Source organism: Rhinatrema bivittatum, chromosome 15 (assembly GCF_901001135.1).
Source record: "Rhinatrema bivittatum chromosome 15, aRhiBiv1.1, whole genome shotgun sequence".
Classification (NCBI taxonomy): Eukaryota; Metazoa; Chordata; class Amphibia; order Gymnophiona; family Rhinatrematidae; genus Rhinatrema; species Rhinatrema bivittatum.
Window position 1 is genome coordinate 31,343,370 of NC_042629.1, and position 60,948 is coordinate 31,404,317.

The following is a 60,948-nucleotide window of genomic DNA, read 5'->3' on the forward strand; positions in this document are numbered from 1 at the left end:
TTGGGAGAGGGTTTTCCTTTCCACTCTACTCTCTGGCTGGTTTGAGCTATTCCCCTCTGGGTCATTTTTTGGAAATTTTACCCTTTAAGTATTGGGGCTGCTCTGGAGCCTGTTCCGCTCAGGGAAGGGGGAACCTGGGTCTGAGCAGGTTAGGGAAGATCTGTGACTCGCTGTGAGCCACCCCAGAGTTTTTTCCCCTGAGTTCAGTGAACCTAAATTTCCAGATCCAGCGTGGAAGTTCTGACTGCCTTCCTTCCTGCCGGGGGCATTAAGAATCCTGCTCCAAGGGATCCCTCCCATTAAGGACCCAAAAGAAAAATATGAGGTCTGCAACAGTAACCAAGACTATTCCAACAAACTATGAGTAAAGGCAAAGCCTAACATTGGGGAAGTTACCCATCCAGTGCTTACAAACCTGGGGGGGGGGGGGGGGGGGGAGAGAGAGTTTCTCTGTGCAGAGACTGCAACAAAATATTCTTGCCAGGTAGAAGAGGTAGTTCTACCCAACAAAAGGACACCCTGCTAGCTGGGGACCCTACTTTTCCAAGCCCTGGAGGGCAGGACTGCCCCTGGCTGGCGTTCGACCTTTCTGCACAGATTGAGGAGGAAATTGTTATGAGGAATCATAGTGCTGTGTGAATTAAGACTGTGCCAGTTTCATAGTTTATCAGTAAAGATTTGTTTGGACATTAATACAGCGACTCATCTTTCTTTGGCACACCCAGGCGCACTGTGGGACAGACATACATTGGTTGCCCCAGGGAAATAATAAAAGGAATGACACCAAATTATTCAAAGTTTTTAAATCACCTGACGATTGTAAGAAATTGCTAGAGGACCTTGCAAAACTGCCATTGCGGACTCCGCCGTAGCTGGTGGAATCCGCAATGCGGCTCATCCGGAGACAGTGGGGCCGTCCCCACGTCGATTTGATGGCGCCTCAGCTCAATGCGAAAGCTCCTCAGTTCTTCAGTCGCAGGAGAGAGTTACGGGGCTGAGGGAGTCGATGCTCTAGTTGTGCCTTGGCCTCCGAAAGTCTTACTATATGTATTCCCACCATGGCCACTGGTGGGCAAAGTATTGCGCAGAATAGAGAAGCACTCAGGAAAGGTGATCCTGATAGCTCCAGAGTGACAAATTTAATGAGGACAAGTGCAATGTGGGGAAGAGTAACCCAAATACCCTGTTCGTACCTGGATCAGTCCAGAACGCCTGGGTTAATTCATCCCTGCCAGCAGATGGAGACAGATAAAACCTCGTTGACACTGCTTGAAAACCCCTGGTGCCACCTGCAGTAGCTCAGTATTCATCTGTCTCCAGCAGATGGCTGGTGCATTAACCTGCAGGGCTTTTCTTTTTACCCTTGCTGTTTTTTCCTGTTAGATTTTTCTTTGCAGGTGAACCTTCCTCCCAGGGGATTGGTTCCTTGAGGAACCCTTCTCTGCTCAGTTGAGGTGGACCAGTCGAGGTCCAAGTTGTACCATGGGGTGTAAATTTCGTGGTCCAGATCCCTCCCCTCAAGAGGCCAGCCGTGCGGCTTGCAGCCTTTTCCTTTTGATCAGAGGTTTCTCGCCCTTTCTTTTAGCAGCTGTGTTGAGCTGGACAGTGCTTTTCAGCTCTGGGAGAGAAGCTTTGTTTTTTAAACTTTAAAAGTTAACAAAGTTTGTAACATCTTCCCCGATCGGGTTTCTTTTTGGCTCTTATTTTGAATTTTGAATTTTCCTGTGCTTACTGTCATGGTTTGCAGCTCAGCTTGCTGCGGGTGTGGGGTGGTCCCAGCGCGCCTCAGTCGATCGGGCCTCTGTTCTGGGTGTATTTCGGGGGAGGGGGGGAAGGGCCCTCTCTTCTCCCGGGTGGGGGCAAATGCCGGCACCTCTGCAAAAACACGGCTGCCGCGATCGGATCGGTTTTGCAGCCTCCTGCTACCACCGGGTCTGCCGGTTCCCTCGAGACGGGAGCGGCAGCTATTTTGGATGCGGTTTCGCGCCCACCGCCATTATCGGAGGGAGAGGGGAATTCTCCGAGGTTTTCTCCCATCCATCCCGGGCCCCCCGATGCACAGGGGCTCGCTGGAGGTGTAGGTTCTTTGGATCCCTTACCTCAGATCCCCAATTTGCTTCCAGGTGCGCGTCCCTTTTCCCCACATTTCATTCTCCTGTTACACCAGGCTTACCTGGTGCAGCAGTAGGGGATGGGGGGGGGGCTCCAGGTTTTTTGGCCCTTCCCAATCTGGAGCCGCAGCCTATTAATTCCGGGATGGGATCCGCGCTGCTGCGAAACTTGGCTATTCCTGTTGTGCCTGGCCCTGTCGGGGTGACTGGGTTCACAGGTCCTGGCTCCTCCGGCGTCGGGGTTTTCAGCGCCGGATCCGGACCAGGGATGACATAGGACTACCATCAATGGTGGAAGGGGATGAGCCCAAAATTCTTCAGTTGTTCCGGAGAGAGGAGTTGGGGTTGAAACCCCTACAGGATGTTTCAGAGGTGGATGGTGCAGACCCCTTGCTGGATAGTCTTTGTGCTCCCCCTTCCGCCTTCCCGTAGCATAGGTCGGTCCGGCAATTGATTGAGCACGAATGGGATTCTTCGGACTCAAGTTTGAGGGTAGGTAGGGCTATGGCCAAGCTCTACCCATTACCGGAGCAAACCTTGGAGCTTTTTGCACTTCCGCAGGTGGATGCGACAGTTTCTGCGGTCACTAAGAAGACTATGATTCCCGTGGAAGGGACTGCGGCCCTAAAGGATCTCCAGGACCGAAAGTTGGAACTTCATCTCAAGAGGGTTTTTGAGAGAGCAGCCTCGGGGCTCCGGGCTGCCGTGTGCTCCGGCTTTATGTAGAGGCCATGCTGCGATGGGTGCAGAATTTTCAGGATGCATCTCATGGGACCGTTACGTCGGATGCAGATCACGTGGAGGCGTTGATCGCGTATGTAGCGGATGCGCTGTACAACTTGGTACGTTCGCTCTCACGTGTCATGAGTTCGGCGGTTGTGGCCAGACAGTTACTTTGGCTCCATCACTGGTCGGCGGATGTCTCTTCTAAGGCCCAGTTAGACTCTTTGCCTTTTGTTGTTGTCTTTTGTTTGGTGAGCAGCTGGAACAACTCATCAAGCATGCGAGTGAGACAAAGGTTCACAAGCTGCCGGAGGACAAGCCGAGGAATCGCCAGGTGTTTCAATCCAGGTCGCGCGTCAGGGACTCCAGCCTGTCTCTTCCTTCAAGAGGGCCCGTAGGGGCGTGGTCCCAAAAGCCTTTTCAGCAACCGCAGGGCGCTGCTGGGGCCAGTCCTTTCACAGAGGGCAACGACCTTTTAGAGCTCCCACGACAGGAGGAGCAGCAGCGGTCAAGTCCTCCCAATGAAGCGAGGCCGGTTCACTCTGCCGTTCCCTATATAGAGGGCCGGCTGGCGGAGTTTTATGGGGAGTGGACCAAAATCACACAGGATCAGTGGGTACTCTCAGTGATAAGAGACAGTTACGCTTTAGAATTTGCACACTTCATTCCCGAACTCTTCTTAGTCTCCCCTTGCGGGTTTTTTAACAATTTGCCCAGTGGTTCGAGAGACGTTGCGAAGGTTGCGCGAGTTGGGAGCGGTGATTCCGGTATCGCCTCGCGAACGGGGCAGAGGTCACTATTCCATCTATTTCGTTGTCCTGAAAAAGGAGGGGACATTTCGCCCCTTTTTGGACCTCAAATTGGTCAACAGGTCCTTACATATCCCACGTTTTCGAATGGAAACGCTCCGCTCGGTGATAGCGGCGGTTCTTGGCATCCCTAAATCTGACGGAGACATACTTGCATATCCCAATTCGTCCAGCGCATCAGCGATTTCTCCGTTTCATATTGTTGGGTCAACATTTCCAATTCCAGGCTCTGCCTTTCAGGCTAGTGACAGCTCCCCGTACGTTCACCATGGTGATGGTGGTGGTGGTAGTGGCGGCGGCTCTCCGACGCGAAGGGGTGTTGGTACACCCTTATCTCGATGATTGGCTAATTCTGGAAAAGTCGTTGGAGGGTTGCCGTGCGTCAGTTCAGAAAGTGGTTCGCCTGTTGGAGTCTCTTGGCTGGGTGGTGAACTGGACGAAGAGTCACTTAGAGCCTTCCCAAGTACTCGAATACCTCAGCGCTTGTTTCGACACGAGCCAAGGCAGGGTGTTTCTCACACAGGAGAGGATGCTCAAACTTCAGTCACAGGTTCGCCGCTTATTGGCATTGAAAATTCCATGAGCCTGGGATTTCCTACAGGTTCTGGGTTTGATGGCTTCCACCCTAGAATTGGTACCGTGGACCTTCACGCATATGCGTTCACTTCAGAGAACTCTGTTGGACAAATGGAATCCTCTGTTGCAGGCTTTTCATTTACTGGTTTTGCTGGATGCGTCAGCGCAGAACAGTCTATCATGGTGCTACAGTCTTCCAATCTACAGCGTGGAGTCAGCCTAGAGGTTCCGGAGTGGGTGGTTCTCACTACTGTCGCCAGTCTCTCTGGTTGGGGAGCGGTCTGCGAAAGACAGTCGGCCCAGAGTACTTAAGAACATAAGAACATAAGAAAATGCCATACTGGGTCAGACCAAGGGTCCATCAAGCCCAGCATCCTGTTTCCAACAGTGGCCAATCCAGGCCATAAGAACCTGGCAAGTACCCAAAAACTAAGTCTATTCCATGTAACCATTGCTAATGGCAGTGGCTATTCTCTAAGTGAACTTAATAGCAGGTAATGGACTTCTCCTCCAAGAACTTATCCAATCCTTTTTTAAACACAGCTATACTAACTGCACTAACCACATCCTCTGGCAACAAATTCCAGAGTTTAATTGTGCGTTGAGTAAAAAAGAACTTTCTCCGATTAGTTTTAAATGTGCCCCATGCTAACTTCATGGAGTGCCCCCTAGTCTTTCTACTATCCGAAAGAGTAAATAACTGATTCACATCTACCCGTTCTAGACCTCTCATGATTTTAAACACCTCTATCATATCCCCCCTCAGTCGTCTCTTCTCCAAGCTGAAAAGTCCTAACCTCTTTAGTCTTTCCTCATAGGGGAGTTGTTCCATTCCCCTTATCATTTTGGTAGCCCTTCTCTGGAAGCCTCGTGGCCAATCGGTTGGGGACCAGAGTGGTACGGCTGGCGTTTCAAACCTTTCTTCACCTCGTTCAGGGACGTTCAGTCAGAGTTCTGTCAGACAACGCCACAACAGTTGCATACATCAATCACCAAGGCGGGACCAAGAGTCAAGGGGTAGCGATGGAAGCACGAGAGCTGTTTCAATGGGCGGAATGGTACTTGATTCAACTAGTGGCCTCTCATATCGCAGGGGTCGACGACGTTCAGGCCGATTTTCTCAGTCTTCAAACCTTAGATCCAGGCGAGTGGGAGCTGGCGGAGTCCGCAATGCGGCTCATTCGAAGATGGTGGGGCCGTCCCATGTCGATTTGATGGCAACTCGGCTCAGTGCGAAAGCTCCTCAGTTCTTCAGTCGCAAGAGAGAGTACGGGGCTGAGGGAGTCGACGCTCTAGTTGTGCCTTGGCCTCCGAAAGTCTTACTGTATGTATTCCCGCCATGGCCACTGGTGGGCAAAGTATTGCGCAGAATAGAGAAGCACCCAGGAAAGGTGATCCTGGTAACTCCAGAGTGGCTACGTCAACCGTGGTTCGCAGATCTTGTCAATCTAGCGGTGGATGGTCCGTTGCTCCTGAATCACCTCTCAGAACTGCTTCATCAAGGCCCCGTATTTTCCGATCAGAGATCACTTTTGTCTAGTGGCTTGGCTTTTGAGAGGCATCGCTTGTGACGGAGAGGATACCCAGAACCGGTGATTACTACACTTTTACAGGCTCGACGGCAATCCACTTTCCTCTCATATGTTCGGGTCTGAAAAGTGTTTGAAACTTGGTGTTCCGACTGAGGGGTTCTTGCGGTTCAGGCCTTGATATCTCACGTCTTATCTTTTCTACAAGAGGGTTTAGCTATGTGTCTTGCCTTTAATTCCCTTAAAAGTGCAGGTAGAGGCGCTTGCTTGCTTACTAGACAAAATTGAGGGTTATTCCCTGTCTTCTCACCCGGATGTGCAGCAGTTTCTTCGGGGAGTTAAGAATTTGAGGTCTCCGGTGCAGAAAATTTGCCCTCCCTGGAACCTAAACCTGGTTCTGTGAGAATTATGTGACGCTCCATTTGAACCTATTCGGAGAGCGACTCTTAAGAATTGACTCTCAAAGTGGTGTTCTTGGTGTCCATTTGTTCCGCTAGGAGGATTTCAGAATTGCAGGCCTTGTCATGCAGGGATCCATTTCTTCAACTATCTGATTCAGGTATTACATTGCGTATGGTTCCTTCATTTGTCCCAAAGGTAGTGTCTGCCTTTCATGTTAATCAGACTATTGAGCTCCCAGCGTTTACAGACTTGGATGCTTCCTTGCAGCATGCTCGGGAGCTTAAGATGTTAGATGTCTGCAGAACCTTGCTTCATTATCTCAAGGTTACTAATGAATTCAGAAGATCAGATCATCTGTTTGTGTTATGGAGCGGGCCAAAGAAGGGTACCAAGGCCTCCAAAACAACAGTTGCCAGGTGGCTTAAGGAGGTTATTGGGTCAGCATACATTCTCAAGGGCCACCAGGGTCCTGATGGTTTGCGAGCTTATTCGACGTGGGCTCAGGCCGCTTCATGGGCGGGGAGGCGCAGTTGGTATCTCCGCAGGAAATTTGCAGGGCAGCAACTTGGAAGTGTCTACATACTTTTGCAAGGCATAACAGGTTGGATTCGGATTCCAGATCTTTTGGTGAAGGTGTCTTGCAAGCAGGACTCTCCAGGTCCCACCCTCTCTAGGAAGCTTTGGTACTTCCCAGGAGTTCTGAACTGATCCGGGTACGTACAGGGAAAAGAAAATTGGTTTTTACCTGATAATTTTCGTTCCTGTAGTACCAATGGATCAGTCCAGAACCCACCCAGGTTAGAAGGGAGAGTCATCCGCTCAGCTATAACTTTGTCAGCAAACTTCTGTTCTTTGTTGTAAACACATATACTTTTTTCAAGTTATTTGAGACGTTTTTAGTCAGTTATTGCACATAGTGTTATTTTTCAGCTTGGGTACAGACCAATTCTGAGCTACTGCAGGTGGCAGCAGGGGTTTTCAAGCAGTGTCAGCGAGGCTTTATCTGTCTCCATCTGCTGGCAGGGATGAATTAACCCAGGAGTTCTGGACTGATCTGTTGGTACTACAGGAACAAAAATTATCAGGAAAGAACCAATTTTCTTTTATAGCTATATAATGCAAGGTTCCACATTAGGATTCACCACTCAGAAAAAGAATCTAGGCAACATCATTGATATGTTGAAATCTTCTGCTCAGTGTGCAGCAGCAGCCAAGAAAGCAAATAGAATGCCAGGGGATTAAGGAATGGAGAATAGAACAGAGAATATCATGATGCCTCTGATTCGTTCCATGGTGCAACCTCATCTTGAGCAGTTCTGGTCACCACATCTTAAAAAAGATATAGCAAAATTAGAAAAAAAGTTACAGAGAAGGGCAACCAAATTGATAAAGGGAGTGGATCAAGTCCCCTATGCGGAAAGGCTAAAGAGGTTAGGACTCTTCAGCATGGAGAAGAGATGGCTGAGGGGAGATAAGATAGAGGTCTGTAAAATAATGAGTGGAGTGGAATGGAATTTACTCTTTCAAAAAAGTATAAAGATTACGGGACACAATGAAGTTATTAAATGATATGCTTAAAACTAAATATTTTCTCATATTTTTTTTACTCAATGCAGAATTAAACTCAAATTAATTTTTGGATAATGTGATAAAAAATTGGTAGTGTAGGGTTTAAAAAAGGGTTGGGCAAGTTCCTAGAATGGACATGGGGAAATCCACTTCTTATCCCTGGGATAAGCTGCACAGAATCTATCTACTCGTTTGGGATCCTGCAGATACTTGTGACCTGGATTGGCCACTATTGGAGACAGAATTCTGGGCTTGATGGACTTTTGGTCTGAGCCAACATGGCACATCTTATGTACTAATGTTCTTATGACCTCCCCATTAGCATCCAAGTGACTGCTGGAGACAGGATGTTGGGCTTGATGGACTTGATCTGACCCAGCCAGGCAAATCATATATTCTTATGTTTACCAGGTCACAGTTTATTAGCAAGACTTGCTTGCTGTTATCCTTATATACAGTATCATCAATCCACAGACTAAATACATTCAAATTACTGCTCATTAAACACTAGTTCATCTCTAGGTCTACTTTACTTATGACACAAAGTAGAAGAGAAATAAATGGTTGGCACAGTCCATCGCAGATACAAATCAAACATATTCTGCAGAATGGTTCACATTTATGCCCCCTGCTTCAAGCTTTCAGCCATGCACCCAAGGAGTCACCTGTGTTTTGGTTAGGAATGAGTGAACCAATTCAGATTACATTCCAGCTCATCTAAGGGAGAACAGGGGCAGGGTGCTCATTTTGGTTCAGATTATGCACGTTGCCCGAGGTGGCACCAATGCAGGACCAAAATCCACATGCCGAGCCAGGCCAAGGGAGGCTCCTCGTCAAGAATCTTGCACCACATCTGACGGCTGTGAATTTGCTGCCGCCACCACCACCACAAATCACAGGCTGTGGGAGAGCAAGCGGAGGTGCTTAGAAGCAATGTTTTCATCCCCTTCCCACCCGATGAAGCAGACATCCATAAGTATCAAATAGCGTTAAAAAAAAAAAAAATGCAAATCAAACCCATCAGGTAAATGCGAGCAGGTCATAAACATGGGACTTCATCATCCTCCCTCACCCCCCACCCCCCCCTACACACACACTTTACAGCTGACAACACAACAGTTTCACCCACCCCTGCTATAAACAATTTAAATTTACTTTTCTCCAAATGAGCTTTTATGCCCCACACCCCCTAAAACCTAGTGCAAAATGCAAGGTCCCTGATTTAAAATATAAATATAAATGCACACCTTATAATGCATCTACTGCTATTCATAGCACTGAGATTCAACCCCGGCTGCAAACTGGTACTTCAGCCAATAGCAGACACCCTCCAAATCAGACCCAGTAGAGGGAAACTGGTTTCTTCCGGTTCGGAATTTACCATAACGTGGTATAAATTTATAGAAAAATAAAACTGTGCGCACTTCCATGGTTAGCTTTTTTAGTGCTTTTCAACCAGGGCTGTACATGTTATAGCAGTGATTCAATCAGTCTGTCTGTCTATCCATGGGCATAACTTCTGCAAATATTCACCAATGGTGCACAAACTTTGGGCTGAAGGTGGAACACTGTCCTGGATCCTGCCCCATTGAACATGACCTTGATCTGAGAAGGGTGAGGTCATGTTCAACGGGTTCAAGGTTGAAAAGCGCTGGAATATCCATAAGCAGCGTATTCACTTCTTCCCTTATTTTGCTTTTCAATAAATCTTTGCCGATATTATGCAGTCTCATTTCAATACGGCTTCCTTCGGCTAACTGTGGAAGGGATTAAAGTTGGGGTTTTGGGATACAGCCTTCAATCTGCATCTCTGCTGGCCAGCCGGAGTACCGGTTTTTGCTGTCATCAGAATGGTTGATCTGCCAAAAAAAGATAGGAGAGAAAAATGTTGAGGAGCCAATGTTTAGTGGAGCACTGGTAAATTCTGTCATACTATGCACAAGTGATGCAGTATCATTATCCGGGCCCAGGTTCCTGTTCATGATCGAGCTACGGCCGGTGGCACCTCAAGGTTTCTTGCTGTTCTAGTGTTTGACACAGTCCCTTCTGCACACACAATTGGCCCAGTCAACCAAAACCAGATTATTCCCCTTCCCCACTTCTCTGATACCGGCTACAGATCCTAGAAACCTCTTACTGCAGTGCATTCATAATTGGTTTTGGTTTGTTTGTTTTTTTAACAAAGAGAAGTATGCAGAGTCAGAACTGGTCAGCTACCAAGGCAGCTTCAGGAAAGGCTCTGTGTTGACCAGGGAATGCACTCTGGGTCCCAAAGATGTTAGAAGACACCCGATTCTGCGCAGCGTCGTATGCTGACTTTTCAAGACTCTGCACGTGCCAAATTTGGTTCATTGCTCAAAGGATAAGAAACTTCATAAACCAGTTAAGCCAAGAAGCCCCACTAGATGTCGCTTGCCCTTGAACGCACTCCCATGTACGAGGGATGTAACCTGCACGTTAGACTTGAATTGTGCTATCTTCTTCCCTTGGATGCTGCCCTAGAGTCTGCATGTACCCACTGGTGTCCCTGTTGCAGAAATGCTGTAAAACGTGAAAGGATAAGTAATGCAAAAGTAATAAGCACATCAAGCTAAATGGTGGTAGGAGCAGAGGGGCGGGGAGGGGAGTCAGATCTGGGGTGAGCCAAGAGGAACAAAATGGCTAAGGGGAGGTGAGAGATGAGAAGGGCTGTAAAAGGGGACCTGGCGGGTCCAGGTACAAGAGATTTACTTCTAGACATTTGGTATTTCACCTTTTACCGAGAATGGCCTCAAGGCGGATCACAATCAATTTACACACAGACAACCTGCAACAGTGTTGTTCAAAGGCACAGCTGGAATAGCATTGGGAGTCCAGGATATAGAATTTCATGTCCTTAATCAAAAGTACAGGGAGAATGGGGGTCTTTGCAGTAGCTTTCCTCATGAACATGAGGGAGGGACAATGGTACCTTGTTCCAAATGTTTGTTGCATAACAGCTGAAAGCAAAGGACGACCTGGCAGATGCCAGAGGAGGAGATGGTGAGGGGGGATAAAAGGACAAGGAAGGTGGAGGGATAAAAAAGATACAAAAGCAGGGAGAGAAATGAAGAAAAGTGAGATGGTAGAAAGGCAGATAGAGAGAATGATGGAAGAGGAAAATATGGAAAGGAAACGAGAAGCAGAAGAGATGCTAAGAGAGACAAACAATGGAGGGAAAATCTCAGACTAGAACAGCAGATATCATTTTATTGGAAATGTAGATGATTTGGGGAGGGTAATTTTCAGCAGCCTATATCAAGGGCCATAGTACCTTGTACCTGCAGGCTTTAGTGCATAAATATACTTTGAAAATCTGGACTAAAGTCCACTTTCAAAATTCCTGGGTGCTGCGGGCATGGCAGGGACATCCACCCTGCAAGCTGCACCTGTATGTTTATATGCAGATTTACGAAGAGCACAAGTATGAATATAAGCCTTTCCCCCACCCTCCTCGAATGTATCTCACTAGTGCACGTGAAACTGTTCTGGCCAGACTTTGCCCCGGCAAATTTATGTGCACAGTTTAGGGTTTATGTGTGGAAATAGTTTCCAAAATGACTCCCTGAACCATCTATTGTATGTGCAACTCTTTTTTTTTTTAATTTAAATATATATATTTAAAGTTAGCAGTGTAAACTTGGGCTGTCTTAGCTACGTCAGTTCATGGAGATTATGCCCTTCCCATCTCCTGGTGCTGTACCTTTTCTTTTTCAATGTTGTCAGGTAGTTTGACACCTTTTGCTGACACAAAGCTCCAGGAGGACCTGAAGCGGAGGTTCCGGATTTCCTTACTGCCGAACTCCTCCAGAGCCTTCTTCGCATCCTCTGTCAACCTGGGGGTGGCCAAGAACACGTTCACCCGTTACTAGGCAAGCATAGAGACATGCGTACACAAATACACCGTGCAAAATCCACGAGCACATGGAATGCTGGCCAAATGCAGACTTTATGAATTCTAGTGCAATCCAACTTTATTCCAAAAGCTCTTTTGCTCAGTTTGATTATATCGTCTAACCTCTTCCTAATGTACTTAAAGGGAAAGCATCCATAAATATTTCTTGCTAAGTTGATCACTTTTCTGCCTTTTGGATAAGATCAAGTGTAAAATCATCACAGAGTTTGCTGTGCTGGGATGGCCTTTTGACTGAGAATTGATGTAGTATGGGAGGGGTTAATGCCCTGCTGCCTGATCCGCACTAGGGACATGATAATGTAAGGATCACACCCCCTCCTCAAAAATTAAAAATCATTGTAAGAGAACAATCATTTACCATAGGAGGCTGTGATTTTGGAAACAGAATCTTCTTTAAAAAGAAAGTCCCTTTTTTCATCTCCATCCTCTTGTGACTCGGGATCCTCTGTATTTATCCCAAGCCCTTTTGTTTGTGTCTTCACCACCTCCTCTGGGAGGGCACTGCAGGTATCTACCACCCTTTTCGTGAATACATATTTCCTGATATTGTTCCAAGTCCAATTTTCTGGAGCTTCATAGTATGACCCCTTTCCATTTTTTCTTGTGCTCTTTTTTTTTTTTTTTTTTAATACTTTCAGGTATTTAAAAGTCTGTATCGTATACCCCATATTTCTCCTCCCCTCTAGGATATACATTTAGGTTCTCAAATCTCATCTCATAAGTCTTTTGGTATAGACCCCGCACTATTTTGGTCACCTCTCTCTGCATCGCTTCCATTCTATTATCATCCTTTCTGAGAGGAGGCCTCCAGAACTGAAGGCAGTACTCCAGGCAAGGCTTCATTATTGACCTGTACAGGGCCATTATCACCTCCGTTTTCCTGCTGGTTATGCCTCTCTATTCATCCCTGCAGCCATCTGGCGTTAGCCACCACCTTGTCACATTGCTTCGCTGCCTTCGCAATATCACTCACAAGGATATCTAACAGAACCAGCCATAGAATCTATCTTCCCACTTCACTAATCACCTCTCTCTCCGCCAAGTGAATTCCATTTACCATTATCCTCTGTCGTCCAGCAATCAATCAGTTTCTAATCCATTGCTCCATCTTGGGACCCAGGCTACTCATTTTATTCTTGACCCTCTTACGTGGGACAATATCAAGAGCTTTGCTGAACATAAGAAGTTCCATGCTGGGTCAGACCAAGGTGCATCAAGTCCAGCATCCTGTCTCCAGCAGTGGCCAGCTGAGGACACGTGCCCAGCAGGTCCCCAATAGTTGATCTGTTTCTTGTGTCTCACTCCAAGGGCTAAGCACTGGCTTTCCCAAGTCTACCCGATGAAATCCAAGTAAACCAACATCCAGTGCACCCACTCATCTAATTCTCTAGTCACCCAATTGAAAAAAATTGATCAGATTCGTTTGACAGGATCTTCCTCTGGTAAAACCCATTCTGCCTCGGATCCTGCAACCCGCTAGACTTTCCTTCAGCAGAGAGTCCATTAAATTTTCCCAGCACTGAAGTGAGACTAACCAGCTTGTACTTTCCTCCGAAATTTTATGGACTTCAGAGAATACGCTCTGTCAGCCTTGTTCCTCTTACTTTTATTTACTTTCCTAACAAAAAGATTTGTTGTGCTTACAATAGCCTCTTTTAGAATATCCCACTGGTTTTCCACTGCACTAAAGATCTTCCCATCCTGTCACCACTCCCCCGCCATTTTAGCAAAGTGATGAAGCCAAGTCCCACTGTCACAATGCCACATTAAAAAATGTGCAAAATACTTTTTCCCTCAAAATTCATAATCTCCTGTTTTAAGATACCGCAGCATTTATTTACTAGAATAGCAGTGACAATGTTTTAAGGAAACTGTTTTTCAGCTATGAGTGCACCCATTCATTTGAATATATGAAAGCAAAGGAGAAATTACTATTTACTTGATAATTTCCTTTTCTTTAATATCAACAGGTGGATCCAAAACCAGTAGGTTGTGCACCTCTACCAGCAGATGGAGATGGAGCAAAGCGGACAACATGGTAAATATACCCTCTACAGGCATCAGCTCACCAGTATTCTCTGCAAAAGCCAACTATGGACAAACTAACAAAACGTGATTGTTAACAGATAAACATTCCAGCACTCAGCCAACAGGAAAACACTGAGCTCAAAAGAGTGTAATACTACTAGTCTAGGGAATGAAATAACACATATTAGTAACCCCTGGAACACGCAGCCACACAGGAGGACAATAGCCCAACTATTCGGCAGCCAAGAGCGGGAAAGTGGATCCTTCTGTCCTTATTAAAGGAAAGGAAATTATCAGGTAAGTAGTAATTTCTCCTTTCTTAGCATATGGACAGGTGGATCCAAAACCAGTAGAAGGTACCAAAGCTACTCCTGAACAGGGAGGGAGGCTGCCCACGGTCCGCTCGACACCGCACACGCAAAGTTTGTGTCCTCCCGGGCTTGCTCATCTAGAAGGTAATGCCTGGAAAAGGTGTGTAAGGAGGACCTTGTCACAGCTCGACAAATGTCGACGGGAGACAACAATCTAACCTCCACCCATGACACTGCCTGAGCCCTAGTGGAATGAGCCCTAACCTGAAACCTGACTAGGCAATGGCTGCTCAGCATCCACATATGCGGCTGTGACTACCTCCTTAATCTAACAGGCTATTGTAATCTGTGATACCAGCTCGCCCTGTTTACTCTCCCCGTGGAGAACAAACAGGCGATCCGTCTTCCTGAGAGGCTTAGAAACCTCCAAATACCTCAAGATATGTCTTTTGACATCCAAGGGCTATAACAGGCAATATTCCTCCCCATCTCTTTCCCTGGCCAGAGGGAGCCTTCGCAAATCTGCATACCTTAGTCATCTGGGCAAATCTGGTGCCACCAGAAGCACCATCCCCATGTGACTCTTGATCATCCAAATCATTCTGCCCATCAAGGGCTACAGGGGAAAGGCATACAGTAGCTTGCCCTCCGGCCACTCCTGCACAAGGGCATCGATGCCCAAGGACCTTTGATGTCTCCTGTGTCTGAAGAAGCGAGGAACCTTTGTATTGCGAGAAGTCGTCAGCAGGTCCAGAAACGGAAGGCGCCAACGATCCACTATGAGCTGGAATGCATCATTTAACAATTGCCATTCTCCTGGATCCAGACTCTGCTGAGAAAGTCGGCTCTTACATTGTCTTTTCCTGCAATGGGGGAGGCTGAGATCTCCTGAAGATGCACTTCCATCCTTTCCATAAGTTGAGCTATTTCCTGAAACGCTTGCTGCTCTTGGTTCCTTCCTGCCAATTGATGTAAGCCACTGTAGTCACATTGTCTGAAATTATCCAGATCGCTTGACCCTGCAATCAGTAGCCGAACTGCAAGTATGCCAATTGGACGGCACAGGCTTCCAGCTGATTGATGCTCCTGAGAGACTTTTCTGTACTCCAGCACTCTTGTGCTGTCAGATCCTAACAGTGAGCTCCCCAACCCTGGAGGCTTCCATCTGTCGCGAGTATTAGCCAGTCCAGTGATCTTAGGGAAACCACTTTCTTAGATGATCTGCTTGCAACTACCACTGCAAATGTATGCAGATCTCCATTGGTAGGGGGAGCCTAATCGAATAGTCCTGAGACTGTGGGCTCTAATGAGACTGCAAAGTGCGCTGAAGAGGTCACATTTGTGCCCTTGCCCACCTCCAGGATCTCAGTCATCATAGTACCTGTAGATAAGACCACACTGTCAAACATACCATGTTCATCAACACCTGCACCATCAGCTTCTGAATGTGGTCCTCCGGCAGGAAAACCCTGCCCTGCTTCCTGTCGAACCAAAAACCAAGATACTGTGGTGACTGTGAAGGCTGAAGACTGCTCTTGGCCAAGTTCACCACCCAACCTAGCTCCTGCAACAAGGAGATAATCTTGCGCAAGACCTGAAGGCTCTCTTCCAGACTTGACCCAAATCAGCCAGTCATCTAAGTATGGGTGTACCAGAATCCATCCTCTCTCAACTTTGCTGCTGCCACCACCACCATAACCTTGGAAAAAGTTCTGGGTGCAGTGGCCAAACTAAAAGGAGTGCTCGAAACTGATAATGACACCCCAAAACTGCGAAGCACAGAAATTGTTGGTGCTCTAGCCGGATGGGAATATGAAGATTCACTTCGGACAAGTCCCGATACATCTGAAACTCCCACAACTGTACTGCCTTTATCACTGAGCACAAGGTTTCCATGTGAAAACAAGTCACCTGCAAATTACGGTTGACCCCCTTGAGATCTAGGATGGGGTGAAAAGAGCCCACCTTCTTGGGCACAACAAAATTAATGGAATATCGGTCTGTATTTTCTTGAGACGTGGGCACTGGAACCACAGCCCACAGGCTGAGTAGTCTTGACAATGTACACTCCACCACCTGTCTCTTCTGTGGAGAGTTGCAGGGAGACACGATGAAGATGTCCTGAGGAACACTGAGAATCTCCATGCATAACCATCTCTTATCACCTCCAGAACCCACTGGTCTGTGATCTCGACCCACCACTGATAGAAAAAAAATAAAAAAAAGAGAGAGAGGCGACCCTCTATATCCTGTTGGTGGTTCAGCACACTTTCATTGGGAGGCTCGGGGGGCTCCACTACTTGAGTCTGTGCCCCAACTGGGCTGCCTTGGACAAAAGGACTGAAACCTACCCAAAGTCAAATCCTCTGAAAGGCCGCTCCTCTATAGGTTTGAAAACATCTGAATCCCCTTCTACGGGGATAGTTGTCCACTTGGTAATGGCACACACAAGCACATCTACCTTCGGAAAGTGTGATTGCTCTCTCTTACAGCTGGATCTAGGGGGTACAGTCCTTCCAAGGCTCATCCCCCTTTAAAATTAGCTTCCGAGGCACCCCATTCAAGATCTATCATTTCTTGAATGGCCTCCATAATAGGGAAGAAAAAAAGAGGCTTTATGCAAAGAAATCAAAAGGGGATCTTTCTTTGGCTCAGACATGGATTCAGCTGCTGGTACTTCCAACATCTTCAATGTCTGGGAAATCAGAGCCAGTAATTCATCTCTATGAAAGAAACGTAATATAGTTCTATTCAGCTCCTATCCCAGAGGCATTTCCCCATCCTCCAGGGAGTAAGGATCGGCTTCACCATCCGTGCTATCTGGGTCCCGATTGGGGAGACTCGCAGTAGATCTAGGCATACTCCGTCACTTACCCGCAGCACTGGGCATGCAGGAATCTACAGCCTACGATCCTGACCTGTTAATATTGATTGGGGCTGAGGACTGTGCCTGAAGAAAGGACTGCAGTCCTTGAAAAAATTCTACTCAAGAAAAGGCAGAGGGATCCATGCCAAAACCAGGGGGCATCGGACCTATGCCCACTGAACTACCTTCCCCTGCTGATGAACCAGTTAGGAAAGCCCCAAAATCAAGCCACACCTCTGGCAGCTCTTTTTCCATTCCTGCACAGGCTGGGAAGAACTGGGCTTAGTAAAATCAGACGGAGGCAATTCTCCCTGAGCCTCCAAACAGCACTGACACAAGTTAGAGGGAACGCCAGGCTGGGATGCCCGAATATGACAAGCAACACAAAAGGGCAAAGCGCTTAGGCTTCTTTGCTATGGGCGCCATCAGTCTGTCAGTATGCCCCAAAAGGAGTCTGATAAGAGTGTACCTAGCTGTGTTCGCGCTGCAAAAACTAGGCATCCAAAATTTAGGCTTCCAAAACTAGGCGCTCAACACTGTGCCTTGATAAGCACACAAACTGAGCTCCTACCAGGACACTTGAAATAGCACGCAAAATAAGTGTAAGTGTGTGTGTGTGTGTGTGTGTGTGTGTGTGCACGCTTGCACAACTCAGCACCCAAGTAAGTGTTCCTATGCGCCCAACCCGGATGCACAACCCAGACGCACAAGCACGATCAGATGCAACTGAAGAGGGCAGTCTTATGCGCAGGAAAACGCGCAAAATCCCCGCTGCAGCCTACCATGCGGCGAACAAGACAAGCCTGAAAGCGGGACCCAGCCAAAAAGGCTGCTCAACCTGCCAAACTGCCCACATCCTCTAAGCTCCCCCAGAGGTGGGAACAAATGTCAGATCGGCGCACCAAGCGCAGAGACTGGGGGGATGAGGAATCCCTACTGAACTCTCCTTCTCTCTTTTTTTTTTTTTTAAATTACACTTTACCTGAGCTCAGCCCATCCTGGCTGAGTGCAAGGTCGGTCTCCGGTTGCGAGAGGGGTGGGGGAAGGCAAGGACCTTCACTGCCGTGCTCAGCTTCCTGCACCCGCTTGCCTTTCAGCTTTTTATTTATTTATTTTTTACAGTTACGTCCACGCCGGCTGAAAAACCAATTATGGGTCTAAAGCACTCATCTGAGGAAGGAATCCAAAGATATTACCTCAAGAATGCTCAACTGAGGGAGGGACCATAAGGTATCACCACAGGAGAGTGGGGCGAATAAATCTCTTCTCCTTGAAAAATGTTTTAAAGCAATCCCCGTAGGGAGATGCCCATCCATCATCTGCTGGAGACAGAGAATACTGGCTGGCTGATGTCAGTGCAGGTGTATATATACCTTGATGTCAGCTTTGCTCCATCTTCATCTGCTGGTAGAGATGCAGAACCCACTGGCTCTAGATCCACCTGTCCATATGCTAAGAAAATGAATTTACAGGGACAGGTTGACACAGAACTGCAGAGAGCTTCCTATTTGATGGTCATTACCAGACCTGGAGAACTCTGTTAGACATTTGCTTTATACCCCATCCCAAAGATGAGACCAGCCTCCCAGTTCTACATCCTATCTGGTATCCAATAGGGGGAAAAATGTACTTTGGATGATAGTGGATTTGCACTGTAAATCTTTCTGCATTTGCATTGTAGTGATATCAGCAATGTGCTGAAGAAAGCATTTTAATGCATGGTCACATGTCAGCACTGGATCAGTTTTCACCTCACCATTTTCTGAAGTTAGTTAATATGTCCCAAAGGTCACAGTTCCTGATAAGAAAGAGTTTGCTTTGCATTAACTACATGTGATCCTTAACTAAGATGTTATTCAGCCTTAGTCCTTCAGTGCCTCTTCAGCTGTAAAATGTCTCAAGGAGCACATTCCAACCTTAGTGCCACTAAATGTAAGTATAAGTGGATGAGTGCTACAGGGTGAGGGGATGGAGTGACACCACTGCTCTATTGTAAACTTCAGGGGCAGAGTCAAGTGCACGGATAGGAATGAGGCATTTGGACTGAAAAATGCCCAACAATAGTTATATCAGTACACACAGAATTGGGTCAAAATAGTATTTTTTTTAATGGCAATAACACAGGCATTTATAGTGTGAGGTTTCTAAAAATAACAATTATCTACACAGTGCTGGGTAGTTCTAGTGATTTCTCTGGTTGCGTTTACCTCAGGCTCAGTAAATGTGATTGTCTATTAATGGCCCACAGGGAGGATAACGTGCGGAGCACTTAGGCAGAACAGCCTTCTGATTGGCTAGCCACCATTCCACATTCTGTAACAGGAGTTTTGTTTGGTGATCTTGAAAGGCAGGGCGGAGCCTGATGAATATGCATGGTTGGATTTGCATACAGTTGAGACATTGCGGGCAAATCTCTCTCACGGATGCTCGTTAGGAATAACCTGAAAACCCCACCTGTTTGCAGCCCTTGACAATGAATGTGAAAGCCACTGCTATGGCCCTTGTCCTTGAAGCTCGGGTGTCCCATTTGTCACTGGCAGCCCATGCACTGCCCACCCTGCCTTTCGAGGCCAGGGCACCACTGGCCTGGCTCAGTCCTTCACTTACTTGTTAGCTGCCTCATCGTGGGTGGCTATCAGGATGATGCTGTTTTGGGGAACATCTTTCAGGAATTTGACCACATCGCCAGAGACATCTGTCAATGCAAAACCAAAAGCGACTGTTATTTTTCGATCTTTCACACGTTTGAATTTGTCTGCAGGATATGGCTCTATAGGAGCAGTCTTCGGCCTGAATAAGTGAACAGAGGTACATTCCTGGATAAGAAGGGAGGAAAAAAAAAAAAAAAAGAGGGAAAATACAGACAAAGCGGAACGCGGGCCACAGACATCAATTTCAGGGGCAGCAGAGTCCGAGCATCTGTTCAAAGTGTCCTTTCACCTCTGCCAGCAAGGACAGTGTTTCCATTCCCGGCTCTTCCCATCCACAGTGCACAAGAAGTGAAAATATTTAAAAGCCTCCAAGGGAAAAAAAAAAAAAAGAGCTAAAAGGCAAAATCTTTTTGGGTTATTTACTTTTTGCTCTCCTATTTTAGCCTATTTTCTCTAAAAGAATTTCACCTGTGGCTCTAAATTTGAGAGCTCTTTAGAAGAGAAGGGGGAGGGAGTTTGGCGAGGTTCTGTACTGCGGCATCACTGGCAGGATCCGGAGCTAGGGATGACCTGGCAGAGCAGAATAACTAAACACCAACCTGTGCTTGGCTAGCTAACACTGAATCCCACGATCATATCCCTCCTTACCACCCGCAAATCATTTCAGCATCCTCTGCTGGGCCAGCATTTGGATGGTAAGCTCTCTGGGGAGTGGACACATCATCCAGAGAAACTAAAACATACATGAACTTTTTAGACCTCACAGGCCTCTTTTTCAGGGGTTTTGATATTACTGTACTTTTCTTGATACAGTACTTTTGAAATAACCAGTAACTAGGTGGAAGACGTTCTCTAGCTCTGTATCACAAATTCCTTGCCATGTTTTCTCCCCGTTCATGGACAGTAGAATTTTGTACAATGGTAGACACTCCTGCAGTTGTCCAGGTTTTGTTTTTTTAAGATTTCAATTGTGTTTCCCATCACATGGATAGCAATTGCATTTGACGTCTGCCAAGAGTGAACCTCACTCTTAAGGCCATGTTATTCGGAGTCTCATAAATTTACTGCCACTACGTCGTAGCAAAGAGCTGCCTTCTGGAGAATGAAATCGTATAACACAAGTTTTAATGAGACATCGGACTACTAGTGGAAGAAAAGCATAGATTATGTGCTGAATATTGGAAAATCTTTAGACAAAAACTTAGACCTAGACATCTAAAAAAAAATATCAAACCAAGGAAAGACCTTTTACATGTGCTGACTGTGAGACAACTTGGCCAGTGATTCTCTGTTGGCAGTCCCAATTTTTTTGGGCACCACTGGCCTGATTAAAAGCAACTTCCAAGTGCTCCTTCATATGTTGCCTGAACATTATACATCTTATTAGCTCTAGAAGAGAGCTCTCTTTGGCACTGCGGACATATTAGTAAAGGCACTGGCAGTAAATCAACAGGTTCAGACTGTGTCCAACAAACACTGGGGCTTTTATGTCAGGAGTATTCTTGTCCTGGTGTGTGCAAAACAAACCCTTTTCAAGACATGGACTGAGAGACTATATAAACGTACTGAACGCGAGCATGTATTTTTGGTTTCTCGCACGTATAAAAGGGGCGGTCCAGGAGTGTTCTAGGGTAAAACCGGTAATTTCTTTGATGCGCACGTTTTAAAAATTGGGCAATCTACATGAGTAAGAACTACTTCACTTTTGCATTTAAAATGCATAGTTTTAAAATAGGTAGGATAAGTCCACGCCTTCAATGCACTGCATGTATTCGCATCCTGCCACATCGCCACGCATGTTGCAGGATTAAAGATACGTGTATTTGTACGATAACACACGGGTCGTAAAATACTGTTGTGGATCATCGCGCAGCCATATGTGCGATCACACATAATTGTTTGAAAGTTATCCTCCCTCCGTTTTAGATGATGAAACTGTAACCAAAGTTTTAGCATCTTGATCCTTTAAAATGCTGATGCCTGGTGCTGCAAGCAGGACACCCACTCAGGCTGGCCCATGGCTGACTTCTGGGATCTCAGCATGCTACTCGGCTTCCCATGTTGGGGGCAGGCTGGGCCATTGTTGCTCACACCGGGGAAAGAAGGGCACGTTGGAGAAGAGGGTCCTCCTCATCCCACAGCTGTAGGTGACTGCCTTCAAATGTATTTATTATTTAAATGATTAACCATTTACATTTCAGTAGTTTAAACAGTTAATTTTTTCTTTAAAGCTAGCATAAAGCAAATGGAATTTCATTCAAGTGGATATTCTCTCACATAGGAGAAGTGGTGGTGCTTTTGAAAGAAGCATTTCTCACACAAAGAGCATTATATAATGACCCACTGAGATGGTTTCTTAGGATTTTGTACTTCATTTTTTCTCATCCCACGGCTCTCTGTGATACAATGGAGTTTGTTAGTTTACTTAATCCTGTTGCACAATCAGCAGTTCTTGGTGTGTCTGTCTGCGTTGTGATGAGTCGCGCCAACAAATCTCACCAAGGAAGGGAGTAGGTTCTTATGGATTCAGGTCAAACATTCTCCTCTCTCATTTACTTTTCAGTTTTGAGTAAATACTTTTATGGGAACTGCTCCTGGCTAGTCATGCATTCATGTTCCAGATGGTTTCTCTGGAAGTTTTTAAAAATCTACTGTATGTCTCTGAGCACTGGGGAGCAGATTTTTCCCCGACACTCTCAGGTTTTCAGCACAGTCTCTTTAGGTGCCACTCCAGTTTGTGCATGAATCTATTCTCTCCTCCCCTCTCCCTCCTGAGTTATGCTGGTTGCTGTGATCTGCTTTCTCCGCTTGCTTAATCCATAATGAAATCTCAGGATGGAAGACTGGCATCGCCTGTGGCAAGGCTGGCCATGCGCCCTCTGACCAGAGCAGCTCCTCAAACATGACCGCTCTTCCTTCACCCTTCAAATGTCGGGATGTGTCATGACTGAAGTGGTGACACATCCTCCATCCTCAAAATCAGGCGAATCCCTGCAATAGAATCAGTCATCTTGTTTAGCTGACAACAAAACCTCAGGATCAAGATTTGGATAACTTGTAGAGCACTTCATGTCTCCTTGTCCCTCGGAGTCTAGACGATCCCAGAAATAGGTCTCCTTTCTCTACTTTTAGGGTCCTTTGTTTTCAGTTTAAACCAATTTTCACCCATAAGGTAAGGATGAATGCTGTTGCAGTGTGGGGAGGGGGGAGAGAGAGATTCTCCGCAGCAGGGGTGGTGGTGAGAAGGACGTGCTAGGCAGGGGATGGGGAAAGAGATGCGGATGCTGCTGAGCAGGTGGGTGGCAGAATCTGCCTAATATTTTATTGTCCTGGTTTCTGTTCTCAGAAATAAACCTCGATATTTACCCGGAAAAAACCAATCATTTGTATCAATTGATTTTCTCCTGTCTTTGTTCTTATAATAAACCCAGATAAATTCCCAGGAAAAATAAAAGAACAATGAAAACCAAAAACGAATTTCCCTACCAGAACTCCACAGACCTCCTTCTGCCTCTCCTCTTCAGAGCAATACATAGTGGCATCAGAGAACGGAGACAGCGAGTAAGGACCACAATGCCTCTCTAGCCTGCACATTCCCGACGCAAAACCAGAGCGCCTACCCCACCCTGGGCTTTACCATCACGTCCTCACCACCCTGTAAGTGAATTTACGATGATGCTCGTACTTTTCCAATGAATATTACTAATCCTCTGGCCCTCGTACTTTTCCAGTGAATATTACTAATCCTCTGGCCCTCTACAGAAGTTTCTCCCTTTATTCTCACAGGCTATTTTACAAATTTAGGGATTGGGCATAAGTCCAACCTAAGCATACCTTAGAGACAACTTTTTTTTTTTTTTTTTACTTGGATTTGCATGCTTTTTCACATTCCTTTGTGGGTTTTCTTCTTTATAGAATTGTGGAAGCCATAAGTTTTGTTTTTTGCATGAACCATAAATAGGGTATACATTTATTTATCCAGTTTATACTCCGCAATGTCCTTATTGTTTACTGTGGATTACAAAATGACATGCATAATAAAAATACAAAAATCAAAACACCTTGCACATTAAAAAGAACCCCCACAAACATACCACAAAATGTTGATAACATGCAAAATACTTCATTCTGTGGGATTTTCTTTTTGGTCCAGTTCTTAAATTTGACTTTTAATAGTTTTCTGGTGAAACTGATTTAATGTTACACAGCTGAGTTTTTTTTTATCACTCCCCTCTAGATGGAAAACAGTGGAGGATTCAGATGCATCAACTCGTGGTCCCGGAGATGTTGCAAGGCAAGGCTAACAGCAGTTAAGAATTTTCATTCTACATGGGATGCTTATATAATAAAGCTCATCAGACAGGACAAAGTTCTCCTCCTAAATTAGCTAGAATAAAGAGACTCATGTGGTTAGCCAGGAACCTCTGACTTCTGAATATCAGGAGACCCACTTACTCCTTCAGTGTTTAGCAGAAGAGATAGAAGTACAGATGCACAATACCAGTTAAATATACGTTGTTTGACCCACAAAGGGCCCGATTTTTAAAAGCATTTACCTGTTTAAAACTGGATTTTTCCCATGGAAGTTGGCTTTTGAAAATTGCTACAGTACCATTGACTTGTCCAAAGGATTTACATGTGCAAGTGCACTTATGCAGGTAAATGGCCTTTGAAAATTGCTGTGATAGTGGTTACATTGACACATGTTAATTCTTTTGAAAATGCATCTAAAAGTGAATATTTCTGAAGGGTAGGGTGGGGATTAATCACGAGGTCCAAGTCACTTTGTACACGGTGTCCAGCTTTATGGTAGTGATTTAAACACATGGATGATTGGAATTAGACACGCATGGTTGTCAAAACAAATTATTACATGCATCTTGGTGATTTTTTTCAGAAAAGTTAATTTAAAAGATGTGGAAATAAAGGGCTGAGAATTCTAATCTGAAAACTGAGTGATTACTAGGTTACATGATCAGAGATGTGATTTCTATCAATTTTCCCTTCCAGCAATTTTATTAAAGACCCTGATTTGCAGCTGAAGCCATCATCTCCTCTCTCTGTCCTGGGCTCCATTTTGCTGCTGCTATTGCCTCCTCCTTCCTGGGCTCCAATCTCCTCCTACTATCGTCTCTTCCTTCCCTCGTTCCCGGGCTCCAATCTCCTCCTACTATCGTCTCTTCCTTCCCTCGTTCCCGGGCTCCAATCTCCTCCTACTATCGTCTCTTCCTTCCCTCGTTCCCGGGCTCCAGTCTCCTCCTACTATCGTCTCTTCCTTCCCTCGTTCCCGGGCTCCAATCTGCTCCTACTATGGTCTCTTCCTTCCCTCGTTCCCGGGCTCCAATCTGCTCCTACTATCGTCTCTTCCTTCCCTCGTTCCCGGGCTCCAATCTGCTCCTACTATCGTCTCTTCCTTCCCTCGTTCCCGGGCTCCAATCTCCTACTATCGTCTCTTCCTTCCCTCGTTCCCGGGCTCCAATCTCCTCCTACTATCGTCTCTTCCTTCCCTCGTTCCCGGGCTCCAATCTCCTCCTACTATCGTCTCTTCCTTCCCTCGTTCCCGGGCTCCAATCTGCTCCTACTATCGTCTCTTCCTTCCCTCGTTCCCGGGCTCCAATCTCCTCCTACTATCGTCTCTTCCTTCCCTCGTTCCCGGGCTCCAATCTGCTCCTACTATCGTCTCTTCCTTCCCTCGTTCCCGGGCTCCAATCTGCTCCTACTATCGTCTCTTCCTTCCCTCGTTCCCGGGCTCCAATCTCCTCCTACTATCGTCTCTTCCTTCCCTCGTTCCCGGGCTCCAATCTGCTCCTACTATTGTCTCTTCCTTCCCTCGTTCCCGGGCTCCAATCTCCTCCTACTATCGTCTCTTCCTTCCCTCGTTCCCGGGCTCCAATCTCCTCCTACTATCGTCTCTTCCTTCCCTCGTTCCCGGGCTCCAATCTGCTCCTACTATCGTCTCTTCCTTCCCTCGTTCCCGGGCTCCAATCTGCTCCTACTATCGTCTCTTCCTTCCCTCGTTCCCGGGCTCCAATCTGCTCCTACTATCGTCTCTTCCTTCCCTCGTTCCCGGGCTCCAATCTCCTACTATCGTCTCTTCCTTCCCTCGTTCCCAGGCTCCAATCTCCTCCTACTATCGTCTCCTCCCTCCATCTGTCCCGGGCTCCAATCTCCTCCTACTATTGTCTCCTCCCTCCATCTGTCCCAGGCTCCAGCTGCTGCAGTCACCACTTCCTCCCTCGGCCCTTTCAACCACTGCAGCCTTCACCTTCTCCTTCCCTGCTGTCACATCCTCCTTTCTCCCAATCCTTGAGCTTTTCAGCCACAGCTGTCTGCATCTCCTGGGTACAATCTGCTGTGGCCACTAATTCCTCTCTTCTCCCCAAAGTCTGGTCTGCTGCTGTTCCAGTTACCACTCCACCTGCCTCTCTCCTATGCCATGATCTGTTGCATCCTCCTCCTTCCCCCTGGACCTGACCTACTGCCATCCACTGCCTCTTCCCTCCCTCCAGGGCCCAATTTTCCACCACCTCATTCACTCCTGAAGGCCAATCTGCTGCTGCTGCAGCTGCCACTTACTTCTTTCCAACCAAGCCCCTAATCTGTTGCTTCTGCCATCTCCTCTGCTTCCCTCCTGGTCCTGATCTACTGCTGTCGCCTCCCCCTCCCAGAGCCCAACCTGCTGCAACTGCGGCCACCACCACCTCCTCCTTCCTGGGCTACAATCTGCTGCTCCGCCACCATCTCCACCCCTCCCTCTCCAATCCCAATCAGCCAGGACTGCCAATATTATTGAATTGTTTTTGTAGATGCTGGCAATTTTGCATTTAGCTTTCCATTACTGTGCTTGTAATAAAATTGGGTCCTTGCATATGATTAAGAACATAAGAACATGCCATACTGGGTCAGACCAAGGGTCCATGAAGCCCAGCATCCTGTTTCCAACAGTGGCCAATCCAGGCTACCAGAACCTGGCAAGTACCCAAAAACTAAGTCTATTCCATGTTACCGTTGCTAGTAATAGCAGTGGCTATTCTCTAAGTCAACTTAATTAATAGCAGGTAATGGACTTCTCCTCCAATAACTTATCCAATCCTTTTTTAAACACAGCTATACTAACTGCACTAACCACATCCTCTGGCAACAAATTCCAGAGTTTAATTGTGCGTTGAGTAAAAAAGAACTTTCTCCGATTAGTTTTAAATGTGCCCCATGCTAACTTCATGGAGTTGCCCCCTAGTCTTTCTATTATCCGAAAGAGTAAATAACTGATTCACATCTATCTGTTCTAGACCTCTCATGATTTTAAACACCTCTATCACATCCCCCCTCAGTCGTCTCTTCTCCAAGCTGAAAAGTCCTAACTGAAAAGTCCTAACCTCTTTAGCCTTTCCTCATAGGGGAGCTGTTCCATTCCCCTTATCATTTTGGTAGCCCTTCTCTGTACTTTCTCCATCACAATTATATCTTTTTTGAGATGCGGCGACCAGAATTGTACACAGTATTCAAGGTGCGGTCTCACCATGGAGCGATACAGAGGCATTATGACATTTTCCGTTTTATTCACCATTCCCTTTCTAATAATTCCCAACATTCTATTTGATTTTTTGACTGCCGCAGCTCACTGAACTGACAATTTCAATTTGTTATCCACTATGTCACCTAGATCTCTTTCTTGGGTTGTAGCACCTAATATGGAACCTAACCTTGTGTAACTATAGCATGGGTTATTTTTCCCTATATGCATCACCTTGCACTTATCCACATTAAATTTCATCTGCAATTTTGATGCCCAATTTTCCAGCCTCGCAAGGTCTTCCTGCAATTTATCACAATCTGCTTGTGATTTAACTACTCTGAACAATTTTGTGTCATCTGCAAATTTGATTATCTCACTCGTCGTATTTCTTTCCAGATCATTTATAAATATATTGAAAAGTAAGGGTCCCAATACAGATCCCTGAGGCACTCCACTGCCCACTCCCTTCCACTGAGAAAATTGTCCATTTAATCCTACTCTCTGTTTCCTGTCTTTTAGCCAGTTTGCAATCCACAAAAAGACATCACCACCTATCCCATGAATTTTTACTTTTCCTAGAAGCCTCTCATGAGGAACTTTGTCAAAATGCCTTCTGAAAATCCAAGAATACTACATCTACTGGTTCACCTTTATCCACATGTTTATTAACTCCTTCAAAAAAGTGAAGCAGATTTGTGAGGCAAGACTTGCCCTGGGTAAAGCCATGCTGACTTTGTTCCATTAAACCATGTCTTTCTATATGTTCTGTGATTTTGATGTTTAGAACACTTTCCACTATATTTCCTGGCACTGAAGTCAGGCTAACCGGTCTGTAGTTTCCCGGTTTGCCCCTGGAGCCCTTTTTAAATATTGGGGTTACATTAGCTATCCTCCAGTCTTCAGGTACAATGGAGGATTTTAATGATAGGTTACAAATTTTTACTAATAGGTCTGAAATTTCATTTTTTAGTTCCTTCAGAACTCTGGGGTGTATACCATCTGGTCCAGGTGATTTACTACTCTTCAGTTTGTCAATCAGATCTACCACATCTTCTAGGTTCACTGTGATTCGATTCAGTCCATCTGAATCATTGTCCATGAAAACCTTCTCCAGTACGGGTACCTTCCCAACATCTTCTTCAGTAAACACCGAAGCAAAGAAATCATTTAATCTTTCCGCGATGGCCTTATCTTCTCTAAGTGCCCCTTTAACCCCTCGATCATCTAACGGTCCAACTGACTCCCTCACAGGCTTTCTGCTTCGGATATATTTTTAAAAGTTTTTACTGTGAGTTTTTGCCTCTACGGCCAACTTCTTTTCAAATTCTCTCTTAGCCTGTCTTATCAATGTCTTACATTTAACTTGCCAATGTTTATGCATTATCCTATTTTCTTCTGTTGGATCCTTCTTCCAATTTTTGAATGAAGATCTTTTGGCTAAAATAGCTTCTTTCACCTCCCCTTTTAACCATGCCGGTAATCGCTTTGCCTTCTTTCCATCTTTCTTAATGCGTGGAATACATCTGGACTGTGCTTCTAGAATGGTGTTTTTTAACAATGACCACGCCTCTTGGACATTTTTTACTTTTGTAGCTGCTCCTTTCAGTTTTTTTCTTGTCAGCCTGCTCAGTTTCAATATTTCCTTCTTACATATCCTGGAGCAGAAAGAGGGATTCCTCTGATCAGCCCAGAACAGACGAAACTGACCTCAAGAGGTGTGAGCTCCTCAACCATATATACAGGGAGAACTATAAATTAATTCTTACCTTTTTCATACGTGTCAAAGCTTTTAGTGTTTATACTCTTTCCCGTTTTGTCTGAAAACAAATGAGAGATCATTTACAGAAAGTAAACACATACATACATATATATACACACACATTTATTTATTTAGAACTTTTATATACCGACAATTCATTTGCATATCACATCGGTTTACAAGGATATATATTTACACACACACACACACACATATATATATTTTGACTGTTCTGCTGACCACTATGAAACACGCATTCTAGTTCAGTTGGGTCACACCTTTTTACGGAAAAATCCATACTCCACGCACATAACAAGCATCAAAAATCTCAAAACATTACATGCATTAAGTAGCCCCTAGTCATATATTCCATATTTTGTAAAGTCCAAAATACATATTTTTACTTCCATGCACATATATACACATGTAAAAAAGGGGCAGTCTGGGGCATTCTGCGTAGGGCCAACACTTACACACCCAAGTTGCAATTTTAAAAGGCAAGCGTGTACATTTTCAAAAACTTAGTCGCATATTTTTACACCTGCTAATTATCTGGCATAAGTGATATCTAAAGTGTTTACGGTGTAGTACTGATCGCTGGGAGGTCTGTGTGAATTAGGGGAGATCAGGCTGAAGAACCAGGAAGGTCTCCAAGATCTGGAGAAGGGCTGGGCAAACTGGCAGACTTAAAAAAAAACAAAAAAAACCCTGGCAATTTCCTCGACACGCGCATGTTTTAAAATTGGTCAACTTAATGCGCACAAATCAGGACTTATGCGAATAAGTCTTATTTGGGTTCCATGCATAAATTCTATGCGCATATATTTTTTTAAATATATGGGTAAAGTACCCATGTTCAATGCACTGAAATAGGTGGTTTCAATGCATCGCATGTAAGCTACATAAGCACATAATTTTGAGAGGTATGCGTGTTTTGTAGAAGGCGCGTATATCACACAGGCAGTTTATAAAATACTATGGTAATAGTACACGTGGCCATATACATGCGTATATGCCACTGCGTGCACTTGTTTGAATATCATCCTCCCTCGAGGAATACAGCAAATACCCGAACTGTGTAGCATTTTCCCCTCTCAGTAGGTGGAAAATGCTACAGTTCATTTAAAAATGAATTCATCCGCTAAACAATGACCCAACATCGCCCTCTGTCCCATACCACCCCCCACTCCAAAATTGCTACCTGCAACACTGGAATCTCCGGTTGCTCCCAAAGGAACAACCTCCTTTTTGCTCATCGCTAGAAGGAGCAAATTGTTTCTCCCCGCCCGGAAGCATGGGTTACCTAAAAGGCTCCCCGGATGACATCAGCAGAGACGGGGGGTGGGACCACATCAGGCCAATGGCAAGCAGTTGCAGTTGTGGGCTGAAGCAGAAAGGGACCCAGCGCTCACACAGGGAACTGCAGAAAACTTGCAGACAAGCAGAAATTGTATACTGTGGGCAGGTGAGATACATATTACTTCCATTTGTACATGCTGATTATGGGAATTAATCCCTTGATCTTTACAAAGTCTCTTCCTTCAAGTTTTACCCCTCCTTTTTCTTGCAAGTAATGGAAAAGAAAAGGCTTTGGGGACCAATCATATGAAAGTTGCTTCCTCTCTTCCTGATCCTTTCCCCATCTCTGCAGGATTGTTCTGTGTGAGAGAAGAGGGCTCAAGGCAATTTGGGGCAGTTTTACCAATGATCCTACGAAGTTTAGTCTCTAACTTACAGTCAATGACAGCAATGTTCAGTCCTCTGTCTACGTTTTCATTCTTCTCACCTATGACCCTGAAACACACAATTAGATGAACAGATGACTCATTCAAAAAGAAGAGAAATCAAACTGCGTTCCGGCAAGAATAGTGGCAGGGCCAGCAGATTCCTTTTCTTCTTCAGCTGCCCAATAACCCACCTGCTGCTAGGACACTTTAGGCCTGTTTTGGGTTGTCAAACTATCCTTTTTCATCTCTTCCAACCTTACCCCTCCCCCTTCTGATCTCTGCATCAGCCCTGGAGTAGGAGGGGGAAAAACAGGAAGGGAGGGGCTCTTTTCTGCTCCAGCCTCTCCTCAGCACTTCCTGTAACCTGCAACTCAGGCTAAAGCCTGGAAACAAAGCTTAAAAGCTCAAGTCCTGTCTGAAATGTAGAAACAAAATTATTCAAACCACTTATAAAAATTATAAAACCCAGCATACCAAAATAAAAACAAACAAACATGGTGAGAAGCAATACTTGGTAAGAACATAAGAACATAAGAAATTGCCATGCTGGGTCAGACCAAGGGTCCATCAAGCCCAGCATCCTGTTTCCAACAGAGGCCAAAACCAGGCCACAAGAACCTGGCAAGTACCCAAAAACTAAGAAGATCCCCTGCTACTGATGCAATTAATAGCAGTGGCTATTCCCTAAGTAAACTTGATTAATAGCCGAAGATGAAGGCCCCGGTGACAGTGAGTGTGTGTATGTGTGAGGGTGCTTGGGGGGGGGGGGGTGAGAGAGAGGGGGAGGCAGAGGGCAGGCGCCATCTCATCCCTCCCCTCAGGCAGCAGATTGCCTTGAGCTGCCCCGGAGTATTCCCCCCTTTTACCCTTATCCTATGACCCCTCCTTCTAGAAGCTCTGACACTTTATTATATCTGTCCAACATAGTCCAGTTTACCTTATAGTATTCTTTACTGCTATACTTGCTATGAACAAAGATAGAAGCCACTATTTTAAATTATAATAAGAATGAAAGATATGTAAGCAAACTTTCACAAAGCTATACTCAGACCTTTTGGCTCTATGGACAAGATAAAAGATAATTATAATTGGTAGAAAATAGATACAACGATGTGTGATCCTTTCTTTTCAGTAACAAAATATGCTGGGCTTGTAGATAAATTATAATTAGAACTTAGGTCATGCTGACCTATTAACTGATCGTGATCTAAGACATCTATTGCTGACTCTGTATATAAGTCTGATTGTATGTACTAGATCTGGGAGAACACCGAGTGTATGCTTGAAGGGTAGGTTTTCCCCCATGTAATATTACATTGAAAATAAATGTGGTATTTGTTGTACTGCAACAGATTTGGCTATTTTTTGTGGGGAGAAGTTAGAGGGAAATCTAAAAATCTCCACCCCCTTCTTTCCTTTCAAAGAGGCCAGCTTTCTCTGCATGGAAACCTTGGAGGTATTTAAATGTCGATCACATCTTCCCTATCCCACCTTTCCTCTAGGGTGTGCATGTTTAGATCTTTGTCTCTCCTCGCATGCTTTAGAATGAAGATCACTGACCATTTTAGAAGCCACCGACTCTAGAAGTTCACGGCTTCTCCTTCCCAGACCGAATGTTGTCTGCCAGCGCTTGTTCTGTCCACCTCAACCTGCTGCTCTATCAGTTTTACTGTGAGAGAGGGGGTACTTACATTACATCTTCAAAACAAATTTTTGGGAGATTCGATCGTCCGCCCCCGGTGAGCACCCGGTAGGCATAGTTGCCTTCTGGGCATGCTGTCCAGTGATCACACTTCTGTCTTCTTGGAGGAGGCGCTGTGGGACAGGAATGACAGCACATGCAGGTTACTTTCCTATTGGTCTAAGCTTTTGTCAGCCTGGGAAAGGTTCCTCCATGCTCAGCCTTTATTGATTTATTAGTTTTACTAGAAGGTTCATGAAATGTTGTCATTTTGGGGGTTCCTATGGGATTTTACCCTTTGCCCCAACAGCAGGCCTCATAGTGGTCTCTACCACACTTACCCATCCTCAGATGATCTGCCTGGATGGTGCAGAAAATCAGAGAGATGGCAGTGTTAGTCTGGTGTAACAGAAACGACAGGAGGTGGGTGGCACCTTATAGACTACCCACTTTATTGAGGCATGAGCTCTCCAGGACCATGTCCACTTCATTAGGTGCATGAAATGTAGTATACGGCGGGGATGGAAAGAGAAGGCACTGAATTAGGCAGGGTGTGTAAAGAGTGATAATAGCATTACAGTCCAGCCTGACAACTGAGGTAAGAGTGAAAAAACAAAATGATCTGAGAACAGTCAAGTTCATAGCTATTTGTAGTGGTGTGTGATGAAGCCATTGGCTCTGTTCAGACCTAGGGTGATGGAGTTCCAGTTCAGCAGTTTCACACGGCAGTGTTCCCTTTTAGGAGTTGGGCCACCCTTAAGGTCAGAGAGAGAATGCCCTGGAAGGCTGAAAGGTTCACCTACTGGTTTATGAAGGTGACTAATTTGTTATTTATTTATTTAGTAGTCTTTTATTTTTAATTTATTGTATTGAATTTCAAAAAAAACTTATACATTTCAAGCAATCTTGAAAAAACATAAACATATCAAAACATGAGTGTAAATATCAGGAAACACAGAAACAAAATATAACAGCTACTCGTGGTTGATATTAATAAGTCCACTATAAGAGGAGTGAGAATGTAAAAAAGGAAAAATAAAAATACAATAAGAAAATCAGAGAATTTAAATATTAGTCTCTATAGAAGTAAAAGCAATTGGAGCTTCCCTATTTTGTAGAAAGTTCTAAAGCTCTGAAGGAACAAGAGATATTTAGCCGCCTGGAATCTAATATCACATTTACATGGAAATTTCAGCAAAAGCTGAGCATTAAACACCAAAACGCAAAGATTAAGAGCAAGAAACAAATTTCCTTTTAGATGGTGTTTCCCTTGCAATGTCTGGGAAGACTGGAATTGTTTTCCCTATAAACAAAGCCTTTTGTTTGGGGGGGAAAAAAGCCTCAAGGTCAGTTGATTATCAGATTCTTGGAAGAAAGCGACAATGAGGTTTGCAGTTGTCAACATATCATATTTGATTTAACAACTTTTTTAGAAAGACTCCCAAGTCTCACTCTCCACCAATACATGGAGAATTATCTGAACCGGTCACCTGCCTCCGATCAGAAATATTAAAAAAAAAACAACTTGCAATTTTAGGTCTAGACTCCTGAGAGAGCTTCAAATAATCTATGGAGAATCTATTCAACATCTCAGTACAGGACATCACAGAACATTTAGGAAATTAATAAATCTTAGATTTAACCTAAGGGGAAACATTAACAAGATTTTCCACTTTGGAACATAATACTGTATTATCCTTAACTAAGGCTGTGTTACAATTATGTAGTGTTGAACATTTCGTTTCCATTAGTATCAGACAAAGTACTAATTAATTGTGTATGTGTTACGTTCTGTGTGTCTTGAACTATAGTGGGCCCTGGGGTCGTGGCAAGTGTAGACTCCACCCACAGGGAGAAGCCCCGTGGGCACTCACCACAACAGGCGAGGTCTCAGCAGTGATGGACAACAGAGGAAACAACTTTATTATACAGCCAATGGGGATCCGAGGAACGGATCAATGGAGTCAGTCCAGAGAGTATGACCTGCAAGCTGATCCGTCTGTAGTAATCCGCAGCGTGGAATAGTCCGGTGAATACCTTCTCTAGGCGTAGCTTGTGCTGGCAACTCTGGTAGTGGTCTGCAGCTCGGGGTAGGCCGGAAGCCGATGGTACAGTTGCACAAGACAGGATGGATCCGGTAGTGGCCCGCAAGTGGGGTAACCGGAAAATCCGTGCCACAAAGGTATAGGAGCAAGTTCTGTACTCACACCAAAAATGTGATAGAAGATAGATGATCAGGCACTGAGGAAACCCGGAACTGGAACAGCTAGGGTTGTCCGAGGACGGTGTAGGAACTCACTGATAGTGAAGTAAGGCAGGCAGTAATGGCTCTCCAAGGAGCGGATAGCCCTGAGTGCAGCAAGGCCCCCTGAGAAGTGGGTACCTAGGTCACCCAGATAGGACAGTGAGGCGAAGTCCCAGAATGGCGGAAATAGCAGGACAGGTATCCTTGCTAACTTGTATTGCAAGAAGTCAGCTGAGCTTAAGTATGGTAAGCGGATGACGTAATGTGGTGGGGACGCCCCCGAGGTTCCCGCCATGATGCGTTTAAGAAGGGGGCAGGCGTGCACGTGCCTTAGGTAACTCCAGATGTAAGATGGCTGCCGGGAGTGCCCACGCTGTCCCGGGCACGCCATGGGGGCCGGCGTGTGGAAGCAGAGGCCGCCATCTTCCCCAGACTCGGAGCTGAATAGAGAAAGGAGGTGAGCAGCAAAGTATGTTCAGTAACCACAGCAGATATAGACCTGACATTCACAAGCATTGAGTCCATTCTGCTAGGAAAGGATTGCTCCCTTTTGGAGATGGCATCCCAAAGGACTTCAAGAGTAATAACTTCAGGCTTACTAGAACAAACATACGCGCTCTGGTTTGGAGCTGTACTACCAGCAGGTCCAATTGCTGGAACCATCCCACTTTGGAGAGACTGAGGGGGTGGATGTACCAATCCTACCTTCTCCCCATAGCTGAGGCAAAAGGAAGTAAGAGGCCTAAAGTGGTGAGAGACCACCTGGGCTCAGGAAGACCAACGACTCCGAAAGAGCAGGATGCAAATTGTTTCCAAGCTCAGTCCTCCCAGGTTTTATCCCCGGTAAAGCAAACGAGTCTCTAGTCAGTTGGGTTAGAGAGGAAGGAGGAGTCAACCCAGATGGGAGAGCACAGACTGAACCTTTCCTTTTCTTACCCTTCTTCCACAGTCTGGTTAGGAACAGGACAGCAAAGCATTTTTTCACCTAGAGGCGCGCAGTTGCACTCAATCTTAAACAGTGGGAAATCCGGAAGTGAATCACAGTCAGGCCCAGGGACAGGGTGAAACTGGTAGGCTTCAGGATACTTGCCGCTCTCCGCAGGCTAGCTCAGGAACACTGGCATCTTCTCACTCCCAGTTTATTTAGTTGTCTTATATACCACTTATCAATTACTAAATTATTTATTGTGACTATTATAAAACAAACATTTATGTATAACAATTTGTTAAATCGGAGGCAGGCACAACAGGTAGGACAAAGGTCTGGAGGGGGGGGGTCTAGATTAGAGCTAGGGGGGTTGGGAAATCCTTCCCAGGCCGCTCCGAAATCTGAGGGAACAGGGGAAGGCTGCGGGCATCGGCGCATGCAAGTTGCACAACTGTGCACCCCCCTGCACGCGCCAGCCCCTGATTTTATAACATGGTGTGCCAGAACGTGGATGTTATAAAATTGGGCGTCCATGTGTGCACGCTAGTTTTGAAAATCTGCCCCTATGTACAAAAGACCTCCAGATACCAAGTAGTTGCTGTATTAAATTTATCAATGCACCTCTGATTTATAAAAAAAACATCTCTTATCAACTGTTATATTAAATCAGTATACAATATTACCTCTTTAATTAAAAAAATGAATAAATATGCTGTCAATTTAAAAATAAAATAGAATTCAGTATGAAATGAAACCATACCTATACTAGTCCCTAAAATATAGGCTAGCTTCAGTCAACATTAAAAAAAAAATAAAAAATTTACACGGTATTGGACCAATGATCCTTCATATGGATCTAACGTATAGTGATGAAAAATCATAGTCTATATAATGTCATAAGCTTGGTTAAAAAGAAAGGTTTTTATCAATTTTCTAAATCTTGAGATAAATTTATTTTATTTTAATTTCCACAGGTAAGGTATTCCATAAAGAGGACCAGATTTATGTCCATTTATTCTTTTCCTTAGGGATTAACCTGTTTCTCCTATGTAGACAGCAGAGGGACATTACTGGCAGGCGATGGCGTATATTACATTGGAAGAAGAGCAGGTGAATGAGCCCCGGATGTTGTAGTTGATGTTGGGTCCTGTGATGCTGTTGCTTGGGTCAATGTGTGGACAAAGTTGGCGTTTGGGTTTCTGGCAGGGTCTGATTCCTGAGCTGGTGTGGCGTAATTGTTGTATAATTTGTGGTTGCAGGCGAGTATCCTTTTGAGGTTGGGTGATTGTCGGTAAGCCAGGATAGGCTTGCCACCCACGGCCTGTGAGAGGACTGCATCATCGTCCAGGATCCTTCAATTGGGAGCTATAGGTAACAACCAGAGGTGTTTGCTCTTTTCTTTTTTGAGATGATCCTGTAGCAGAGTGTTCCTGGTATTTATCTATTTCTGTTAATCCGTTTTCTTACCTCACTGGGTGGTTACTGTAATTCCAAAAATGTCCATTGTAATTTCTTCAGATGGGAGTCCCTCTCTGAGGGGTCAGAACAGATGTGATTGTACCACAGGACTTGGCTGTAGACAATGGACCTGGGATTAGGGAATGAATGGAAGCTGGAGGCATGTAAGTATGTATGGCAGTCTGTGGATTTCTGGTATAAAATGTGGTTCTTAGGTGTCCCTCATGTAGTTGGACAGTGATGTCCAGAAAGTGGACTTGTTATGTCGATTGTTCTAGACTCAGGTTGATGGTGGGGTGGAGTTTGTTGAATTCTCTGCTTAAGTCCATGGGTCCAGATGATGAAAATGTCATCAGTGTATCTTAGGTAGAGGAATTGCTTCTGCATGTTAGAACTGAATAAATGATCTAAATCGGCCATAAAAATGTTGGCGTGAGGAAAGTCTCACAAAACATGAGATTTCTACTATGTTATCTCGCCCTAGTTTGAGTTTAACAAAAAGTTGTAAAATGTCCACAGATGAAATAGAGACTTATCCAGCTATCTGGTGTGGTTTGCTGCTTCTTAGCCGGATATGTAATCAGCAGATAGGAGACTCCTTTGCGCCATGGGAGCCAACCCTGCGGTAGCCTCCTCCTTCCAAGGTCCTGCCAGCCATGCTGCTTCTTCCAGGCTGTTCCCGAGATATCGCCGGCCTGGCAATGCCACCTCCCCCACCACCAAGTACAGGGGCATGAGGAATTCACAAAACATGGATCAGTGCTCCTTCTGCAGTGGTGGCACTACAGTACCCTTGAGAGGTGGCGCCAATGACCAAGGCCTTATTGGCCACAGGCACGCTACAGCTCTGGCAGTTAGACAGAGGCCCAAAGAGGACAGTGAACTATTGACAAGATGGCTTTCCCTATGCTGGCTGTGAGCCATCAGGGCTCGGCCCGCACAAGGTGCACAAGTGTGCACCCCCTTGCGCGCGCCGATCCCAGATTTTATAACAAGCGCGTGACTGCGCACACATGTTATAAAATCAGGCGTAGATTTGTGGGCGCCGGGTTGTGCGGACAAATCTACGCTCGCGCCTAGGAATTAAAATCTGCCCCACTATGCTTCCACCTTTATTACCTTACCAACAGTGGAACTGTTCTCGCAGATAAAGAATGCTAAAGAGCAAACGTTATGAATCTACGAACCTTTTGAAAATATTCGAATAAGCTCCACAGGTATAACAGGTCACAACACAATCATGTTTTAATACAGTAGTATTTAGCCACTATTTATAACAATAATATATTGTCTTTCACATTTTGTGTGTATACTCTTGTCTATTAATACTGTACGGCATTTATATGTAATTCACACTATAATTTGAGTTTTATAATTTCTTACAATTTTTTATGATTTATGTTATTGTGATCTCATGATAACTTTTTTGTTTTTAAATGTTTATATATGTTTCACTGTTATAGTAGCCCCTGAGGCAGCTCTAAGAATAGAGCAAAACTCGGCCAGAGTCGGGCCTACATACTGTGACAAATAAAGAATCTTTTTTTTTTTTTTAACCGGTCAGTTTACTTCTGGGTGCTACACTGCAAAATTGGATCAGCTTCCATTGTGTTTCCTAGTCTTGCAAGGTCCTTCAGCAGTTCTTCACAATCCACTGCTGTTAATGACTCAAAACAATTTTGTGCCTTCTGCAAATTGTCACTTCCAGGGGCGGTTCCCTAAGAGGCAGGGTGAGGCGGCTGCTCCAGGAGGCATAATTTTGAGGTGGCAAAAAAAAAAATAAAAATGCCCCTCTCAGAACGCCACTGTGGCATCCGCCTCATTATAGAACTGCCCCTGGAAGTGACAGTTTGCAGATAGCACAAAATTGTTTTGAGTTGTTAAAACAGCAATGGATTGCTAAGACCTGTAGAAGGACCTTGTGAGACTAGGACTCTGAGCAGCTGAAGGGCAGGTGCAATTTAATGTGGTCAAGTGCAAAGTAATGCACGTAGGGAAAAGTAATCCCGACTACATGCACGCATTGCTGGGTTCCGTGTTAGGAGTCTCCACTCAGAATACGGGCCTCACAGTCTTTGTGGGCAATACCTTCAGCTCAGTGTGTGTGGTGGTAGTCCAAGAGGCAAATAGAATGGTAAGAATTCTCTCTTCCTTTCCAAATAAAAACTGAGGACAGCATAATGCCTTTGTTTAGATCCATGGTGCAGCTGCACCTTGAGTACTGTGTGCATTTCTGGCTGCCCCATCTAAAAAAAAAAAACAACAGACATAGAAAAGGTACAGAGAAGAGCAGCGACAATGATAAAAGGGATGAAAAAACTCCCTTATGGAGCAAGGCTAAACAGATTACGGCCCTTTAGCTTGGAAAAGAGAGGACTGAAAAGGGGACATGATTGCAATTTATAAAATCACGAGTTAGGTGAAACGTAGGGAACGGATCTTAACTTTTCAAACACCAGGACTAGGAGACACTCCATAAAACTAGCAATTGGGCAGATTTAAAACAGAATCGTAGAAGTATTTGTTTCACTCAGCACACAATCAAGCTATGGAATCTGTTGTTGGAGGACGTGGTCAAGGCAACTCACGTTAATGGGGTTCAAAAGAGGACTGGACAAGTTCCTGAAGGAAAAGTTCATAAACAGTTATTAGCCAGGTAGACTTGGGAAAGCCATTGCTTAACCATGGAGCCGAGCTACAAGAAATCAGATCAACTATCGGGGATCTGCCAGGTACTCGTGACCTGGACTGGCCACTATCGGAGACAGAATGCCGGACTCAATGGACCGCAGTTTGATCCGTCATGGCACTTCTTATGATTCTGAGAGACTAATTCTCCTAAACACTCAGATAGTCTAACCTAAAGCTACTAGATATCCCACCTTGAGGAAACCAGAGAACAAGCATTTTCCCTCCCAGGACCACTCCTATGGAACAGCTACCTAGGAAGTAAGAAAAGCTATATTTTTCTGTATTATATATGCCAAACAGAGCATAGAGAGGTGAGAGAGTTTTCTAGTAACATAATAAATGTCGGCAAATTAGGAGCATGGGCCTATCCAGTCTTCTCAGTTTTTCTGCCTAAGATTGTATTAGTCATGCTGCAATTTCATGTTGGTTGACCTTGCTGCTGCTTCTTAGAACCCTGCCACAGTTGTACTGATGCCTTCAGGGCCAGCAGAAGCACTAGGCAAACTAGACCTAGGTCTAGGGCGCCGGCCATTAGAGAGCGCGAGCCGTGTGGGGCTGCGAGCAGCAGTGCAAAAGAGGAGTGGAGATTGCCAGGGGGAGTTGGCACTCCTCTTTGCTGCTGTGGTGCCGCCACTCGTGGCCCCACATGGCTCACGCCCCCTAATGGGGATGGCGTGTCCAGGTGGGAGCGGTGCGACGCGGGGGGGGGGTGGGCACAAGGCAGAAAATGCTTAGGGCGCCTAGTTCCCTTTCACTGGCCCTGGATGTGTGTGTGTGGAGTCTGTTTCTTTGTCTGGGTAAGGGATGTTTACCTTTCTGTATCTGTGTATGTATGAGCTTGCACCTTTCACCAACTTGGAGAAACAAAATGGGGGATTTCTGGTGAATACCTTTCTTTAACCCGACTTTTTCCTTTTATCTTTATTGGTATGTATTTGGCTTTGCATCTCTCCCTTTACATAGCTAAAGAATTTATCATCTCCCTTTCTTGATCGGGAAGCATTTTCCTGAAGGTGGTGTTTCCCCAATAGGTTATTTTTATGCATACAGGAAGGAGCCTCACTCATAAGCAAGGGCATGGTGGACGTGATCAAATCTTCCAAATGTACTGTTAATGCTCTTCTCAGCACTTGCATTGTGCCAAAGAGAGCTTCTTTCAGGACTTCATAGGATGTAATATTATAAAGGCAACATAGCAAGCTGTGCCTGCAAATCCTTTTTAATCAGTGCCCAGTACAACTGGGACACGTTCTGTATCTTTCTGCCACATTTTCTTGGTCTCCGATCTCATTTTTGGTACTTAAGGATCTTATTTATTTAAAAACATTTATTACCCGCCCTTCCTACGTTCAGAGCAGGTACAATAGGAACATCTATGGTCAAGTGAAAGGAGAGAACAAGACAATGCATCATCCTTTCTAAAAAGGAGAACACAATTCTTCAGGAAGGAGGAAAGCAAATAAGCACCTAGGGAGTGCATTTTTGAGATGGGGCCTAGAGGTGAGGGCAGTATCTGCTATATAGAACCATCCAAGGACAGGGACATGTTGAGTGTATTCCATTATCATTTTGGTTTGGGAATGCTTTCTTGAAGAGGAACGTTTTTAGGAACTGCATTCTTACTCATCAATATTATGCCTCATTGTTGCCAATCCAACTACAGTCCACTTATATGGCTCTTACCCTGTTGGAAAGGCAACAAGCTGTTGCAACCGTCGCTGCCCGATGTTTCCACTCCGCCCACCTTACTGCTTTGGCGACTCCCTCCTGGGTTGATGGAAGGCTGGCTGCCGCGGCGTCTTTCGGCTGTCCTCGTCCGGCGTCCCCAGACCGGCCCGGCGCTGCAATCCGCCATGTTAACCTGATGCCTAGGGGCGTGCGCGCAGCCCCGCCTCAAGTACAGGAAGTGGCGCGAACCTCAGGGGCGTCCCCCTGAGATGACGTCATCTGCTTCAGATATTTAAAGGTCTCTGAATTGCTAATAACTCGAGTTAGCAAGGATATTGATTCGTTCTATCTACGCTACTCTGCCTCCTCGGACTAACCAGGGGTACCCGCTCCTCGGGGGCCTCGTTCTCTCTTACTTTGTAGATTGCAGTCTGGAACCAGTACTCGCTCCTCAAGGGCCCTTGTTCCTGGACTTCTTCGCAATTCACTTCTGCCTGGAAGTCATCGCTGCCTACTACATCTGTGAGTTACCATCGCTCTCTCAGAGCTTTCCCTGGAACCAGGTACTCGCTCCTCGAGGGCCTTCTTCATTCCAGCTCCTGGGCTTCTATGAGACATTGTGTGAGTCTTACCATCTGGTTCTATCCATGAACTCTGCATACCCTGCCTACTCACTATATTTCAGTTTCTCTACAGCTCAGCCTCCAGGGATCGCTGTTCCAGTATCTGAGGGACTACAGCCCAGCCGGGCATTCCAGCTCACTACTGCCACCTCTGGTGGTTCAGTATACTGTCTAATAAAAGAACTAGTGTGCGTCTGTCTCCATACTCTGAGCCTGACCGGTGGTCCCTCTCGGGATCTTCCCCCGGGGGCGTGGTCATCTGCCACCGGTCCAAGGATCCACTCACAACTCTCCTAAATAACAACACAAGCCCCAGAGTGGACAGAGAGTAAAAGGAAAACCAAACTTGGAATCACATACCAGGGTGGAATGGAGTCAGACTGGCAGCACTTGCCCTCATATGTGATGTGCACAGGAAGTCAAGCAGTGCTAGTATGGATTTTCAACACCTAAGGAAAGTCAGCCTTGATTAACTTAGACATCTGTGTGTATATATAACCAGCCCTAAATGCAACTGTTTTAGTCTTAAATGAAAAGATGGAGTTACAGATTAGAACTGGTGGAAAAATATTCTACACTTGTTCAGGTGAAATAGAATGGCATCAGTGACCAGACGATGAATTCTGCACCTGGATTAGGGCTGATTAAAGTTTCACATTTTGTGAAGTCCAGGCTGAATTTCACCTCCTGGCCTTTGTATAGTCAACTACTGGCTGCAGGTCATCCAGGACCAGGAGAGCCAGTTCCTGTTAAGCCCTCACACACTGCGCCCGATCTTGCAGGAAATCACGTGAAATACCATCCCACAGGAGGGACCTGGTCCCTTCAGGCTGAGGGATACAGGGAGCAGAAAGAAAGCAGGAGGGTTTACAAGCTCTGGCCAAGCTGTGCCGCCGTGAAGGTGAGGAGGGGATAAAATATGGAGAAACGTAAGAAGTTGTGAGTGAAGGCTCGTTGCGCCGCAGACCCGAATGATCTGGAAAATGAGCAGGAAGAAGCTGAAGGAGCAAAGCGTGCGCCTGTGTCCCATTGCTAGCCTGCGCCGGGCCAGGTCATATGACGTCATTCCTAGTTGTAGGACGACTTTTGCACCTTCCCTCAGGCTCTTTCACAAAGATTTCATTTTGCTTTTGTTGTGCCTCATTGCATGAGTACCTGTAGCACAGGGCAGGCACTGTCCCCACCCTCAAAAAATATATATATATTCTTCTGAATCTCCTTCTGTACAGGTAATTAGATGCAGAAGATTATTTACATACGCGCAGTTATCAGACCAACTATAAATAGATTTTTCTCTCTGACACAGAACGAGTAAAACCTCCCCGACCTGTCCTGCTTGAGAGCGGCGCCGACCCTGAAACCTCTCTCTGCTTATGCCGAGCCCAATAGGTTAAAACTTGCTTTATCTTTGCCTGAAAGTCCCAGATGCCACCCCCCCTCCCCCCAGAGCGACTTTCTCAAAGCTTCAGTTGTCACCAGTGATTCATCCCTAAAAAAATAAAAAAGCGTTGACACCTCTTCATGCCAAAAAAAAAACAAGCACCCTAAAGTATCTCTGGAAGTACAGAGTCACCACTGGCTCCAATTTATTTACAGGACAGGCTGATCCTGGTTTTACCCCATGATTCAGATTTCCCTAAGGAAAAGCAGATCATGGGGAGAGGGAACGGGCAAAGGGTGTGAAGGCAGGACCGGACTGGCCTCAAAAAATGGAGCCGTCAGCAATGCTAGAGGGACAGCATTTCATAACCAGGCATCCACTCTCTCTCTCTGCTCCCTGGCCACATCAGGGAGGTTTATTAAATAACTCTCCAGACCCCCTTTGCCTCGCTGTAAACCCATTCTCCCCATTTGTTTTTAGGCCCAGAACCTTTTCTCTGCTCCTTTGGACTTCCAGCTCAGTCAGCATTGGCCTCTTGGGTTACTGGGCCATGAAGTTTCATTCACAATGTTAACACCACAGCTCCTGGCAGATGCCTGTGAAGCTGAATTCTGCTGCATAGGCTTGTGACAGGGACTCGATGGGAGACACCTGTGGGGTTTCACCTTTTTAAATTTAAATTTGTTGATTTATATTCCCCCTTTCGTGACTGCTCAGTGTGAGAGTATGCGTGTGACAGAGCGTTTAGAGAGAGTGTGAATGAGCATGTATGTGCGAGAACGAGAGGAGTGAGGCTGAGACAGAGGAGAAAGCTCGTGTGCACCTAATCCACAGCAATCTCAGGGTGATTGGAAATCAAAAGCTCCCAGGTATGGTAATACTTCAGCAAGCAGTACTATTGTTCCCGAGGAGCTGCCCACACAGGGCAGAATTAGGACATGTACCTTTCATTACTGGTCTTTCGCCAATGTTCTGGATATTGTTGATAGCAAACTGGATGGTGTCCTCCGACAGATTCTCAGCAAACAAGTATCCCAGGTACCAGGCACACGTGGAGGCCAGCAGCAGGGCTATGGCCTTCACCACATCTGGAAATCAAAGAGGAGAATAGTGATAATTTAGGAACCCGGAATGGAAGTCAGCAACACATTGGCCCTTGGCAGAAAGAAAGAAGCCACAGACAGCTTTGACTCCCAAGGTCCTTAAATACTGAGAGCTGTTGCCAGTTTATAGGGACCTTGTTGCCTGCCCAAATCGCTCCCAGCCTACTGTGTCAGCATAGAGCCTGCTCGATTTCTGGTCGTATGACCCCCTAATCTTCCCTGCGCTAACCCCCACTCCCCGGTTCCCCTTCTCTTTCCCACACAAGCTTGAATGCCCTCACTGCTTCGGTCGCCACCATCTCTGCAGGTGGGGATGCCAGACATCCAGTGCCCTCTCAGTAAAGACATTTCTCTCATATCAGCTCCGGGCCTTCCACCTGTGAACTTCCCAGCAGGACCCTTCTTCTTTCATGGCGGCCTGGCAGATGACAACAGATAATGACCCCCAACTGACCTTGTTAGAGCGACGCAAATGGGAACATTTCCTAGCTGCAGGGCTAAATCTGTAGGCAAAAAAGGAACTGTGACATGGATGGGGGGGGGGGGGGGCCCAGATGTGAACGCTCCCCTACACACACCCTGTACAGCCGTCCTCCCACAAATTAAGCTCTGTCTAGCTGTCGGCTGTCCAAGCTTGACCGCCTAATCTCCCTTCATTGCCTCACCCAGCTATCAATCATGCAAGCCCAACTTCTTGTTCAAGTCAGTTTTGCCATCTTCCTTCTTTAGTCCTCTTATCTTAGGTAGACGAGTACAAAGGTTTTCAGTTCTTAAAACTAAAAAACACCCAGTCCCTTCTCCCACTCATTTAAATTTACTCAGCTTTTGATTTCGTTTTGGTTTCTTGCTTATCCAAAATGAAACAAAAACAATTAAATAAAAACACAAGGAAAGCGTCCCCTTCTGCCCACCAAACCCACTTAAACAAAAGAGGGTCTTTTGGCCCACCAGCACCTTTGCAAGCTCCCCCTCCCCTGTAGGTCTTTTGAGGGCAGCTCCGGATTTTCAAAATGGCCGCCCGCGACTGTGAGGCCAGCGCCATCATCATGTTGCATGGGGAAGATCGGATGGGTCCTGCGGCCAGATGGGGGCAGGAGGAGGGACATGGAGGCGGGGGTTTTTTTTTTCCTTTTTAAATAAATGATGGCAGCAGTTGCTTCTTCAGAAATTAAACAAAATTTTGTTTTGTTTTCTTTCAAAACCAAACCGAACAGAAAAATGTCAACAAAATGAACTTCTTTCATTCCAAAATGACAGCACTTCCCTACTCAATTTCTTCCCTTCTTTCCATATCGGTCTCGAGCATGCTTACATTCTGCCACCACCAGATTATTCCAGGCTTCCCTCACTGCTTTATTGCAACCTTCAAGCCATCAGAGATCGTTACTGCGAGATCTCTTCTCTTCAGCACTTTCCAATTCTTACCCTCCTACTTGATAAGTGGCTAATGCTTTTTTTTTTTCTGCCCTGGACGCAGATTCCAAGCCTTTAGCCCATCTTTCCTGCTTTTTCCGAGTCCCCTTAGGGAGTGAGGGTAGAGGCTGTATTCCTCCCCTCCACAGCAGGGGCGGGGGGCTTCTGAGCCAACACAGGAATTATCTAAACATGTTGAACAGGAGGACGCCAGAGCAGGCAGAAGCACAATACTCCTATGATGTTTGCCTCAGTCTGACTCACTCTTTGATAAGCCTGCTAGGCCTCTGCAATTATTCAGGAAGCCAGTGGTCGCTCCCTATGTAGGTTTTCTAATGCATTTGGAATTTATTGGTTTTGTCCTGTGGGTTATTACACCAGTAGCTCTATAAAGGGACTCTGCACTATACATCTAGCATTGCTAGGCATAGTTTGGCAGCACTCTGCCAGTGTCAGATACTTTGTTCCATTGGTGTATTTCAAGACCATAACCTAATATGTTGCTGCGTGAAGATGCCCTTGGTAGCTGGTAAATTATTTTTGTATGTAATTCCTGGCTACTAAACTCTGGAGAACTTGTGGAACCAACTGGACAAGCAGACATCCCCTGCTCCCTTGCGATTCTTCCTGATGGGGAGAAAGGGGAAAGCCTTTCACCACTCTTAAAAGGTGAATTTTCACAATGTTGCGTGTTAAAAATGAGCATATATGCACAGCTTGTGCTCCTACCATGTGACAGGGGCTGACCAATGGCACCGGTAGCCCCTGTGACATAGTAAGGGCAAAGGCTATCGGCGCCATTTTGATTACTGGCAGCCGATGGCCCGAGTGCAGGAGATCGCTCCCGGACCCCTGTAGCTCAGCCCATTTAGGCCTCCTGTCCCCTGAAGGGATTTTCACAGCAAGTTATGTACCCTAGTTAGACTGGGCAGCGGGAGATGAGTGGACGGCTCGGGATGAGACCAACTAATTCATTACGAGTCACAGTGCCACTGCTTTTTTTTTTTTTGCTGAGAGCTGGCAGGCCCGGCAGTCTTTGACAGGAGGAGCACTGTTCGGTTGCAAGCAATACGCGGAGGATATCAGCCTCTTGCAGGGAGTTCAGGACACTACCCGATGGCCCCCGCAGTCCCTTCTCAGACACAGAGGGGAGGGGGGAGGAAGGAAGAGATTTTTGATACTGGGCTTTAGAGAAGTTGGCTTTAGAGGCAAAAACTCACAGTAAAAACTTTTTTAAATATATCCGAAGCAGAAAGCCTGTGAGGGAGTCAGTTAGACCGTTAGATGATCGAGGGGTTAAAGGGGCACTTAGAGAAGATAAGGCCATCGCGGAAAGATTAAATGATTTCTTTGCTTCGGTGTTTACTGAAGAGGATGTTGGAGAGGTACCCGTAATGGAGAAGGTTTTCATGGGTAATGATTCAGATGGACTGAATCCAATCACGGTGAACCTAGAAGATGTGGTAGGCCTGATTGACAAACTGAAGAGTAGTAAATCACCTGGACTGGATGGTATACACCCCAGAGTTCTGAAGGAACTAAAAAATGAAATTTCAGACCTATTGGTAAAAATTTGTAACATTAAAATCATTCATTGTACCTGAAGACTGGAGGATAGCTAATGTAACCCCAATATTTAAAAAGGGCTCCAGGGGCGATCCGGAAAACTACAGACCGGTTAGCCTGACTTCAGTGCCAGGAAAAATAGTGGAAAGTGTTCTAAACATCAAAATCACAGAACATATAGAAAGACATGGTTTAATGGAACAAAGTCAGCATGGCTTTACCCAGGGCAAGTCTTGCCTCACAAATCTGCTTCACTTTTTTGAAGGAGTTAATAAACATGTGGATAAAGGTGAACCGGTAGATGTAGTATACTTGGATTTTCAGAAGGCGTTTGACAAAGTTCCTCATGAGAGGCTTCTAGGAAAAGTAAAAAGTCATGGGATAGGTGGCGATGTCCTTTCGTGGATTGCAAACTGGCTAAAAGACAGGAAACAGAGTAGGATTAAATGGTCAATTTTCTCAGTGGAAGGGAGTGGACAGTGTAGTGCCTCAGGGATCTGTATTGGGACCCTTACTTTTCAATATATTTATAAATTATCTGGAAAGAAATACAACGAGTGAGATAATCAAATTTGCAGATGACACAAAATTGTTCAGAGTAGTTAAATCACAAGCAGATTGTGATAAATTGCAGGAAGACCTTGTGAGACTGGAAAATTGGGCATCCAAATGGCAGATGAAATTTAATGTGGATAAGTGCAAGGTGATGCATATAGGAAAAAATAACCCATGCTATAATTACACAATGTTGGGTTCCATATTAGGTGCTACAACCCGAGAAAGAGATCTAGGTGTCATAGTGGATAACACATTGAAATCGTCGGTACAGTGTGCTGTGGCAGTCAAAAAAGCAAACAGAATGTTGGGAATTATTAGAAAGGGAATGGTGAATAAAACGGAAAATGTCATAATGCCTCTGTATTGCTCCATGGTGAGACCGCACCTTGAATACTGTGTACAATTCTGGTCGCCGCATCTCAAAAAAGATATAATTGTGATGGAGAAGGTACAGAGAAGGACTACCAAAATGATAAGGGGAATGGAACAACTCCCCTATGAGGAAAGACTAAAGAGGTTAGGACTTTTCAGCTTGGAGAGGAGACGGCTGAGGGGGGATATGATAGAGATGTTTAAAATCATGAGAGGTCTAGAACGGGTAGATGTGAATCGGTTATTTACTCTTTCGGATAGTAGAAAGACTAGGGGGCATTCCATGAAGTTAGCATGGGGCACATTTAAAACTAATCGGAGAAAGTTCTTTTTTACTCAACGCACAATTAAACGCTGGAATTTGTTGCCAGAGGATGTGGTTAGTGCAGTTAGTATAGCTGTGTTTAAAAAAGGATTGGATAAGTTCTTGGAGGAGAAGTCCATTGCCTGCTATTAAGTTCACTTAGAGAATAGCCACTGCCATTAGCAATGGTAACATGGAATAGACTTAGTTTTTGGGTACTTGCCAGGTTCTTATGGCCTGGATTGGCCACTGTTGGAAACAGGATGCTGGGCTTGATGGACCCTTGGTCTGACCCAGTATGGCATTTTCTTATGTTATGTTCTTATTTGAGCATTTGCTGCTTTTACTCTGGTGACATCCATCACCACCTTAAAAATGCAGTTTATTCATCGGCATGGTAGACAAATCTGTGCATTACACTTAAACCTGGCCTTCCTTGTTCTTCCCAGCTCACTGATAATTTAAATGTGTATACCAGGTGTTGGTGCAAGAGAATATGAGTTGCATATTTCAGGGGTGGTTCTGTTATTAGGCAAGGTGAGGCAGTCACCTCAGGCGGCAGATTTTTGGGGATGGCAGTAAAGAAGAAGACCTGTGCAGCTCCACGGTTTAGGGAAGTAGCCGTGGGATTCCCACCCCCTACCATCAGGAAGCAGACCCAGTGTAGTCAGTGATAGGAGAAACAGGATGAAATGAGATGGAAGGAGAGAAGGACAGCAAGGTTATATGGAGGTAGTGTGATTGGGAGAGAGTGCAACACACAAACACACCTGGTGGCAGATGGAGGAAGGATGGAAAGCAGGTGGTAGGCTTGCCAGCTTCCGGGAAATAATTATCACTGACACTACTCTGCCTCCACCCTTTCCCAGCATTTCAAATCAAAAAACTCCAAGGGGGCCCCCCCCATCCCATTCCTCACCTCAGGCAGCAGTGGTATTCATTCCCAGCCCTCAAGGGATGCCTGAGATAGATTTGCATACAAATATATTCATGCATATTCATGAGAGAGATCCTGAAAACCAGACCAGTTGTCGACCCTCAAGGGCTGGGAGTGAAAACCACTGCTCTAAGGGCAGAGAATACTCCGGTCCTAAAGAGCCACCACCAGGCCTGATTGTCAGGATATCCACAATGAATATGCAAGCACTACCTCTACTGTACACAAATCTCTCTCCTGCATATTCATTATGGGTATTATGACCCTTGAGGACCAAAACTGATTGCCCCGGTCTTTATGTGCAGCACTTTTCTGGTTCCTGAAATACTAAAAGCGGTGTTGGTTTACTTTAGGGTGTTCATTGGCTCACATGCACTATTAGGATACGTCTAGTCAGGGACAGATCTGCCCAGACGTCTGTCTGCATCATTAGACAGAGCACATTCAGATGAAGCTCCTTCTTATTGGCCTCTTCTGTGCAAGTCAGCAGAGAGCACTGGATTTGGATAGTTCAGATTTACTTACTTATGGTTATTTTCATGCCCAGGAGGGCTCACAATCTAAGTTTAGATATTTACTTGCATTTATTACCCACCTTTAATGGAGACAAAATTCTCCCCAAGCAGGATTTGAACCTTGGCTTCCCTGCTGCTTTAATCCCCGGGCTACTCCTCCACTCTCTGTGAGTGTGGTACTAAATTACTACTCACTTCTTCCTTTAGATTTGAGAGCTGGGCCCATCGGCTGCCTGGGTTCTGGTTCTTCCTGGGCATGGCGCCTGTAATCCCAGACCCTTGTGGGTCCAGATCTTGTTTCAGGCCAAGGAGTCAGGGGCAAGGGTTCTGGGATTTGACAGGTGCAAGAAGCAGGAGCTTCTCCCTGGGAGCCATGTGGCTGGAAACTGGATCTCGAATCATGTGCAGATTAGGGATGTGAATCGTTTTCCGTACGGAAAATGGCGCCGGCAGGAGATCGACTGCAGGAGGTTGTTCAGCGGGGGTTCCGGACCGCCGCTGAACGACCTCCTGCAGTCGATCTCCTGCCGGCGCCATTTTCCGTACGGAAAACGATTCGCGGCAAGAAATCGCTTCCTGAACCCCGCTGGACTACCAGAAACTTTTGGCCAGCTTGGGGGGGCCTCCTGACCCCCACAAGACTTGCCAAAAGTCCAGCGGGGGTCCGGAACGACCTCCTGCGTCGAATCGTTTTTGTCTATGGCCGCCGCCATTTTGCGGCGGCCATTTTGCAAAATTGCGCCGGCTGAAGACAAAAGGATTCAATTGAGGGGGCCGTTCCGGACCGCCGCCGTTCTGGACCACCGGGTAATTTAAAGCATTTGGGGGGGGGGTTCGGGAGGGTGGGGGATTTAATTTAAAGGGTCGGGGGTGGGTTTTAGGGGGTTGGCTCACGATTTTAACGATTTTTCACGATATTTTTAAAACCCAAACGGCAACAATACGATTCCCTCCCCCTCCCAGCCGAAATCGATCGTTAAGACGATCGAGGACACGATTCACATCTCTAGTGCAGATGGGACCTCTGTCCATGCAGTTTTTAAATCTTGTAATTTTCTGCATTTTCTTGCCTCTCTGGTGAAGGCCTATCTTACCCAAGGAATGCAAGGTTTCTGTATGTGTTTGTGGTGGCCTGCAGTCTTACTCCTGTCAGGAGAGCTTCCCACCCTGGGAAGATGTCTGCTTGGCTTGCTTCTGCCCTGTTTATTAAAAAATGCACAAACTTATTCTGGCTGGTTTCTTTTCATGCCAACAAGGGAGCTCGCCAACCTTCTTCTAGTCCATTTTGATGATGTCAGTAAGTTGTTTCCTTTCACACACTGAGAACCCCCCCATATCCTGCCCCAAGATCCTAGAGATCGCCTCACTAAGTGCTTCTCCCAGTCCCCTATACTCCTAATTGGCATGAATCCAGGATCCTCCAAGGACACTGCCCAAGCTAAACCCATGCCTTGGCATACGAGAGAAGCCAGAAGAGGGCTACAGAAGCAGAGAAGGACTGCCAGCTGCAAAATAATCTCTTGTGGTGGCTGGCGATTGTGAAACAGCCAAAGTCACAAACTACACGGCTTTACTTATGCCGCATGAAGACAGGGCGTGTTCACCACTCCTCCCCCGTTTCCTCGCACACAGGTCTTTGATTACTGGAACAGTCAGATGCGTCTCTCTCACACACACACACACACACACCACGGGCAGCAGCAGTAGTGCAAGCTTCACACACACACACACACATATGTGTCAAGCAGCTGCTGCCCGGCCTTTCCTAGGGTGGGCGTCAGACCCTGGTACAGAAAGGACATTGGGATTGGGGGCGAGGAGGGCTTCTAACCCCCCATCTTACTGCCTGCCCTTGGCTCCAGCGCTAAAGTTTCAGACACCAGAAGAAAAAGATTCCACGCTGCAGATTTTCCCATCACAGGAAGTACAGAACACGTAGGGCGATCCAGTCTCATGTAATCCCCAGACTGGAAAAGCACCGTTTCTTGTAGGCTGAAGTCAAATATTTCTAGAACATCCCAAGGATTTCATTGCCACCCAATGCACGAGTCCAAACCCTACATCCTGGAACTGAATTAAGAGCACTGCTGATTAAAGATCTGCACCCTGGTGCACTCGAGCGGCTGCCGCTGGGTCACTGGTGCACACTCGCATGCACGAAGAGGATACAATAAGAAAAGAGAGCTGAGGTAGGCTGGGTGGATTTCACCCCTTCTAACCTCTGACTGGTGCAAAGATGTTCGATAGCGATTAAAAGGGAAGGCAGCCAGGGGAGGTCACTCCTGTGTAAAATCGCTCTCGCCACCAAGACCAGCATTCCAGACAAGAACAGCTGCTCAAAAACCCCAGCAAGATTTCAGGCCTTGCCACGAACGTAAAATTAAAGCTGGAGTGCCACCCTCCTGAGTTCTGCCAGCATGCAATAACCTTTGCATTTCCTTACAAGCACAGGCACGGATGTGGCACAAGCCTGAAGCGTCACGTGTTTTACCTTGGGTTTGAATATAGCCCAAGCTGCCGATGTCTGTAGACAAAAAACCACCATGCACAGAACACTGCAGAACGTCCGGCCCCAAACCCTCACATGCAATATAAACTGGTAACACTGAGGCCGACTGGCACAACAGCAGAGAAGGGCCAATAAATGTTAACTTATTTTCACCATTCCAGATCTGCACACGTCAGTGTGGTGTCAGTGGGTCATGTGCGGCACTGCTTAAAGAAAGCACGGGTGCGGGGGTTTAAGCCCCAGCTGCCATGAAAGACCACCCTTGCCACTCCCCTCTCTTCTCCATTCCTCCTCTCCCCCCCCAGGCTCTGGATCGGCCCGAGAGGAAGGCAGTAGGCCACCCTAAAAAAGAAAAAAAGAAAATACAGTTAATGGGTGCTCATCACACCACATTACCCCTCCCCCTCCCCATTACACCCATCACAAGGGGTGAGCAGACAGGGTGACCGCCCAGAGTGCCAAACTGGATGGGGGAGGGGCTGGCGCCACCCTGTCCCTTTCAATCGGTCTGGAAGACTTTCAGCCTAAAAGGAAAGGAGACGGGGGGGGGGGGGGGGGGGGCGCCAAAAACAGATGCTTGCCCCGGCCACCGTTTTGTCCAGCGACTGTCCTTCACACACAGAATCACACTGTGCGGCACACACCGTCACACTAAGCCAGAACTGCACCGCGTCACGCCACACCACTACCCGCTCTTCCACCAAAGCCGCTGCTAAATTTAAGAGAGAGAGAAGCATCACACCAGTCCCAGCTCTCGTCTACACACACACACACACACACGCGCGCGCGCGCGCGCAGCCTGCTGGGCGTCTACGCGCAGTACGCAGGGCTTAGCAAGACACGGGGCAGGCGCACACGTGCGCACGCGGCCTGCATCCCCAGAGCTGCAGGCAGTGCGCATCTCATAGAAATAGATCAGCTCTGTAGAGAGAGGCTTCAAAGCATCAGAGCCAAACACTCAAAAAGTGCTGAAGGCCAGCATCGGTTTCAGCCCTTAAACGTGGACAAGCGTTCCTACCAACAGAAGGAGTGAGCGAGCATCTTGGTCCGTCCGCAGTTCACCATCAATCTCTCGTCTTTAGGTTCAAGTCCACCTCTCCTTAGGTTCTGACCTCCCCCTCCCCCCACCTATTTGCTGAAGTAAATCCTCGCATGTCCCGCTGCATTTGTGCGTTCCCCCTCCCCCTGCATCAGTTTTCCTTGGCTCTTGGTCCAATTTCATTTAAAATGTTTATTCTGCAGCACCGAACCAGAAGCGGCTCCAATCTCGCTGCCGGGCGTGACGTGCAGGTAGCAGGAGGGCCCGCGAGCGCAGAGGCACGATGAAAAGGTAGACCCTGCCACATCACCGAAGCAGCGGCGACCCGAACCGGAGAGAATTACAGGGAACGAAGAAGCTGCGCGGTCACCTGGGATGCTCCCAGAGCCACCGATAAAACCCGACGACGGCTGCTAGAAGTGTCCGTAGAACAGGCAGAAACGGAGAAGACCCTCAAGTACCCAAACATGCAGACAGACAGGAGGATGCAGAAATTAGTCCCTCTGACCCAGATGTATTTAGCACCAGACAGATGCAGCTTGCCACGCGGCCTGTAGTATATATATTTCATCCCAGGAACTCCAAAAGCAAAAAAACTTTCTTTGGCACAATTCAGCTGTTAAGGGGGACCCTAGCAGCAAATCAATCTGAGAGAGACAGATTGTATTTAAGCAAGGTGTCTGGCTTAAGCAGAGGCTCACTCCTGTTTTGCTGTGCATGAAACTCACTCATTTGAAAGAACACTAGAACTCCCATGCATCAGATAATGCACCCTATGGCGCGCACGTACACACACAAGCCACATCGCACTACACACACAGGCAGAAACGTGGTGGTTTGCTGAGGTCCCGACAGTACATATAACATACACAGTGTTCCAGGTGGTCACAGGCAGCACCAGTTTCCCAGTCTTCTTGCTTTTCCTACCTTCTCCCGCAATCGGGCCTTCTGCGTTCAGCAGTCCCCCTCCCCCCGATCAGCAACTGGATGCCTGTGTCCGCTGAAACCAGCCCCTGAAGAGCCGGTGTCGCATCAGTGCAGTTAACACACTGTGTCCAGCAACGTCACCTGTCAGCGGCCTCTCTCAGAACGGCCAGTGAAGGTCACGAGTGGGTGCTCTGGGACACCCCCCTCCCCCCCTCCCGTGGCAGCTGGGCTCCTCTTCTTACACATCAGCCAGGCCGCCACAGGAGCCACAATTTCAGCAGCTAAAGAAACAACAAAAATAGCAGTATCAACTGAAAATACATTTCCTGCTTTGTGGTCAGTCTCATCCTCATCCTGTTCTCAGTCTCTTGGTCATGAATTTGGCTGCCCTGTGTGAAAAAAAGTGTTGCCGCCCTCCCCCCAGAAAATTTGTGTTGTTTTCCCCAGTGACCAACACACTATAGAAACTGTCAGTCTCACGCTCTGTCCCAGCCCCCCTGTCACAACAACAACAAAAAAGCTCTGATTTCCTCAGACAATCCCCCTCCCCGAGCCTATTTTACCTCATCCACAGGTCTCACATTTCTAAATTGTGCAGGAATGATCCCTCCCCACCTATCAGTACATAAAATTTGGCGCCGGCTGGGCCCTGTAGCCGGCACCAGTTTGTTGTACAGAAAACCCTGCTAAAGAGGACACTTGGAACCCATCGAGTATTATTGTATTGTTACACGTCTCAGGTGAGGGTTTTGGCCCTCGGACAGCTTTTGGGTAAACTGAATGACAGCGATATAGTAAAATTCCTATCCACACAACAGTACTAACTGCAAGCACTCAAGCAGGAACAACCTTATCTATGAAAAGACAAAATGTTACACCAGGCCCTAAAACACCACCTGTTAGGAAAGCAGAACAAACCAGTCTGCTCTAAAATCCTACATAGAAACCACACGCTAGCAGAATACCTCCCCTTGCTTACACATGCAGAACCCAGACAGACCCTCTCCAAATACAGACCAAAGAGACCATAAAAGACAAATAGAAATGTGTACCGAGAATTTGAACTGGAAACTGAAACCACCTAAGACTCTGTATGCAATGGAAAAACAGAATCATCAAACAATGAAATCAAGAAATATAAATAGATTATAATAAACCATACTAATAAAGAATATTGCCAAAATGACAAATAGAATAATATCCAATCATTAAGAAATCATATAATATGTTTTTAAAATGTCCAAACAGCAATAAAATATTTCAAAATAGCAGACACATCAAACACCCAATAATTAAAACAAGGGAAAAATCCCCCTCTTCTCACACCTGAAAACTTTTGATTTCCAGTCACCCTGAGCTTGTGATTTGGTGAGGGTAGCATAAGCTTTTTTGACATCCCCCATGGCAGGCTCCCATTCACTCACACACACATCCATTCCCCTAGGCAGGTTCCCGTTCACATACACACTCCCATCCCTCCCCAGACAGACTCCCATTCACTCACACCACACCCACACACCCTCCAGACAGGCTCCCATTCACTCACAACCTTTACGGTGGCAGTGTCTACAGCTCTCTTTTTCCTCTTCTGCTGCTGCCACCACCTATGCCTTACTCCTTGGGTGAGGCCAAGATTCCTTGCAATGCTGCTGAAGTTCTTCCTGTGGCTCTTCCTCATGTGCCAGCCAGCCCGCCCCGTGATGCACAAGATGAGCATACAGGAATTGCTAGTACCACAAATGTTTACCACAGGGCAGGTCGGCACACGAGAAGGAACCAGAACGCAGATCTTTCTCTTCTTCCACCACTGGTGAGATGGAATCCAACAGCAGCCACATGGTCTTCTCGCTGCTCCCTTTGATGGATTCCATCCACCACCCTACTGGGTGTGCCGCCCTTTGCAATTGCACAGTTTGCACACCCAGTAGCGCCGGGCCTGCAGCAGGGGCCTTCACTGGACCACAGACCTTCTCTAGCCCCTGCCTTGAAGGCTACATGATGCAGCAAGGGTAGTCCTATATAAGCCTGCCTCAGTATCGAGTCACCTTTGACTCTTGGCTTTGGCCAACATTGTGTGGCACCAGAAGTCGCTGTCATTGAATAGAACTCACCATTAAGGAGCCATCCATCCCCCTCACTCTCTCCCACCTGGAGGGCTATGGTTGGATGCCTCAACTCTTTTTAGCCCCACCATTTTAGGCCACTTTGGGATCAGTTTGAGAAGGCACTGGAAGAGTAAGGATGTCTAAGTTTTACAGTTAAAGTGACAGCTCATTGTGCACGCCCTGCCAGAGGGTCGTCCTTCTACTAATTTAGTAAAGAGAGAAATTTTTACACCCGATACCCTTTTGGGGTGAAAGGGCTCTCACCAGAGGACCAAGGACCTGTGAGCCCATGCTAAAACCTAGGTGGGCTCACTAGTGATGGATCCTGCTGCGAGAGACAGTGAGGACAAATGATGTATCCAGTTTTAACTTTAGAAGTATTTTTTGGACCTAAAGAGCATGGGCAGGTTTTGGATCCCCCCCCCCCCCCTCTGGGATGCAATGCTGAGGTAGCCTGATCCCCTTTGACTTTGCCCAAGAAGTGTCCCCCAGAAAAATCATCACAGGATGAAAGAACAAGAACAGGAGACCCTAACTGGATCTCCAACTATGGGACCAGCAGGGGCTGGGTTGTCCAAGGAGATGACCTAAGGTAGGACCATACCTGGGAACTCTTGGGATTTGGCCCAGAGACTCAGGAATTCTTCAAGAATTGCTAGGTCTTTGGGCCAACATTCAAAACCTCCAGGTGCTCCTTCTTATAGGAGGTGGCCCCGAACAAAGACTGCAGAGGCCACGTGAGCAGGAAGTAAGAGGCACATAGGCCCATACTGAGCAGGAGGGTCAGCATTTCTACAACCATGGGAGTGGGCCGATTAGCCCTATACGGTGTCCAAAGAAACACCCTGTAGCAGAGCTGCCACGGATCCCATCCTGTTCCTCCTAGTGTGTTCTCAGCCTTGTCCGTACTGCTCCTGCCTACCTTGCTATTCCTTCTATGTTCTGGTATGACGTCTTGCTACTGAACCTTGCCTGAACTCTGCCAGCCTTTATACTCTCCTGTTCTCTGAAACAGCTTGATCTGCACTGGTCCTTGCTCCTAACTGAACCCTCACTCCATGCATCCTGTCAGAGAGGTCCTGCCTGCCACCAGAACCTGGCTGGCGAGGTAGAAGACCTTGCCCTGCTCTGCCATAGAGCCCTGTACCATTCCTACTGGGGGAATACTCAGGACTTAATTTGTGGAGGAATGGCCTAGAATGCATTTCCGGCACTTCTTTTCAGGTTTAAGAGGCAGAATTGCTCTGTTCCAGCCCCTCCCCTCCAGGCAGCCTGCATGGAAGAGAAGTGGAGGGGTTGAGCCTGGAGCACACAGAGAATATCCACTCTGCTTCCTAATTCGGCCCCCCCCCCCCCCCAAATATTATAGGGAACCGATGGGGAAGGGGTGATATTGAAGCAGACACACAAAAAAGTTTGAATTAGCACAGATTTGAAACTTGTAAGCAGAACTGCCAATTGTCAAGGCTTCACTAGTGCTTAATGAATGGTACTACTTCTGACAACTTTCAGATTTATGCTAATTCAATCCCTTTGAGTGTCCATTAGTGAGGAATTCATGTCTGGCAGAACGAGAGAGAGAGAGAGATCTGACCTATCCCTGGCCCCGCCCCTTTGCACAGGACACACCTGAACCTGGCCCCGCCCATCTCACCACCCTCCATAATTACACTTCCTGTTTGCTTACCAATTAAGCCCTGGGAATATCCATATCTAGCATGCCTGCAGGGATGCTTCTTGGCCATCTCCTCCCAATCCTTTCCCTTTATGATGTTTCCTCCTCTCTTCTCCAGTGTCTTAGCAACATCTAAAACCCTCCATTGCTCTACCTGCCCTTTCTTCCCTCTTTATGTCCATCTCACCCTTGCCGATCTCGGGACTTGTTCCTCTCATTGTCCTTCCATCTCACTATATTTGAAAGTTTTATACAACATGTATACTTTTAAAATGCTTTTTATGTTTAAATATCTTTATTAATATCTGCTCAAGAGCAAATAGTACTGCAAGTGGAAATACAGAAAAAAAAGATTACAGTAAGTTCAGTACATAACATGAAAATACCAATAAGCCGGGCATGATAAACACTGCAACCAATCACATGATAACCAGATCAATATAAACTATTACCACTTCTCTCCCCCCCATGTAATAAACCAAACCCTTCATTGGCGAGACTAGACGTGTTCTTGTAAAATACTTTTTAAAACTTGATGTAATAATTGATGGGCCTCAGCTCTCTCTCCTTAGCTGTGTACCTTTTTTTTTTTTTTTTTTTAACCAAATGCTATTTTTGACTTTTTTGACATATTTTCCTGGGCAACTGGAGGGAGCAGGTTGAGTATGGTGTAAGTTGTGCTGGTCTCTGCCTCTCCGCAATGTAGATGAAGTCAACGACCCAAACCTGGACTAGCTGAGATACTTACAGCATATATGGGACTCAGCACATGCATGTACATCCATACAGGGATCCGTGCATACGTTGGGTAAATGTACAGAAACACACAAAGGACTCAATGTGCACACTCAGCAGAGATATATAAATAAAAGGATCCATGAACATACTTACATATATTCACATAGGAATTCATGGACACACTTTGCATATGAATATACTCTACACAAGACTCTCTCTCTCTCTCTCTCTATATATCTATATACACATACATACATACACACATACAAATACACACAGGGCTCTGTGAGCACACACACAAAGAGTTCCATGAGTGCACACAATCCTGCAATGCACATACTCAGCACATCACTAGGGCTCGGTGAGGTACTCAAAGGGCAGATCCCCATGCTGTACTTACTGCTGGAGAGAAAACGATAGGGCAACATGTTCCCAGCCGCAGCACAAGCCCTGGGGACTGCAGTCCCACACGATGTCAGCTCCAACGTCCTGGTGCTCTTCCTGCTCCCGGTACGGGGAAGTGGCAGCTTCCCAAAGCAACACCTGTAACCTGAGTCACTCGCCCGCGCCTCAGCCCGGCGGCCATCTTAGGGAGGGCAAAGAGCCGGGTCCGGACTGCCGCGGCCGCAGGAGAGCGCATCCCTCTCACCCTCCCTCGCCTTTCTCGTTCATTTCTTACAAAGAATGAAGGTGGGGTTACTTGTCGGGTTAATTCGTATTAAGGGAGCCGTTTTTGGAAACTTACGTATCTGGCCAATTGATCATCCACTGCACCTTAAATACTTGCTCTAATGGAGCACAAACTAATTAAATGCATGCATCTTATATTCATATTTGTATCAATTATTCCATTGCTGCACTGTGAATCCTCGTTCATGCCTTGAGCACATTAGTGGTAAAGTGTGTAAAAAAATATTGTAACAAAATTAAATATTATATTGCAATTCAATATATTGCCAAAGTTTTGTAAATCTGGGTACAGGTTGTATACAGCGATCTCTCAATAGAATTTGTTTAAACAAAATAAGAATTACGTTTTTCCTGTTTAATGTTTCAGTCATAAGCTATTGTGACTACTTTGTCTAGTCACTTTTATAGTAAACATTTGGTATGGATAAAATCCACAAAAAAACCTAATTTAGTTATTTATAATTTTTTAGACTAAGAATTTTTTGTCATCAATTAGTTTGCCATTTAAATTTTATTATTAAAAGAAAAAAAGCACAGACAGCTGCTTTTCTACTTACATTGCTTCTACAATCGAGTTTTATTCGGTTTAAGATTGTGCCTCCCCTTAACTTTCAGACCCCTAGGACCCCCTCCCCCTCCCCCGAATTTTGATAATTAACCTCAACAATCATTATGTCCCCACCACCACTCTTCCAGGAATAAGCCTGTAACATCACATAATTGGACAGCATACTTTTTAAATAGAAACCTTGTTGTGTGTGTATTATGTATGTATATGTGTGTGTATATATATATAGTACAAATATGTTTCAGAAATTATGTCATCTGTGATTTTTGGGGCTACATTGCAAAAAAAAAAAAAGCCTCAAGAAATATCTAAATGTATCCATGACTAGAAATTCAGGGAGTGGAGAAGCTCTTCTCTTGTCTGCTCCAGGCTCACCCTCTCGCCTCCTGTTCCCTATTCAGGAGAGGGGAAGGGGCTGAATTAGGGGAGCTGAGTAACTTCTTAAATTCACACCTGTCACACCTCTTTCTCTCTGGCTGCTTGCCTGCTGCCACTGAAGGGAGGGGTGGGAACAATTAGCAATTCGTTTTCTGCTGTCTGAACCAGTGGCGTAGCCAGAATTGATTTTTTGGGTGGGCACAAGGTTAACATGGGTGGGCTGTAGGCATGCAGGTCTACTAGTTGTTTTTTTACTGATAAATAATGCCAAATTATGCAGCATAGCATTCACATCTACGCCTAAGTATGAGGTTTACTTAATGATACAAACATAATTCACGGTGATTTGTGGTACTTTAGCCTTC

The 60,948-nt window shown here is 46.0% G+C and overlaps 1 protein-coding gene across 1 annotated transcript; it reads right to left on the reverse strand.

Moving 5' to 3' along the window:
• Nucleotides 1–8,096: 8,096 nt before the first annotated feature.
• Nucleotides 8,097–59,505, reverse strand: FAM3B (family with sequence similarity 3 member B). The gene is made up of 8 exons (XM_029578738.1): nucleotides 59,348–59,505; nucleotides 44,131–44,274; nucleotides 32,203–32,326; nucleotides 30,520–30,578; nucleotides 28,792–28,842; nucleotides 19,466–19,553; nucleotides 11,441–11,573; nucleotides 8,097–9,578 (listed from the first exon to the last, which is right to left on the reverse strand). Exons 1-8 carry the CDS (start codon nucleotides 59,373–59,375, stop codon nucleotides 9,489–9,491), a joined length of 717 nt encoding a protein of 238 aa, XP_029434598.1. The 5' UTR covers nucleotides 59,376–59,505; the 3' UTR covers nucleotides 8,097–9,488.
• Between the last annotated feature and the right edge of the window lie 1,443 nt (nucleotides 59,506–60,948).

Coding starts and splice junctions, on each gene's coding strand:
- FAM3B (XM_029578738.1), bottom strand. CDS start 59,375: ATGTTGCCCTATCGTTTTCTCTCCAGCA. Junction 32,327..44,130: donor CGAAAGACCAGTAATGAAAG/GTACATGTCCTA, acceptor CCTGTCCCACAG/CGCCTCCTCCAAGAAGACAG. Junction 28,843..30,519: donor GAACATTGCTGTCATTGACT/GTAAGTTAGAGA, acceptor ATTTGTTTTCAG/ACAAAACGGGAAAGAGTATA.